General features: G+C 39.2%; 1 pseudogene; it reads left to right on the forward strand.

Annotated features, from left to right (window-relative positions):
* Positions 1-11,530: 11,530 nt before the first annotated feature.
* Positions 11,531-57,108, forward strand: LOC130716282 (myrcene synthase, chloroplastic-like; annotated as a pseudogene).
* The last annotated feature ends 4,313 nt before the right edge of the window (positions 57,109-61,421 follow it).

Here is a 61,421-nt window from a genome sequence, read left to right on the forward strand (position 1 = left end):
GCTCACATTAACACTCAGTCCTACGTGCTAACATGATCGTCGTCTGAACCAGAATCCAGAACGACCTAGTCTATGTACACCATCCGTCCTCCTCTCGCTACCGCGATGCGCTCCTGTTCCAGCATCTCCACTCTAGTTCCCCCCGAAGGGTGAACCGTCATGAACCAGCCCGCCAAAGACATCTGACAAAGGGCGTTTGTCCGCCAAAGCACACACAGAAGACGCGAGGGTCAACTCCAAAGAATTATGTAAATAATACCACCAATAGATACAGATAAGGAAATAGCCACTTAGGCTTATAGCTAGGGATAACATCCTAGGGTTGCATATTTCTCAATGAACATAAACGACAGTAAATCACAGTTAACATGCCTCAAATAGAATTAACAAGTACCAAACACACTCATCAACTATGTCAGTATGCATGTTGCATGAAATGATATGCAGGTTAACCCAGTCAACCAATATGCAATTCGGAACGGATGGACATCAAACGGATCAGCCCTAACACCAGCCACGGTGGGACCATTTCGGCCCGCGTGCCTCTTACACCACACAAAGGTAGTCAGTCAGATCAGCAGTAAACCCGTAGGTCTGCCATTTCGGTCTGCTACAAGAGACGTCTATAAACGCTCTTACACGGCATTCCGGGTCTTATGACCATTTTGGAAACCGACAACATTTGGAATTCTCCGAGGTCCGGTGTCACGCCGTGTATTAACCTCCTATGTATGCATGAATGCAATATGATTAACCAAACAACGTCTCTGACCTCACTCGACACGTCGCCACGTGTTCTAGGTAAATTAATGTCTCTAAAAGCTTACCCTAAGGTAAAAGTCGATTCTGCGACAAAATACAATAATCATAAAATGAGTGCAACCACTCACGATAACTCTTCGAGTCATCAATGCTCTCACGAAGTCTCCCGCTTCAGTGGAGTCTCACACATTCACAAAGTCTCACGCTTCAGTGAAGTTTTATGCTTTCACATGGTCTCACGCCTCAGTGAATTTACACACTTGCACGAAGTCTCACGCTTCAGTGAAGATTCACGCTCTCACAAGGTCTCACGCCTCAGTGGAGTTCCATGCTTTTCACAAGGTCTCACGCCTCAGTGAAGATCCATGCTTTCCACAAGGTCTCACGCCTCAGTGGAGTATCCCGCATTCACAAGGTCTCACGCCTCAGTGAAGCTTCTCGGCTCATCCCTTGGATGGCTAAACAAACTGCTCGACGAGCAAAGAGTATCAACCTACTCAAAACCTCTTAACATTCTCAACACTTAGGATCCGGCGACACTTCTCGCTTTCCAAAACTAAGATTTGACTTCCAAGCCTTCCTTTCGAGATTGTTATCCTTACTTAAAGATTTAGAGGTTGTTTAATGTCTTATGAGTTTTCCTTATAAAATAGATTACATTTTGTCTTATCGCAAATCTTATAAATTTTCAGGATCTCCAAATCCCAAATCACTTCCAGAGAATGTCTCAATCCACTAAACAAAAACAAGGCCCGAACCTCGTTCGTCCAATCAAGCTTCCTCAAAACTCTCAAAATAAAATCGGCATGACCTGCCCGCTATTCTCACGATTCAGAATCTCAGATTTCATAGCAGCAGCATAATTAACTCATCACAGTCAACAACATGTCATATATCAATACATCTCATCATAAACACTTAGCACTCAGCATGTAAAGCATGCACCACACATCCTAGATTACCCACATAGCACATAGCATGTAAGTCAATCTCAGAAACATTCAGTAGATGAATCATCTACATTGTCAGCCGAAGCCTCAGAAAACATTTTCCAATCACACACAATCCAGTGCATAAACAGTAAACAATGTCGAAAGCATCGACCCTAAGCATTAACTAGAGATTCAGTGAGAAGCCCTCACCTGCAGATTCTCCAAGATGAACTCCCAACTCTTCCTCACAATCAAAGTGTTGTTCCTCAGGAAATTCCTCAAAAGTTCCTTTAAAACAAAGTCACAGAAATACTATCAGAATCTATCAAAAACTAAGCTATCGATACTTACTAAGGTTACTCGAAGTAATCTATACTCTAAGGTACGATAATCTAGCGCGAAAGACAAGTTTTCGGAAAAGGAAATTTTCCTCCTCCTCCCCTATAGGGCTCGGCCACTTTTGGTAATTGTGGGGCTCGATTTTTCTTCGATCAAACTTGGTTCCTATGCTATCATTAGCCGTAACTAAGGGTATTCTGAACTCGGAAAAATTATCGGATCAAAAACTGTCGCAGGGGTATTTTGGTCATGATTTTTAACTTAGGATTTTCAAAACTGAAATCCCAAAAACCAAATTTTGCAGGGACGTCACCAACGACGTTTATGACAACTAATCCTACTAGCACTAAGCTAAGGCGATAGTTTTCAGCCTAAAGGTTGAAGCTTTACTCCAAAAACTCCAAAAATGGGTATTTTAGGCTAAAATTGATTCCGGCGGAATTCCGGCGACATAACGGAAAATCTAATCCGGCAGAAGTGATCTTGGGCACATAAAGAAGAGGTTTAGAATCAGAAATGAAAGATTCGGGATAGTTTTGCAAAAACCCATAAACTATCAGCTCAGAAAAGTCTTCAGAAAAGCTATGGAAAAAGCGATCAGAGGTAAGGACTAGCGACTATACCTCGAAACCTTGAAGTAGCAACTGATTGATCGACGATCACGCAAGAATCGAACAAAAGCTCTTCTTCCTCCTCTCCTCTCAAACTCGCGGCCTCCTTGGTGAAAATGGGTAAGATATTTGTTTTTTCTCATTTCTTGGCTATATATAGAGGTTGGCAAAACGCGGTAAAATGAAAGTTTCGCGAATCTAATTTTTCCGGCTTCATTCTCCATGAATTCTAAGATAGGTTTTGGCGAAAGAATTCCAAAACTAAAATGAGGTCTCCTTGTATTTTTAGTGACTAATGCATAATCGGTATAAAACTATTTTACCCGATAAGTTGCTTTTTGCATCGAATGTCGGAATGGAAAACTTCCTTCTGAAGAAAGATTGAAATCATCAAGAGAAATGGGTGTAGGCGTGTAGAATCTTCATTTGATGTTCCGAATAGAAAAAGTCTTCATTGTCGGTTGATTCTAGGGTTTTGAAATACCAGGGTTTCGGTTTCGGCAAACTTCCGATGATTGGAATCGGACGTTCGTAGATCCTAGAGTTTCGCCTCGAAACGATTTTGATATATGGAAAAAGAGAAGTTCTAACATTTCTCTGAAGATTTTTGGAATTAACTTCCATCGGCCTATAAGTGAAAACTAGCTATATACTAGGGTTTCTGACCTAGGTTTAAGCGTATAACGATCGTGCTATAACTTAAATCGACTTCGATAAAATCCTTTGACTTTTCCTGAACTTTCTCCTTCATAAATCTATTTCATTTGACAAACTCTTGTTCAGGTTTCCTTTCACAATACATCAACCCTAATCGTGAATAAGATTTTATTCACTAAGCATAAGCTTAAAAACTTGGGTCTTACATAGAGCTGCTAGGCAATTTTATAGTTTGGTTTCTTCAATAAACCACATTCCTTTGGGTGGAAACCTTGCTCTTCAGTCTCGACTGTCTTCTGCCTATTGTCATTAAGACTCTAATCCGGCTCCTAAACTTAAGCCATTGGTAGCGATGGAGACAATTGTAAGATCAAGTTTTGATCATGTAGTACAACTCTATGTTTTGATGAATACAAGTTAACGTTTTAGTATGAACAATTATGATACTCTAACGTGTTTTCTGAGTGTGTTCATGACAGGCTCTGACCTTGATGTAATCTCACACAAATCAGAAGCACTTTGCTTAAAGAGTGACCCTAGCAACGCTTTCGCAATCTCTATGTTCAAACTGAACAGTAGAAAAGCTTCAGAAGATCTGAAGATAGTCAAGCTCTGATGTGGACTCAACTCACTTGAAGTTCTGAAGATCCAGACGTTCTGCTAACCCAGACACTCTGAAGGTCAGAAGCTATGATGGTTTAGAAGACTCTGAAGATCCAGAAGCTGAAAAGTGTAGTCTTTGAAGTCCAGAAGCAAACTGGCTCTGAAGACCAAGTACTTCTCCTCTGAGTTCAGAATCAGAAGATACAACGGTCAGAGGATCCATGCTTCCCTCTGACTCTGATCAACAAGCTTCACAAGTTCCAACACAAAGCATTCCTCTAATCAGAAGTCAACAAGGTTAAAGGTCACGTCACTATCCAAAGTACAAAAGCAAGTGTACTATCCTGACGACGTAACCTAACATTCTCAGCTATAGCAGGAGCTGGAAATCCCATATCTGCCCTCCAACGGTAGCATTCCCATGCAATGTTCAAACCATAATCCTTGGAGTATATATAGAGGCTGAAGACTGAAAGATGCGGTTGGAAGAAACTTACACGCGCAAGAAATATTCAAATCTTCTTAGCAATCTTTCTTCATCAAATTCATTGTGTTTACTATAAGTTTTTCAGAAGCAATCTCTTTGTAAACAATATCTTTTAAACAATTGTTTAGTTTACCTTTAGGAGATCAAGGCTGATCGGATCCTAAAGAAGACTAAGAGAATGAATCTTAGTGTGAGCTAAGTCAGTGTAATCTTAGTCACTTGTAGGTTACAAGTGCAGTTGTAACAAATCTTTGATTAGTGAACTGGACTAATCAAAGAAGGAAGAAATCACCTTCACGGGTGTACTGGACTAGCTTGAGTGATTCATCAAGTGAACCAGGATAAAATCCTTATGTTCTTTTCTCATCTCCTATCTTAAGCACTTTACTTGTGTCTCGAAAGATTTGTTAAAATCTTAAGTGAGAAGTTTTATTCTGAAAACGCTATTCAAACCCCCATTTCTATCGTTTTTCATACCTTCAATTGGTATCAGAGCGCAAGTTCTGATTACCACTCCTAACAGTGTTCAGTGATCCGGGTCGGTGTGAAAAACAAATGGCTACCACCAGTGAAACGCAAAAAGATGGTTACAATGCAAAGCCTCCTATAGTTCGATGGTCAAAGGTTCGAATATTGGAAATACATAATAGAAAGTTTCTTTCTGGGCTTCGATGCAGATCTCTGGGATATCATTGTGGATGGCTACGAACGTCCATTTGATGCTGATGGCTAGAAGATCTCCAGATCAGACATGACCGCTGAGCAAAAGAAGCTTTACTCACAACACCACAAAGCTAGAGTCATTCTTCTTAGTGCTATTTCCTATGAAGAGTACTAGAAGATTACAGATCGTGAGTTTGCTAAGGGTATCTTTGAATCCTTGAAAATGTCCCATGAAGGAAACAAGAAAGTGAAAGAATCAAAGGCGTTGTCCTTGATTCAGAAATATGAATCCTTCATCATGGAACCTAACGAGTCCATTAAGGATATGTTTTCCAGATTTCAGTTGCTTGTAACTAGAATAAGACCTCTCAACAATAGCTACCCTACAAAAGATCATGTCATAAGGGTTATTAGAAGTCTTCCTGAAAGCTGGATTCCTTTAGTAACTTCAATAGAGCTTACAAGAAATGTTGAGCGTATGAGTTTAGAAGAACTCATCAGCATACTGAAATGTCATGAACCGAAGCGCTCAGAAATGCAGGATCTGAGGAAGAAGTCTATAGCCTTGAAATCTAAATCTGGGAAGTCGAAAGCTCTCCAAGCTGAAGCAGAAGAATCTGAAGAATCATCAGAAGATTCTGATGAAGATGACCTGACTCTGATCTCCAAAAGGCTCAACCGCATCTGGAAGCACGGGCAGAGCAAGTACAGAGGCTCTGGAAAGGCCAAAGGAAAGTTTGAATCCTCATCTGGCCAGAAGAAGTCCTCAATCAAGGAAGTCACTTGTTTTGAATGCAAAGAATCAGGGCACTGCAAGAGTGACTATCCAAAGCTGAAAAAGGACAAGAAGCCAAAGAAGCACTTCAAGACTAAGAAAAGTCTGATGGTGACTTTTGATGAATCAGAGTCAGAAGATGTTGACTCTGATGGTGAAGTTCAAGGACTCATGGCTATTGTCAAAGACAAAGAAGAAGAGTCAAAAGATGCAACTAACTCTGATTAGCATCAGAGGAAGATCCTAACTCAGATGATGAAAATGAGGTATTCGCTTCTTTATCAACCTCTGAACTAAAACATGCTTTGTCTGATATTATGGATAAGTATAACTCTTTATTTGCTAAGCATAAAAAGTTGAAAAAGGATTTCTCTGCTACTTCTAAGACTTCTGCTGAACATGAGAAAATATTTATGAAATGAAAAATAATAATCATGCTTTAGTAAATTCTAACTATGTGCTTAAGAACCAGAAGCAAAGGATGAAGAAGATGGAGGCCAGAGAGGAGAGAACGGACCGGAGAGGAAGAGAGATGAGGGTTGGGGTGGCGGCTGGCTAGGGTTTACACCGTCATGCAGACGAACGAAAAGACCCGGGGTTTTCTCTCTTCCTGCAGACCAGATCCACCGTCAAGCATCGATCTACATCGAGGCCGGAAACCACCGCACCGCTTCGTCGCGCCACCGCCATCATCCCTTCTCTCTCTTGGTTCAGATCACCAAGTTCGCACCTTTTCCTAGTGTTGCGATTTTGGGTTTCTGCGGTTGGGTGGAGAGGCATATCGGATAGCGACGATTAATCTCTCAAGTTCCTCTTGCTTCCAGATCTGTTGCTTCAAACTCCCAAGTTCCTCTTTGTTGGTGTTGTTGGTATCAAGCTTCTCAATCTCTCTCGATCTCTCTTTCTTCCAGATCTGTTGCTTCAGTTGTTGTTGTTACTGGAAGATAAATTTCTCAGATCTGTAATCCTTTTTCTTTGTTTTGAGCAACACATTCATGTAAAGATCTCACCTTTTTTTGGGTTCAAGCTTTGAATTTCTGTAATTTATATTGATTTAGCAAAACAGTTATGATAATGGAGATGCAACAGATTTTATGTTCTATGTTCTTCCTCTCAATTTGATTTTCTGGGTTGGGAATATTGTGCAGGTTAGGGTTTCAGATCTGGGGGTGGGTTTCTGATGGGGTGGGAGAAGATGATGGGTTGAGGAAGGAGGAGGATAATTTATTAACATTAACCTAATCCTTCATTTACTAATTTACTAATATATATGTTTTTTTGATTTTTTTTAAAAAACCTGCTAAACCTACTACTGCAGGTCAAAATGGCATGGTGTAACCTTACACAAGTTTTTAGGAGAGTATAATAAACTCCTCCTTTTGTTTGTGCAACAGATATCATATTAGTGGGTAAAAATGAGTAAGTTCAATAGTTTCATTTTTAGGAGTTGTAATATTGTAAAATAAATAAATAATCATTATTACACATGAATCAAAATTGTGAGAACATTTAATAATAAAAAAAATACAATAATATTATCATATCCAAGTCCAACCCACCAAAAAGACCTTGGTTTACTGTCACATCTGCAGATGTTGCAATTAAAAGCAAAATGGAAAATACACATAAAACCTAACTCATGATTTTAAATATGCATTTTAAAAAATAAGTCATTGTTTTGCCAAAAATGGAATTGTTTTAAGGCATAGTAGCATGTCTACCATTTTTGTTTGGACAATAAGTTTGGCATGTATACAACATGTACCAAAATAATAGGTATTAGTAAGTGTATGCCTTCAATTTTGGAAAGAAAAACTTGGTTGTGCTTTGCCTTCTAGTTCTCAAGAAAGTGAGGTGCATCACAATGAATGACGCTTGTTCATTCGTTTGTCATTTTCCCTTACGTTTTTCAAGAGGTCTTTAATTTTCTAAGAAGAATTTCTTTTGTGGGCTTGTATTTCGAGATCAATAAGCCAAGGTTAGAGATGGCAGGAAAACTCATACTCGCGGGGCCCGACCCGAACCCAACCTGAATTTTTGGGAGAAACCCGATTTCTTAGGGTTTAGGTTTGGGTTTCACTCGAATTTTAAAACCTGTTTGGGTTCAGGTGTGGGATTGATTAAACCCGCACCCAAACCCAAAGTCTTATGCATGTGATTACCAGCCCTTATATATAATATTAAAGTTACTAAGTATAGTTTTCTTTAATGTAAAAAAATCATGAATTATGTTGTTTGTCAACTTATGTTCATGAAATATATATTTTTCCTTTGTATTGGAAAGATGATGATGTTTAATCAGCTTATGTTCATGTTGTTTTCGAATCGGATTTTTGAGTTTTTTGCGGGTTCGGTGCTCACATCTGGTTTTGGGTAACCCGAGACCCAAAGAGTTTGAGTATGGATTTAAATTTTACACCCATATTGAGTTTGAGTTTCGGTGTTAAGTTCGGGTTTGAATGTGGGAATGGTCAAACCTGCACCCACGGGGCCCGTTGCCAACCCTAGCCAAGGTAAGGGTAACTCGGTCCTAGAGCGTCATCGATTCTTGTGTGCTCTCTCTCTCTCTTGCATGATACTTGAGATGAGGGTGTTTTATTGAACAATAATGATATATACACACCTCATTTTTTAAACACTCTATTTTCACCTCTTTTTATCTTTATCTCTCTCCTCTTATCATCTACCACATCTTATACTTTCCCTCTCTTACTTTTTCTTTTCTTCCTATCTCTCTCATCATTCCACCTCTCTCCACCTTAAAGAGAGGTGTGAATGAAACATTATTTTTTATTGAATTGTTGTTTTGTCGTGCTTTGTGGTATGATTTATGCTTTTAATTTCTTGCTGAAAATTTAATGTTAAAATGTCTATTTGTTGTTCCTTGATGAGGTTTATGGCATGATTAACTTATCTTATGCTTGCTGAAAATTTAATGTAAGTTATCTATTTGTTGCTAAACTTGAATAGTTGGAGAGCCTTGCGTGTCTCGTGGAATTTGTTGCATAACATTGAGAATTTATATGAGTTGATGTTAGAATCGTAGTTGACATTCTGATGAAGTGGCAATGTGACGGTTGGTTGTCCTGTGTGATTGTCTCACCTAGCGAGGTGATATTGATCGGTTGGTTTTGACAGTTTAATATAGATTTGCATCTTGATCGATTAAGGGGAGGAACCTTAATCTTGTTCGATTTTTGAATTGTTGTGGATAACATGGTTATTATCTTGGTATGACTATTTTGTTTATCTTGATTTATTTGAGTTAACCATTTATCTTTGCTACTTGGTGTTTATCGCCAATTTTTTTACGATGGAGGACTACTTAGTGATCGAGTGTAGAACGAGGAGTTTGAGGCGGCGAAGACGGAAATCTACGACTCTTTCTTTGATGCGGTGGCTATGAAGAAACCTTAGTTCTATCATCTTATTACTAGCGTAATTAAGATAGGGTTAAATATTCTTTCCGTCGCTCAATTAAATTTCTGATGGTTTCTGTCCCTTTACTTAGTAAACCATTTGTTTTCTGTCCTTTGACCATTTTGACCGTTTATGTGGGGCATGTCAGCTTGTAGGTGACTGCTGACATGTCAGTTATTTAGCCGATTTTGAATTATTTTAATTACAAGTGGAATATGCAGAGGGACTAAAACAAAAAAAAAGTTAAAATTCGATTTTAACCTATCTTCTTCATCCTCAATCATCTTCATCCCAAAAAAGTTAAAATGCAGTAATGGAAGAATAATATAATTAAATTAAACTGATCAGAGGTATCAATAAATGATCAGTTTAATTTAATTCTATTATTCTTCCATTACTGCATTTTATCTTTTTTTGGGATGAAGATGATGGGGGATGAAGATGATGGGTTAAAATGTAGTTTTAACTTTTTTTTTTGGTTTTAGTCCCTCTGCATATTCCACGTGTAATTAAAATAATTCAAAATCGGCTAAATAACTAACATGTCAGCGGTCACCTACAAGCTGGCATGCCACATCAACGGTCAAAATGGTCAAAGGATGGAAAACAAACGGTTTACTAAGTAAAGGGACAGAAACATCAGAAATTTAATTGAGGGACGGAAACCAAAATTTCGCTATAGTTCAAGGACGGAAAGAATATTTAACCCACCTGTGTTTGAAATTTAAAATTGAATTGTTTTCTCAGGCAATAGATAAAGTTTGTTTAAACTTGGGAGATGATGTTTTTTTCTTTTTTTGAAAATCATATTACATTTTTGAAAAAATAAATTGAGCTAGTCCCTAGATTTTGTTAGGTTACCAAAGGGATCCCTAATTTAGAAATTGGGGCGTTACAGGCTCGGTCATCTTCAAGCTTAGCAATTGTTCAATAATGAAAAACAAAGAAGTATAGGAGATAGAAAAGGTGTTGATCAAGCAGTTTCCATAGACTAGAGTGATACCAGTCACCCTTAGAGGCTCCGAGGGGCTCAATCTCATTTATGGAAAATTGAACATAATCCATGGATAAAGTAACCAAAAAGGACCAACGACCTTCGAAGCTAGAGGATCCGAGTGGCTCAATCTCATTTCTTGAACGTAGCACACTTTGGAACTGTGTTAGCTTCGCACTTTGTAATTGTGTTAGTAGTGCACTTATAAAATACGAGTGAAAATATAATTAAGGGTGTTTTCGGGTGTTGGGGTGCATGGTGATAATAACAGTTCCCTTTTTCTTTCTTTTAGTTTTTACTAAATCTAAACAACTTAAAAATCATCTAATTTTCTCTTTATATTTCTTCCTCTCTTATTCTTTTCTATTATATTATTTTCTTTCATTTTCACATGTGCATCCAACTAGTGCATTAGAGTCCATGGGTTTTGGAATCTCCAAGTGCTGATTTTAGTAAATTTAAAATAAAAAAACAAATTTTTACGAAATTATTAAAGCTTTTAAGTAAAAAAAAATAGATTTAACTATAAATGCATTTGAATACGTGGCATTCAGTTATTGGACGTCTCTATTAAAATATTTTACACTAACAATGCACAACCATTAAACTCTTTTTTTAATAGGTGTACTTATTTGAATAAGATTTTATAATAAGAATCAGAATTAATAAGGTACAACACAATTGATAAATAATAGAACTACTTAAGTATTTAGGCTAGGGTTCGATCTCTTAGCAGTGTGTTTGGAGAAGAATTTGTTTGGAGAAGTCCATTCACATCTCTAAATCTTGAGGAAATTAATCTCATAACTATTAATTGTGGACGTGCATTAAAAAACCAAAAAAAAAAAATTAGAATAGGAGGGATAACACATTTTCAATGTGACTTTGTGAATAATTTGTTGGGAAATATCTATTCACTTAGTGTATCTATGTGTCTCAAATGAATTAGTCTCAGTCAATTATGAGATTAAAAAAATAGTTTTGTTTTGAATAATACTTTGGTCTCAAAAATGCCATAAGTCCTTCAAATTTCATCACCACTCCAATTTCTTTTCAGCTTTGGCAAGCTTTCGAAGTAGGACTCTGTCATGGTTAATTCTGGTTCTTATTTGGCCCTATGAACCACCAGTGGGTCCTTCTTACCGGAACACTATCTCCAACCAACTTGTTTAATCCATTTTCTATGTCATGCTTAATTTTGGACCCCAATTGCCTGAAATAGAAAAATGCTAGTACATTTTTTGATATATTTTATTTTATCCTCGATCGTACACATCCTCCTATTTATATAGATTTGTTTTGGTCTCATATTAGCATATAGAAAATCCACCGAAAGCGAAGAAAACTAATATGGCTCAGCAAAATCTTGCAACATTCCCACTTAGCGTAACTAAACTCATTTTTCCACAGGAAAGAAAGTCTTCATCTCAAGTTATGAGAAGCGCCAAGGTCTCTTGGGCAACTCAATGCAAGGCATCATATAAAGTTAATAATAATAGTCAAACAATTCCTCGTCGACCTGCAGTTTTTCAACCTTCAATTTGGACTTATGATGATATCCAATCATTAAATACAGAGTATAAGGTATATCCTTCTACTTTTATCTTGTTTGGTGTCTTGAATGTTTATTTCGGATACCTTGATGCAATTATATAAGTGCTTCTCTACGATATGTTCAGACTCTTGTTAAATTAATGCAGGAAGAAATTTACACAGATCAAGTAAGACTGCTAAGGGAAGAAGTAAGGATGATGCTTTGCAAACTGAAAAGTGAGCTTGATCAACTTGAGTTTATTGATGTATGGCAACGGCTTGGAGTGGATTATCATTATGACCATGAAATAAGAAAGATCTGGGATGATATTTACAAAATGGACACCTTGAATGAGGAGAATGATTTATATGCAACCGCACTTAAATTCAGACTCTTAAGGCAACATGGCTATAATATATCTTCAGGTTTTTAATAAGTCATTCTAAGATTGAATTTTAATATATATAAATATGTGTGTATTAAATTAATAATGGTTTGTTTATGAATGTGTTTGTTGTTATAGATGTTTTTATTCGCTTTAAAGATGATAAAGGTAACTTTAAGAAAGGTCATATTCTTGATGTGGAGGGAATGTTATCATTATATGATATCATTTCATTCTTTCAAATTAGATAAAGCAAAAGATTTTACCTCAGAATTTTTTAAAGAATATTGGTACGAGTGCCAAAGTAATAACTACACATCACTTTTAATCAATCATGCCTTGGAGCTACCATTAAATTGGAGGAATCCTAGATGGGAGACTCAGTGGTTCATTAATGTATATGAAAGAAAGCAAAACATTATTCCTACTCTATTCCAGTTGGCTAAACTTAATTTCAACCTTTCTCAAGCCATCTTTCTAGAAGAACTCAAAGATGTAAGATCAAGTTTTGATCTAGTAGTACAACTCTATGTTTTGATGATTACAAGTTAACCTTTTGATATGAACAATTGTGGTACTCTAACGTGTTTTTCTGAGTGTGCTATTTACAGGCTCTGACCTCTATTTTATCTCACACAAATCAGAAGCACTGTGCTTAAAGAGTGACCCAAGCAACGCTTTCGCATTCTCCATGTTCACTCTGAACAGTGGAAAAGCTTCAGAAGATCTGAAGTAAATCAAGCTCTGATAAGGACTCAGCTCACTTGAAGCTCTGATGATCCAGAAGATCTGACAACCAAAAGACTCTGAAGGCTCAGAAGCTCTGATGGTGTAGAAGACTCTGACGATCCAGACTCTGAAGAGTGAAGACTCTGAAGTCCAGAAGCAACTGGCTCTGAAGACCATGTACTGATCCTCTGAAGTGAAGATCAGAAGGTACAACGGTCAGAGGACCCAAGCTTCCCTCTGACTCTGATCAATCAGCTTCACAAGTTCCAATATGAAGCGCTCCTCTGATCAGAAGTCTACGAGGTTAAGGTCAAGTCACTATCCAAAGTACAAAAGCAAAGTGTACTATCCTGACGACCTACCTAACATCCTCAGCCACAGCAGAAGCTAGAATTTCCAGAACTGCCCTCCAACGGTAGCATTTCCATGCAACGTTTAACCCTAATCCTTGGAGTATAAATAGAGGCTGAAGATTGAAAGAATCGGCTAGAAGCATTCACACACGCGCAAGAAATATTCAAATCCTTCTAAGCTTTCTTTCATCTTGAATTTCATTGTGTTTACTATAAGCTTTTTAGAAGCACTTTCTTTGTAAACAAGAACTTCATATACAGTTGTATAGTTTGCCTTTAGGAGATCAAGGTTGATCAGATCCTAGAGAAGACTAAGAGAGTGAATCTTAGTGTGAGCTAAGTCAGTGTATTGTTAGTCACTTGTAGGTTTCAAGTGCAGTTGTAACACATACCTGATTAGTGGATTGCCTTCATTCTAAGAAGGAAGAAATCACCTTAACGGGTGGACTGGATTAGCTTGAGTGATTTATCAAGTGAACCAGGATAAAATCCCTGTGTGCTTTTCTATCTCTTATCTTTAGCACATAGTTTGTTTCGAAAGATTTGCCAAAATCTTTAAGGTGGAAGTTTTATCTTGAAAACGTTATTCAAACCCCCCCCCCCCTTTCTACCGTTTTTCATACCTTCAATTGGTATCAGAGCGCAAGTTCTGATTACCACACCTAACAGTGTTCAGTGATCCGGGCCGGTGTTAAAAACAATGGCTACCACCAGTGAAACACAGAAAGATGGATACAACGCAAAGCCTCCTATGTTCGACGGTCAAAGGTTCGAATATTGGAAAGATAGACTCGAAAGTTTCTTTCTGGGTTTTGATGCAGATCTCTGGGATATTATTGTGGATGGCTATGAGCGTCCAGTTGATGAAGAAGGCAAGAAGATCCCAAGGTCAGAGATGACTGCAGATCAAAAGAAGCTGTACTCACAACATCACAAAGCAAGAGCAATTCTTCTAAGTGCTATTTCTTATGAAGAGTACCAGAAGATTACAGATCGTGAGTTTGCAAAAGGCATTTTTGAATCTCTGAAGATGTCTCATGAAGGAAACAAGACAGTTAAAGAATCAAAGGCATTGTCTTTGATCCAAAAGTATGAATCCTTCATCATGGAGCCAAATGAGTCCATTGAAGAAATGTTCTCCAGATTTCAGTTGCTTGTAGCTGGAATACGACCTCTCAACAAGAGCTACACAACAAAAGATCATGTCATAAGGGTCATCAGGTGTCTTCCTGAAAGCTGGATGCCTTTAGTGACATCAATAGAGCTCACAAGAGATGTCGAGCGTATGAGTTTAGAAGAACTCATTAGCATTCTGAAATGCCATGAGCTGAAGCGTTCTGAGATGCAAGATCTGAGGAAAAAGTCTATAGCCTTGAAATCCAAATCTGAAAAGGCTAAGGCTGAAAAGTCAAAGGCTCTCCCTGCTGAAGCAGAAGAATCTGAAGACGCATCAGAAGATTCTGATGAAGATGAGCTGACTCTGATCTCCAAGAGACTCAACCGCATCTGGAAGCACAGGCAGAGCAAGTTCAAAGGCTCTGGAAAGGCAAAAGGAAAGTCTGAATCTTCAGGCCAGAAGAAGTCATCAATTAAGGAAGTCACATGCTTTGAGTGCAAAGAATCAGGGCACTACAAAAGTGATTGTCCAAAGTTGAAGAAAACAAGAAGCCAAAGAAGCACTTCAAGACGAAGAAGAGTCTGATGGAGACATTTGATGAATCAGAATCAGAGGATGTTGACTCTGATGGTGAAGTCCAAGGACTCATGGCTATTGTCAAAGACAAAGGAGCAGAGTCAAAGGAAGCTGTTGACTCTGACTCAGAATCAGAAGAAGATCCTAATTCAGACGATGAAATTGAGGTATTCGCTTCTTTCTCTACCTCTGAACTGAAACATGCTTTGTCTGATATTATGGATAAGTATAACTCTTTATTGTCTAAGCATAAAAGGTTGAAAAAGGACTTATCTGCTGCTTCAAAGACTCCTTCTGAACATGAGAAAATTATTTCTGATTTGAAAAATGATAATCATGCTTTGATCAATTCTAACTCTGTGCTTAAGAACCAGATTGCTAAGTAAGAAGAAATAGTTGCTTGTGATGCCTCTGATTGTAGAAATGAATCTAAGTATGAAAAGTCTTTTCAAAGATTCCTGGCTAAGAGCGTAGATAGAAGCCTAATGGCTTCAATGATCTATGGCGTAAGCAGAAATGGAATGCATGGCATTGGCTATTCTAAACCAATTAGAAATGAGCCCTCTGTGTCTAAAGCTAAACCTTTATATGAATGCTTTGTTCCCTCTGGTACCATATTGCCTGATCCTTTACCTGCTGAAGTTGCTAAACCCCCTCTCAAAAAGGGATCTTTCTCTATGTCTAAATATCATGCAAAAATTCCTTTACATTATCATGTTGAGAAACCCAAGGTGATCAGAACCTCTGGGGTAACTAACAAGAGAGGACCCAGAAAATGGGTACCTAAGGACAAGATTATCTATGTTGCAGATATCCTTGATAGCTCCACTGAAACACCAATCATGGTATCTGGACAGTGGATGCTCGCGTCACATGACGGGAGAAAGGCGTATGTTCCAAGAGCTAAAACTTAAGCCTGGAGGCGAAGTTGGCTTTGGAGGAAATGAAAAGGGTCAAATTGTTGGTACTGGTACTATTTGTGTAGATAGTAGTCCATGCATTGATAATGTTCTATTGGTAGACGGCTTAACTCATAACTTATTGTCTATAAGTCAATTAGCTGACAAGGGTTATGATGTTATTTTCAATCAAAAGTCTTGCAGGGCTGTAAGTCAGATCGATGGCTCTGTTCTGTTTAACAGCAAGAGGAAGAACAACATTTATAAGATCAGATTATCTGAGTTGGAGGCTCAGAATGTGAAGTGCCTTCTGTCTGTTAATGAAGAGCAATGGGTATGGCATAGACGGTTAGGGCATGCCAGTATGAGAAAGATTTCTCAGCTGAGTAAGCTAAACCTTTGTCAGGGGCTTACCCACTCTGAAGTTCTCTTCAGACGCTCTTTGTGAAGCATGTCAGAAAGGCAAATTCACTAAAGTCCCTTTCAAGGCAAAGAATGTTGTCTCAACCTCAAGGCCGTTGGAACTTCTGCATATCGACCTGTTTGGACCAGTGAAAACTGAGTCTATAGGTGGCAAGAGATATGGGATGGTCATCGTTGACGACTATAGCCGCTGGACATGGGTGAAGTTTCTAACCCGCAAGGATGAGTCTCATGCTGTGTTCTCTACCTTCATAGCCCAAGTGCAAAACGAGAAGGCTTGTAGGATTGTGCGTGTCAGAAGTGACCATGGTGGAGAGTTTGAGAATGACAAGTTTGAGAGTCTGTTTGATTCCTATGGAATTGCACATGATTTCTCTTGTCCCAGAACTCCTCAACAAAATGGTGTTGTTGAGAGGAAGAACAGAACTCTTCAGGAGATGGCTAGAACCATGCTCCAAGAAACTGGCATGGCTAAGAACTTTTGGGCAGAGGCAGTAAATACAGCATGTTACATTCAGAACAGAATCTCTGTGAGACCAATTCTGAATAAGACTCCTTATGAATTGTGGAAGAACATTAAACCCAACATTTCTTACTTTCATCCTTTTGGTTGTGTTTGTTATGTTCTTAATACTAAGGATAGATTGCATAAATTTGATGCTAAATCATCTAAATGTCTATTACTTGGTTACTCTGAAAGATCTAAAGGTTTTAGATTTTATAATACTGATGCTAAGACTATTGAAGAGTCTATTCATGTTAGATTTGATGATAAGCTTGACTCTGATCAGTCAAAGCTAGTTGAGAAATTTGCAGATTTAAGTATTAATGTTTCTGACAAAGGCAAAGTTCTAGAGGAAGGTGAGCCAGAGGAAGATGATCCAGAAGAAGAAGCTGGTCCCTCTGATTCACAACCTCAGAAGAAAAGTAGAATCATTGCATCACATCCTAAGGAATTGATTCTGGGCAACAAAGATGAACCAGTCAGAACCAGATCAGCTTTCAGACCCTCTGAAGAGACCTTGCTCAGTTTGAAAGGATTGGTGTCCTTAATTGAACCCAAGTCCATAGATGAAGCTCTTCAGGACAAGGATTGGATTCTGGCCATGGAAGAAGAATTGAATCAATTTTCCAAGAATGATGTTTGGAGCTTAGTGAAGAAGCCTGAAAGTGTTCATGTGATTGGAACCAAATGGGTGTTCAGAAACAAGTTGAATGAGAAAGGAGATGTAGTCAGAAACAAGGCAAGGCTAGTTGCTCAAGGCTACAGTCAGCAGGAAGGAATTGACTACACTGAAACATTTGCTCCAGTAGCTAGACTAGAAGCAATCAGACTGCTGATCTCTTTCTCAGTGAATCACAACATAGTTCTTCATCAGATGGATGTGAAGAGTGCCTTCCTAAATGGTTACATTTCAGAGGAAGTCTATGTTCATCAACCCCCAGATTTTGAAGATGAGAAGAACCCAGACCATGTGTTCAAACTGAAGAAATCACTCTATGGTCTGAAGCAAGCTCCCAGAGCATGGTATGAGAGACTCAGCTCATTCCTTCTGGAGAATGAGTTTGTAAGGGGTAAAGTAGATACAACTCTCTTTTGCAAAACTTATAAAGATGATATCTTAATTGTGCAAATTTATGTTGATGATATTATATTTGGTTCTGCTAATCAATCTCTATGCAAAGAATTTTCTGAGATGATGCAGGCTGAATTTGAGATGAGTATGATGGGAGAACTCAAATACTTTCTGGGAATTCAAGTTGATCAAACACCAGAAGGAACATATATCCATCAGAGCAAGTACACTAAAGAACTTCTGAAGAAGTTCAATATGCTGGAATCTACAGTTGCTGAGACTCCAATGCATCCTACATGCATTCTGGAGAAAGAAGATGCAAGTGGTAAAGTTTGTCAGAAGCTCTATCGTGGTATGATAGGTTCACTTCTATACTTAACTGCATCTAGGCCAGATATATTGTTTAGTGTTCAATTATGTGCTCGTTTCCAATCAGATCCAAGGGAAACCCACTTAACTGCTGTTAAGAGGATCCTAAGGTATCTGAAAGGCACCACTAACCTTGGCTTGATGTATAAGAAGACATCAGAGTATAAGCTTTCAGGTTATTGTGATGCTGATTATGCTGGAGATAGAACAGAGAGAAAAAGTACTTCTGGAAACTGTCAATTTCTGGGAAGTAACTTAGTCTCATGGGCAAGCAAGAGGCAATCAACCATTGCACTATCTACTGCAGAGGCAGAATATATCTCAGCAGCAATATGCAGCACTCAGATGCTCTGGATGAAACATCAGCTGGAGGATTATCAGATCCTTGAGAGCAATATCCCAATCTATTGTGATAACACTGCTGCAATATCATTGAGTAAGAATCCTATCTTACATTCAAGGGCAAAGCACATTGAGGTAAAGTATCACTTTATTAGAGATTATGTACAGAAGGGCGTACTTCTTCTGAAGTTTGTTGATACTGACCATCAATGGGCAGATATCTTTACAAAGCCCTTAGCAGAGGATAGATTTAATTTTATTCTGAGAAATCTGAATATGGACTTTTGTCCAGAATGAAGATGGATCAGAACCTCTGACTATGATACTTCTTGATCAGAAGATGTCTAGTCCAGAAGGTAACTCTATCAGAGTGTATGTACCCATTGGTGCTGACTCTGAACTTAGACAGTAAACGTGTGTCAGTATCTCTGATGCATAGTTCCTTGTGCCCGTGTGACAGTCTGTCATAATGTGTGTAGATGTGCTTCTCTCCTGCGTGTGATATGTGTATTTACTGTTACTATGATGTCTTTAATTTTCAACCGTTGATTTTAAATTTCTTTTTGATCAACAACGGTTACTTTTAAAAACCCACTATACACACACGTTCTCCTACACTTAAGGTTTTAGATTCTCTCTCTTCAGTTTTTCAAAACCTCTCACCCACGATCTCTTTCTCTCTCAATTCTTTATATTCATCCTTCCTCTCTACCCAAAACCTTCAACCGCTCAAATGGCAAGACAAACCAGAAACAAAGCTGCAGGTGCAACAAGGTTTCCTCACATGGTAGTAGGGCAAGCTACAGGTCAACTGGGTCCTGAAACTCCGACTCAAGCTCCGGCTCAAGAGCAGATGATTCTGATTGCAGAACGGGGTTGTGCCGTTCACTGTGTTTATGCTCCGGAAGAACTCCAAGTGCTTGCTGAATGGAGATTCGACCTGGACAATATAGCTGCAAATGGGTATGATCTTCGTCCCGAAGTTCAAGCTCAGGGTTGGGAAGAGTATTTCAACAGGCTAAGAGGACCAATTTATGACAAATTGGTCAAGGAATTCTGGAAACACGCTGAGTGTGATGATACTCAGGTGGTTTCGTACATAGCTGGAAGGAGGATAATCGTCACGGAGAAGTCTATAGTGAATCTGCTGGGTGCACACACTGGAACTGGGTATAGATTTCAACTGACTGAATCTAAGTTGAAACCCAGAACAAGGGAAGAAACCAACAAGGCTCTCTACACCAACTACAAACCGGGCAAGACCGATTACAAGGTGTTGGATCTTCATCCCAAGCTCAGAATCTGGCACAAGATTCTGCTCAACTGTATCAACCAGAGGCCAAAGGGTAGTTCTCCTGACTACATCAACTTCTGCCAGAAGGCGATGCTATTCTTCATTCAGGATAAGAAGCAGATCTGCCTTCCCTACTTCTTATTTTCTTACCTGAAAGAATGCATCAGGAAGTCCAGAACTACTGCATCCATCAAGTCTGCTATCAAGTACATTCCGTTTGGAAGACTGCTGTCAGATCTTTTCATTGAAAGCAAACTTGTGGAAGATATGATCAATGCTGGCTGCACTGAGGATCTAACTATGATTGTGAGTGATGTCTTCACATTCACATCTTTGAAGAAGATGGGATTGGTCAAGAAGAGGATAGACCCTTCTCATGAAGACACTTCAGATGAAGTCAGAAGAAGAAGAGTCCCTCTGAATGACTATCCTCTGTGGACACAGGCAGACAACCCAGAAGCTATTAGGTGCTATGTTGAAGACCTAAGAGCACAAGGCCTTGAAATTGATTTAGATGAATTCTTCAGGCGATTGCCACCAGCTCCAGAGTTTGACTCTCCTCCCAAAAGGAAAGTTCAGAGGAAGATGGTCTTAGAAGAATCCTCTGAGGAATCTGATGTTCCTCTAAAGAGGAAGAAAAAGGCTGATAAGAGGAAGCATGATGATACTACCAAGCCTGATGATGCTGATGATGGTGATAATGGAGATGGTCCTTCTCCTCCCAAGAAGAAGAAGAAACAAGTCAGAATCGTGGTGAAGCCTACACGGGTGGAACCTGCTGCTGCAGTTATCAGAAGAGAGACTTCTGCCAGAGTGACTTGCTCTGCCGTGCGTACAAGTAAGTCTGCTATCATTGAATCTGATGATGATTTAAATTCTATTGATGCACTTCCCATTTCTACCCTCCTCAAACGCACATCCACCCAACTAGCTACAATACCAGAGTCTCAACCTGCTGTTCAAATCACATCTCCACCCAATTCCTCAAGGTCTTCATTCTTCCAACCTTCTCCAAATGAAGCACCTCTCTGGAATATGCTTCAGAACCAACCTACCGGAACCTGTGATCCAACCTCACCCATTACCATTCAATACAATCCATTAACATCTGAACCCATTATTCTTGAACCCTCTGAACTTGAACTCACAATTCCTGTCCAACCAGAACCTGAACCCAGAACGTCTGATCACTCTGTCCCCAGAGCATCAGAACGTCTGGTTGTCAGAACCACTGATACAGATTCTTCCTCTGTCTATACCCCTGTATCATTCCCAATCAACGTTGCTGACTCCTCACCTTCAAACAACTCTGAGTCACATCGTAAATTCATGGAGGTCAGAAAAGAAAAAGTGTCTGCCATCCCAGAATATTACCTCACGGTCCCAAGCCCTAGGAGATACCCTGGACCTATACCTGACCGTCTAGTTGACCTAGATGAACCTATCTTGGCTGACCCTTTACATGAGGCAGATCCTTTAGCTCAACAAGCTCAACCTGACCCTATTCATCAAGAGCCAATTCAACCAGAACCAGAACACTCTGTGTCTAACCACTCTTCGGTTAGATCACCACATCCTCTGGTTGAAACTTCTGACCCAAACCTTGGAGCCTCTGAACCAAATGCTCAAACTTTTAACATTGGTTCTCCTCAAGGTGTTTCTGAGGCAAACAGTAGCAATCACCCAACCTCTCCTGAAACCAACCTCTCCATAGTTCCCTACACTTACCTCAAACCAACCTCTCTCTCTGAGTGCATTAATGTTTTTAATCATGAAGCTTCATTGATGCTACGCAACGTGCAAGGTCACACTGACCTGAGTGAGAATGCTGAATCTGTTGCTGAAGAGTGGAATAGTCTGAGTACTTGGCTAGTAGCTCAGGTTCCTATTATGATGCAGCATCTGACTGCAGAAAGGGATCAGAGGATCGAGGCTGCAAAGCAGAGGTTTGCAAGAAGGGTGGCTCTTCATGAACAACAACAGAGACATAAGCTCCTTGAAGCTGTTGAAGAGGCCAGAAGAAAGCAAGAGCAGGCAGAAGAAGCTGCACGTCAAGCAGCAGCTCAAGCTGAACAAGCAAGATTAGAGGCAGAAAGACTTGAAGCTGAAGCTGAAGCCCTTAGATGCTAAGCACTTGCACCAGTAGTGTTTACTCCTGCTGTTTCTGCTTCCATTCCGGCTCATCAAGCTGCTCAGTCTGTACCTTCCAGTTCCACACAGCCAAGCACGTCCAGACTCGACATCATGGAACAACGTCTTGATACTCATGAGTCTCTGCTAATGGACATGAAGCAAATGATGATGGAACTTCTGCGTCGCTATGATAAACCCTAGTCTTAGGATCTCTTCGTTTTCCCTCTTAACTTAGTTTTATTTTAACTTCTGCTTATTTTCCTTAAGTTATTTTCGTTTTTCTGCTTTGTTAGTTGTTACTTATGCTTGCACATACATACATATATATATATATATATATATATATATATATATATATATTTGTCTCATGTGTTTGCAAAATTTTCTTTATTCATAATCATTATGCTTTTACATCATACATTTTCTTTCCTACACTCTAGAATGGAGGATCCCTCCTCATTCTTCTGCACTCTTGGCGCTGCTCTGACCTCTCCTTCTCCAGACGATCCAGTGAATACTGGATGTTGTTGAGATTGACGTTTAGCTCATTCCTCTCCAGAATCTCTTCTGTTGTTTTGAGCGTCTTCTCTATGATTTCCTTTTCTTCCAGCAGCTTCAGTTCAATCTGACTTAGTTCTTGCACTTCCTCCACGAAGGCAAGGAATTCCTTCAAGTCATTCTTCAGCTCTGGACAAAGGTCCTCTTCAAGCAGTGTCCTTGCTAGCTACGGTATGGTCCTTGTACCCCCTGGATGCCTTATGTTAAGGAACATGTCCTCCTCGAAGGCCTTCCTTCTGAGCTCTTCTAGCGCAACCCTGTATGAAGCCATTTCTGATTATGGTATTGATCGAGTTGTGAAGCTTACCTCTTTTCTTCATCGCTTTATATAGGCTTCACTTTCTCTCTGACAGTTAATGCTCCTACAGTTTCTCGAGGTTAAGTTCTTGGTAACTGAAACTTCTCTTTACTCCCTTGGCCGGTGGTAAACGTTCTTCTTTTGCATTAACTCTTCTCTTTAATTCGCCTAACTCTGACTCATGCATCGTTTTTATTTCTTTTGAAACTTAGACCTTCTCTAAGGGGGAGTACCTTGTACTTCAAACTAAGTTTTTCACACCCCAGGCTTTTTGCTTATGACAAAAAGGGGGAGTACAACCAGTTTTTGATGTGTAAGCTGTGTTAGTGTGATTTATTTTTATTTTGGAGAATTTAAGAGTTCCACTTTGTTGGGTCCAGGTGGGCCAGCATCCTGCCTGCAGGTAGCATTCGAAACGGGGCGCTGTCTGCTACGCTATAAGAAATAACGTTGCGCCCTCACTAACACCAATTGGTTTTGGCGTAGTGGTAAGCGCGTGATCCTACACACTTTTATGACCATAGATGTGTCACTGGGCAAATACAAGGAATACATTTCACTTCTTCTGAAGTGATCTTAGTTTGACTCTGATACCCAAGACTCTGATACCGTGTCCGTTGACTCTGATTACTTATGCGCTCTGATTATTCTATTTCATCTATGTCATAAGTTTTTCACTCTGAACTCTTATATAATTTAGCTCAGAATCTAGACTTTACTAACGTTTTCATCAAGTATTAGATTCAGGGGGAGCTAAGCTCAGAATCAAGCAGTGACTTGAATTCAGAATAAGCAAGATAAACTATTCACATCAGGATAAGTCTTATTCTATATCTCTAAACTCTGAGTGAATTCAGTTTAATGTTTAAGAATTGTTCATCAAAAATCTTAGTTTTGTCATCATCAAAAAGGGGGAGATTGTAAGATCAAGTTTTGATCTAGTAGTACAACTCTATGTTTTGATGATTACAAGTTAACCTTTTGATATGAACAATTGTGGTACTCTAACGTGTTTTTCTGAGTGTGCTATTCACAGGCTCTGACCTCTATTTTATCTCACACAAATCAGAAGCACTGTGCTTAAAAAGTGACCCAAGCAACGCTTTCGCATTCTCCATGTTCACTCTGAACAGTGGAAAAGCTTCAGAAGATCTGAAGTAAATCAAGCTCTGATAAGGACTCAGCTCACTTGAAGCTCTGATGATCCAGAAGATCTGACAACCAAAAGACTCTGAAGGCTCAGAAGCTCTGATGGTGTAGAAGACTCTGACGATCCAGACTCTGAAGAGTGAAGACTCTGAAGTCCAGAAGCAACTGGCTCTGAAGACCATGTACTGATCCTCTGAAGTGAAGATCAGAAGGTGCAACGGTCAGAGGATCCAAGCTTCCCTCTGACTCTGATCAATCAGCTTCACAAGTTCCAATACGAAGCGCTCCTCTGATCAGAAGTCTACGAGGTTAAGGTCAAGTCACTATCCAAAGTACAAAAGCAAAGTGTACTATCCTGACGACCTACCTAACATCCTCAGCCACAGCAGAAGCTAGAATTTCCAGAACTGCCCTCCAACGGTAGCATTTCCATGCAACGTTCAACCCTAATCCTTAGAGTATAAATAGAGGCTGAAGATTGAAAGAAGCGGCTAGAAGCATTCACACACGCGCAAGAAATATTCAAATCCTTCTAAGCTTTCTTTCATCTTGAATTTCATTGTGTTTACTATAAGCTTTTTAGAAGCACTTTCTTTGTAAACAAGAACTTCATATACAGTTGTATAGTTTGCCTTTAGGAGATCAAGGTTGATCAGATCCTAGAGAAGACTAAGAGAGTGAATCTTAGTGTGAGCTAAGTCAGTGTATTGTTAGTCACTTGTAGGTTTCAAGTGCAGTTGTAACACATACCTGATTAGTGGATTGTCTTCATTCTAAGAAGGAAGAAATCACCTTAACGGGTGGACTGGATTAGCTTGAGTGATTTATCAAGTGAACCAGGATAAAATCCCTGTGTGCTTTTCTATCTCTTATCTTTAGCAAATAGTTTGTTTCGAAAGATTTGCCAAAATCTTTAAGGTGGAAGTTTTATCTTGAAAACGTTATTCAAACCCCCCCCCCCCCTTCTACCGTTTTTCATACCTTCAAAAGAATCATCCAAGTGAGTCTAAATTATTTTATTCATGTGACGCTTTACTTAATACCTTTTCTGTTTTTATATAACTGACATTTTAAGGTTGTTGCACAAGTATTAAGAAATAACAATTGATGTTCTTGTTTAATTAAAATTATTATTTAGCTTCCTAGCTATTATACCATTTATCTCTTTTTTTAATTCTAACTTTTCAATTTTCCTACCACCAATAAATTAAGGGTCTAATTTGTAAAGTATAATTAATGTTCTCTTAAACTTTGTAAAGTGGCAGATAATTAGGAATAAAATCCAACTAGAAATAATGTCAGTTATATAGGAACGGAGGGAGAAGTTTATTGATTAAAATCCACCTCGAGTCATAATTCCTGAATGTCATAAATAAGTGATATTTCTTTCTCACACATTAATTATGTGTGTTTCTCTTAGTATGATTGTTTTGAAATCATTAATTAAGATTAGACTTTGTCAACTATGGACTAAGAAAAATTTGATTTACAAGTTAAAAGAGCTTCTTTATAAATGAATTTTACCACAAAAAGAATATATTTATAAATATATATATATATCCATTAAATCATTAAATGTTAGTAGAAAAAACAAGGTTCATGGGTGGACGCGGTACAGGATAGATTATCTCAAAAACAAGAAGATATTCCAAAAAATGAAACACAACTTCTCCAACTAAACCTCGATCTTAAATGAATCAAAATACGCAAATTATATTGAAGATTTAATTAAAACTAATTATTTTTTAAAATAGATATTAGGAATAAAAACATGTTATTTTTCTTTTTAATAAATTATTTCTTTAATTAATAATATTAATTTTTTTTATAAATTTTCATTAATTAAATTCGTTTTATTTTAATTAGATTAATTTTCAAAAAAGCTAAATTAAAAGTTAACGATTTTATATTTATTATATATGTTAATCTTATTTTCACTTTGGAGTTCTATATGTACCAAAAAAAAAAACTTATTTTCACCATTCCTTTTGAAATTGTCATGTAGCCTCCAAAATTATGGATATGTGATGTGTCGACTGTTGCTACTTTCTACCATCCATTTGCTCCCTTGAATTTAACAGAAAAAAGAATTGTGTTTTAGGAATTCTACTTAAGCTTAATTTCAAGTGGGGGGTTGTCTAAACAATTTTCTTGAATAGATTATTTTTAAAGTTTTATTAAAAATGTTAAAACAATTTTAGGTAATATTTTGGACCTCTTAAGAAACTTACATAGTTGTTTTAAATGTTTCAATCATATCACTTTATAAAAGAAAGTACTTTTGAAAACAAGGAAAATATTAAAATTCTTCATTTTAAAATTAAAATAGAAATTTTGCAAAAAAAATAATATTATACTCTAAATCAAAATTTATAGAATACCAAAAAAATATAAAATTGAAACATATAAAGATTGTTAAATAGCTCCGGTCCTCTTGTGTGAAATAAACCTTGAAAATATATGAAATTAAATCTTTTAATGTATCAACAGATGCTCATTTATTCATTGGTTGTCTGCATGTTTTTGAACCCTTTTAAGTATACCTCATAACTTTTTTCTTATACTAATGCTCATAACTCTTTTCCTTTCTCAAGATGGTGGAATAAAGTAGGCCTTGGAGAAAAGTTGAGTTTTGCTAGAGATCGGTTGGTTGAGGGCTACGTTTGGACTGTGGGAGCGAACTCCAGGCCAGATCTCAAATACTTCAGAAAAAATATGACAAAGCTCAATTGCCTACTTACTGTACTTGATGATGTTTATGATGTGTATGGTACCATGGAAGAACCGGAGCTTTTCACAGAAGTAACTGAAAGGTTAATTAGCCGGCTCAATAATGATTTTTTTTACCCATTTTATTTGAAATTTTTTCCCCGATAAAAATTATTTAAAATATTTTTCTTGTGATTCAAGGTGGGGATCCAAATGCTGTGGATAGTCTCCCAGACTACATGAAAACATGGTTTCATGCACTCTATAACTTTGTCAATGAAATTGCTACGTAAAATCAAAAGAAGAACGGGTATGATATCACCTCATACCTAATGAAAACGGTAATAAATTATTTGTTCAGTTATTCAACCCCTGTTAGTTACCTATTTTCAATATGAATTTGTACACATACAATGATTGTGCTTAATTAATCAAGAGTATTTTCAACTTGTTATCAGTTGGCAGATCTATGTAAAGCATATTTCATAGAAGCAAAGTTGTATCATGGTGGTGGATATATTCCAAGCCTTGAAGAATACTTAGAGAATGCTTGGATTTCCATATCTATGCCTGTTTTACTAACGTATGCTTACTCCTTAATTCCATATCCAATAAAAAAAGGAAGAGTTGAATCATTTGGAAAAATACCAAGAAATAATTCGATATCCAGCAATGATCCTACGCCTTGCTAATGATATTGGAACATATAAGGTATGCTACAAATCTCATTCTTTCTCATTGCAAAACTCTTTGTTTTCTGCTTACTACTTTTTTCCACTTCCATTTTTAGCGTGAAAATGCAATGGGTGATTCTCCCAAGTCAATTGAATGCTACATGAATGAAAGTGGAGCTTCTGAAGCAGAAGCTCTTGAGTATTTAAACTCTTTGATGTATAAAACATGGAAGAAGATGAATGAAGCGACTCATAATTCTTCTTTCTCTCGGTGTTTTATTAGAACTGTTGCAAACTATGCAAATATGGCATTGTGCATGTACCATCGTGGAGATGGATATACTACTCAAGATCCTGAAATTAAGAGTCTCATTGAATCATTACTTATTCAACCCATCCCAGTTAAGAAGACAGACAGTTAATGCTCTAGTTTGTTTATGCATTGTATTAAGTACAATATGTAATGTGAGTTTTGATTTATGAATAAATGCATTAACTTTATTAGAAATTGGGAGACCTATATTCAACCACAAAAACAACTCAAGAATTGAGGTTTGTCATACTCTTATAAAGACTATCTATGCTCTATCTCTATTTCTCTAACCAATGTGAGACTTCTGATAAACTTAATAATATGACTTGGTTTGACTATCCTGAAGTAAAGGCTGGTGTGGGCATGGAAAATTATATGGGTGTTGATGAATGCACCACCCACACCCCAATTTTCACCACCCTCCCACCTAGTAATTTTCCAGAACGCCCTTGTTTAATTAAGTTGTGTTTTAGAAATTAAAATCTTGAACACACATAATTGTTAATTCTGACTTTCGGAAATTTGAATCTGGTAGTGTGAATCACGTAATTAATTCCAGATTCTTATTTCCAAAATAATTTTTTTTCGTTATGAGTAAACACTGCCCTCTTTGGCATGGATACAGAGGAGGACTTAAGTGGTTAGGGCGCATTTCTTACGTAAATGCTAGAGTATATCCATTGACATCAATTCCTTTGGTGGCATATTGTACCCTTCCTGCAGTTTGCTTGCTTACTGAGAAGTTTATTGTTCCTGAGGTATATATGAAGTTTTTTATATCCAAAAGACCTGTTCGCATGGACGTATCCAGGATTTTCTTGTTGGGAGGCGAAATATAAGACTAAAAAAACTTCATTGAATGTTATATAAACTTTAAAAAATAACAAATTATTTAAATACAACTCTTTGTTCTTTCGTCATACTAAATTTATCTATTATTGTATCAATGAAGATTTTTTTTAGCAATTTCTCTCTCGATATATGCTACTAATAAATTTCTAAGAAGATCATCTTCGATTTTGTTGCAAAGCCGAAGTCTTAAAAACTTTCATTACCGAAAAAGATCGCTTTGTAGATGTTGTTGAAACCGGGTGTGTCAAAACAAGACGTATCAATATATCAACACATGGAAATATTGTTGTTTTTCCAGTTCAACTAACTTCTGGTAAAGCTCGGATAAACTGAATTTTTTTCCTAAATTAGGATCTCGGGAAACATCTGAATGATAATGTCTCAGTTGGAACGACAAATGATTTAAAATTTTCCTTAGGAGGATCTAAAGCTGAACTAAGTATGAGAAGTTTCACTGCCTCTGCATTAAATCATCTATTTAATTCAGATAGTTGCAAATCAATTGCAGAATAAAATACATTTATTCTATAATTATGTTCCATATCTCCATCTTGTTTCTTGTGACGATCATTACCAATAAAATAAGGGGTTTTCTGTCAGGAACTTCAACTTGATCAGCATCACAAAAGGTTATAACATTTTTTATATAAAAATACCTATAGTCAGTGAGAATTTCAAAATTCTTGGGAGGGCGATGGCCCCTGCCTGCCCCTCCCTAGATATGCCCCTACCTGTTCACTTTTTTAGTTTCTCATTATGATTGGAAGTTAGGAACCTTAGACATAATTGTAGTGTTAAGAAGTCTCACATTGATTAGACTTATGGTTAAGTAAGTTACTAAATCCTTATAAAGATACAAATACTCCAAACTCAAACTCAAAGATGATATTAGAGACTATTCTATATTCATTTATTAAGCCACCCATAATTAGGTCACCCGCCCACACAGTCCTGCAAATTTCACGGTTCAGATGTCCAATCTTGGGTGTAAGAGGGAGTGTTGAGAGATCTCCAAATTGTAAGATATGTAGAAACACCACTTCTACTGTTGTGGTACTGTAAAAAACGTCTATGCTTATCAATATTATTGGCATTGCAGCTAAGTAAAGCAGGTGGCATGTGGTTTGTGTCTCTTTTCATGTTCATTTTTGCGACGAATATGCAAGAGATGCGATGGAGTGGAGCTATACCGTTGGTGAATGTTGGAGAAATGAGCAGTTTTGGGTGATTGGAGGGGTATCAGCACATTTATATGCTGTGTTTGTAGGGCTGTTCAAGTCCTTGACAGGAGTAAATATAAACTTCATTGTGACATCAAAAGTAGATGATGACAAGGAGCATTCTGAGATGTTTTCTTTGAAGTTTACCACTTTGCTAATCATTCCAACAACATTACTGATACTAAACTTTATTGCTGTAGTTGCTGGAGTCTCTCATGCAATAAATAATGGCATCGCATCATGGGGGCGTCTACTTGGGAAACTCTTGTTTTCCCTTTGGGTAATTCTTCACTTGTATCCATTCCTGAAAGGAATGACAGGAAGGCATAACAGGACTCCCACTATTGTTCTTGTTTGGTCAATGTTCTCGCCAAGAACATAGAGTCGTGACATAGTGCCAAGAGTGTGTGGAATGTGATCTGAAATTTTAGAGAGATAAGCTATTAACTGCCTAGAGAGAAAATATAACTGAATTTCAATGTTGTTATTGCCAAATGAACTAAGAGTCCTTTACAATTGGTATCCCCGTCCTATTTATGGGGAAGAGGTTGGGCCTTTATTCCCTTCAGCTACTCTAATGGGCCAGTTGGGCCTTTGGGGCGAGGCCCAAAAGACCTGGTTTCGTCCTATGCCTAAGGTTGAGCCTCCTGGGCGAGGGACCCTGGGGCCTCGCCCAGTCCACAAGACACCGAGCTCGAAGCATGAGAGCTGAGTGTGTCTTTCAGCCCCAAAGAAGTTGACCAAAGCTGAAACTTAATGCACAAAAAATGAAGATTTATGGCCGACATGGCCTTTTAAATAAAACTTTCTACTGCCTATGCTTTAACCTTATGGCCGCACCCCCTTCTCCCGGGCGATCCGAGTCCACAAGCAGGTTCGTTCTAATGAAATTCAACCCCACCGTGGCGATAACCTCTGATTCATTCGCCTCATCACGACAGCGCATATGTTCAGAACTGTTGCTTCTATCATAGACTGAGCTTGCGCCACGCGTCGTGCTTTGACACGATGTGAAAGTCAGCAAATTCGCAGAATCTCAACCACTACCTTTGGAACGTCTCTTCAGATCGTTTCAGAACCTGCCATTTTAAATTCGAGCCAATCAACGTCAATGGCTACAATTTTTCTTTTAATGCATCCTTCCCACTCCCCAAAATCTCGCAACCACTCTCACGTCTTTTCCTGACGTCATGGGGCATGATCCCCCTCTTCCTGCCCCCACCCTTAACACGTTACCTCCAGCTTCTAGAATCATTCCCTCATAAATCTAGATCCTCTCAAAAAGCTCAAACCTTTAGTCTTCTACTTTCGCTCCCTTCCAATTGCCATTGCGACCTTCACACTTCACCATTTTTCTGTAAAGATGCCGAAACGTCAGACCAAGAACTCTAATCGTGACGTTACCGTCGCTACTCCCCTTCGGTATGTTCCCCCTCCGGGGGGCGTTCCTCTTGAAGAAAAAGACATTGCTTATTTTCGGATAAAGACCTGGGAACCCCTGAAGGCCCCTATCCAGGTAGCTCTATCTGGCGGGACAATGCCCAATCAGCGCTCCAGCATAGAGCATGAATCGTCCATTTGGGAGATTTCCTCGAAATCTGGTGGATTTTGCCACGAAAAAACCCCTTGACAACCTCGTGCGTGTTAGCGCTTGTTCGCCTACTGAACGCCCTTGGCTTCACCCTTCGGATCGCTACGTGGGTGCCCCTCACTTCTTTTACACCTACGGGTATATGTTCACGAGCTTGAGAATCAAATTTCCCTTTTCCCCCTTCATTTGTTCTGTTCTTCGGAGTATCAACGTCGCCCCTAGCCAACTTCATCCCAACAGCTGGGCCTTCTTGCGATGCTTCGAAATTCTTTGTGACGCAATTCAGCAAGAGCCTGAACCTTCCCAATTCTTCTACTTCTACCACGTGCCTGTCAGCCCTCTTCCCCGCGTAGTTGGGTTGCTCTGGAAGCCAGGACCGGCCGACAACGTTTCAACCCTTTTTGGCCCAACATCACTGTCGACATGGCTCGGAAGTTCTTCAAAGTTGTGATTTCCCACGAATATCCCGAGGTTTTTACTCACAGGGACGGTGTTGTCCGATTCCTGCTTTAGTGGACCCGAGAAGTACACCAAGTGATAGACCCGCCCGAGGACTCCTTGACTCCTGTTGATAAAGCAGTTATCAGCTTCTTAGCCAAACTTCCAATTTCGGATTGTGCTCGCGTGATCGGTAAACCTTCTTTCCTTTCTTCTACTTTACGTTTTTCCCCCCTTAACTAGCTCAACCTCGTTCTTTTTATCCCAGGAGAAATGCACAAAGTCAGTGGGGAGCTCTTAGATTTATTCGAGAATCAGAAAAGCTTTTCCTTTCCTCCCCGAATAAATCTAAACGGCGACAAGGCATCCATGCTGAAAATCCAGGCGAGCGAGAAACGACCCCTTGGCGAGGAATCTCATCGCCCTTCCCTCAAAAAGCTACAGCCTTCAACGGTCGCCCCAACCTTCAGCAGAGAACATTCTCCCAACAACTTAAACCGTCTTGGCGAATCTTCGCGGGTGATGCCGATTTCTCCTCCAAATCCTGAAAGTAAATCCGTGGATAGGGCCTGCTCCCAGCCAACAGTTGTCCCGTCGTCCCTTGGTCAAGGTGCGACATCGGCCGGCGAAACTCCTCCGCCACCGCCGAATGTCCCTTCTTTGAGCTCGGAGAGTCGAGGGTTGCCGTACTCCATATCACTTACGCCTGCCCAGGTGGCTATGATGAATGAGAGGGTTCAAGAGCATGGATTAGGCAGAGTATCCGAAGGCGCGTTGGCGACGGTTCTCCACGCTTTTCACTGCTACAGCCACTCCGCCAGAGACGCCGACGCGCTGCAATCCGAGGTATCTCGCCTCCATACCCTCAACGCCCAACTTATCAAGGAACGTGAGGCGCTCACTGCTCAGTTGTTCGCCAGGGAGACTTCCTTTTCCAAAGAGCTAAACGAACAGTCCTCTCGTGCTGAAGTCAGCTTGGAGTTCCGTGATAGAAAGATTTCTGAACTGGAGAGGAAACTTTCCGAACTGCAGCAAGAGGCGCGGCTGGAATCAAATGCGAGGGCAGACCTATTAGCTTCGATGGATGCTAACCTTGAGAATCTCCGCTCTGAACTGGTAAGGAAAGACAATGAATTGGCGAGGAAAGATGATGAGCTGGCGAAGAAGGACGAGGAACTGGCAAAGAAAAACGAGGCTTTGTCCCTGGCGAAGCCCCTGGCCCCTCTTGACGCAGAAGCTTTGGAGGCGAAGATCAAGTCTGAAGCTGTTACCGCTGCCCTTTTCGAACGCTGCCGAGGCTTTTTCCTCGCCAAGGCTCAAATCGAGCATCTCCATCCTCGGATTGATCTAAGCCAGATGGGGGCGTTCAAAAAGGTTACTCCTACAGAACTGATCGGGGACCCCGACCCTCCAGGCTTCTCTTCCGAGCATATCCTATCAAATGAAGATATAGAACAGCCATGAAAATGTTAATGGCTTTTGATGTATTAATGACCCATCCTCTTACTTTCTGAATGAGAATCCTTTGCGCTTTTCTCTCTTCCCTCCCTTTTTTTTTTAACAACTTTAAACAGGGGAGAACAACAAATCCCATTTGTTCTCCCGTTCCTCAAGTCAAACACGTTCCTCAAATCCCAACAGTTATCGCTGACCACCGTCCTTGGGCATTTAAGCCTTTCAACACAAATTGCACCTCCTTCCAAGGATAACTCCTCGTAGAGCTGCTTCATTATTAACTCTCCGGAGTTAAAACTGAAGCTATAAATGGAGTCTAATTGCCGAGTGAAGCTCATATTTCCTTATCTTCCTGAAACATCAAACTCCATCTTTCCTTCAAACATCAAACGCCACAGGAAATGGCATCTTACATCGCTTGTTTGGAAGAGCTTAGGAAAAAAGCTTTTGATGAAGATCTCTTCATCAACGTCAGGCTTCCTAGATATCCCAACGTCTACGACTTGACCAACAAACTGTTGGGAATGGATCTAAGTCCTGAAATGGACGCCTTCCTCCGGGAATTTCTCTACTTCGTGGAATAAATTCAAGAGCTCTGCCAGCGGGAGCTAGATCTGCTGGAGGAGAAGGAAACGGTGATAACAGCTCTAGGGACGGTAGAAGAAGGTCCTGAGAAGGAGGAGTTAAGCCGGAAACTCTGTAACTTGGAGGATAGGCAATACCGGTTGGAGCTCGAGAGAACAGAGCGGCGCAAAGAATGTAGGAGAATGAAGAGAGACCCTCCTTTCTAAAAGTATTACGTCGAGTATTTGAATAAAAGTTTGTTTCCCGAATTGTTTTGTCGTGCACTAATAGGATCATGCGAGCAAACAAATAATTGAGTTAGGAAATCATAACGACATAAACAAATAAATGAAGGAAGGAATGAATATTTAAATGAGCAAAAGGTAATTATGCGGGCGAGGCGAGCGGCCCGCAACTTATCTCCGCCTTTCGTTCGTCACCATTTAGCACGTATTTTCAGCGCTAGCCTCCCTGTTTCGTGTGAGTAATTTTTCGAGAGTGTGCTACACATAACTAGGACTTTCGCTCGGTATTTTACCAAGCCTTTCGTTCGCACCAATATTTCTCGTAAGAGCAGGTGCAGCCCCTCCAGCATTATTAGGTGGGGACTTACAGTTGCTCGGGGCCCAATGGCCATATGAGTTTACCCGAGACTTTTAGCCTAGTTAAAAGTGCTTCTCCCGTTTCAGGAAGACTTGACTCGCCCAAATTTCGGGGAGGTTCTTTGGATAAGGAGTTTTATTCACGCACGCCGCCAACTAGTGGTGACGGGAAGCTCATCCGCACACGTCGCCTGCATGGGCTACAGTCAGCGCCGGACTTTCCGAAGCGATCCCCAGACATCAAGGTCGTGTTGGGATTGCCACCTTTAAAGAATTTTTCCCACCAAGCTGCCGTCTCAGTTCGATAGCTAGGAGTATTTCTAAGAATATCCTTTTGTATTTGATTTGTTTAAATTTTTACATCGAGGGATGCCTCGTTAAAAAACTCCTGTGTTGGAGAAAAAGAGTGCATCTTTATTTTTAGACCTAACTTTCTGGTTGCTTCCTTGATTAGAGTATTACACCTAGTACTTCATTCTCGTCGCCCAGACCAACTTTCTCGTCGCCCAGTCCAACTTTCTCGTCGTAGGAAGGGAACCATTGTTGCTCACTCTCCCTCTCGGCGTACCTTGGCCTCTTCCTACCGTCCATTGACTGTTCGTATCCTCTTGTATCTCGGCGTACCTTGGCCTCTTCCTACCGTCCATTGTTGCTTACACCATTTTTTATTTCTATTAGCTTTCCCAAAGAACTGGTCCAATGTAGGTGGCCCCCTGGGAGCGGTTCCTCCTTGTTCTCCGCCAAACAAATCGATGTTGTCTTTTACCAGCGTACTCAAGCGTCGCTCTTGCTCCATGGTGAGCCTGGGCTCGATCGCCAATATTCCTCTACTCTTTCCCTTATCTCGCCCCTTTACCTTCTTTCCCCTGTCCAACTTTTCGCCGACCTGCTTTTCTAACTTTCCCGCGACGCTCTGGTACTGCGCCACTAGATGTCCCTGCTCGCCCTCAGTCCTTCGATTCTCGTGACTCCTGTATCCGCCAATATCCTTCTCTCGGCCATACAATTTAAGCCTATGGTCACATCATTTCTTCACTCCTCCCTGATCTATTGTGATCCTTCCCACCCTTCCGCAGGGTAGCGGGTATTTCATCACGAGGTGAGCTGAGGATATAAATGCACGAAGGCGATTTAAAGTGTTCCGTCCTATAATGACATTATAAGCTGCCGCAACTTGCAAGACCAAGTACCTTATCTTCAAATGTTTGGGGTCCTCGTCCACTCCAAAAACCATGTCCAATTCCACATAGCTGCGCACTTGAACTTGCTTTCCTGAGAATCCCACCAAATTCCCTGTGTATGGCCTTAGGTCTTCGTCCCCCAATCCCAGCTGCTGGAATGCATTCCCGTAGATTATATCGGCTGAGCTACCTTGGTCCAACAGCACCCTCCGCATGTTGAAACCCCTGATTCTTACCATTACCACTAAGGGATCGTCTGTATGGGTCTCGATTCCTTCAAAATCTGCAAACGATACTATTATGTCTGGGTGGTTGTCCTCGAGCCAAGCCGAGCAGACTTCCGTCGATGTTGTTTCCCTTGTCCGTCTTTGCCCCCTTATCGATGCTCCACCGTCACCCCCGTGACCCCCAGCAATGATCGTGTTAGCCATTTCCACAGTTCCTTCGTCCTCGCCACTCTCGGCTTCCTCAGCTTCCTTTTTCTTCGCCACCCACGGTTGTCTCGCCTTGATTAGCCGCTTGATTTGACCCTTGAGTGTAAAACAATAGGTGGTGTTGTGGCCCTCAGATCGATGTCGTACCCGATACAAATAATTAATTAAGAAAACTGTAGTAACTAGGAAGTGACACCTAGGTCGTTTCCCAAGGATTATCGTTCAACAAAAGTTCAATATTAAAAACGCACAACGCACACAAACTGGGGGGGTTTTGTGATTCAGTTTCAAAAGACTAGCAGAAAGTAAAAACAAATTAATATAATCAAGTAAAGACGGACTAATCCCTTTGTTTAGTATATCGCTGCTCAATCATGGGTATCTAAAGATCAATTCTTGTTATTAGTTTTCTAGTTCGTGAGAATTAATTAACTAAGCGATAACTAATTCACAGGTTCCTAAACTAAGCGATTAAGAACCGGTTACGACCTAATATGAACTAAGCGAACATACATCATCTTCTATTTCTAATCATAAGGAATTAAGCAAACCTAAGTCAGAAGTAGAGATGAAGAAAACTAATCAGGCGAATTCTATTAAGCACTATACCTCAAGAGCGCGATATACTTTGCAAAGGAATTCGTTCGAAGGGAATTAGCCTTCCATGGATGGGGCGAATTCAGCAATAAAATTGGAGGAAGCAGGGAATAAAAGCATAAACCCTAGCAGAGCTCTAATAATTACTGAAAAACGGAATTATATTGAATAATAAGAAGAAGGAAAAAGGTAATTGTTTCTCTCAGCACAAACCCTTAAATAAGAGCTGAGATCACAAATCCTAATCAAAATCAAATCCTAAAAGATAACAATAAATCATAATAAATCCTAAAGATAGAGTTTTAAAATAACAACCTAAATAAGTTTGAATCTTAAAGATAACAAACTTAATTTATTCCGAAATTAAATCCTAATATTTCCTAAAATACAATCTTCACTCCAGCACAATTAAATCTTCATTCCGCAATTCTCCAAAATGCCCTTGATGTCAAATAAGACCTGAAAATAAGAATAAACGTAATTAGACCAAATAATAGAAATCACTGTCAAGAAAGGTCAATTAATTACGAATAATCATCAATAATGACAAATTAAGGCTATGTAACATGGGTAAAATATTGCTCATCACCCTCCAAGTTGTGGTACTCACACCATTTGGGCCGATTCTTCACTTCGCGTCCTAGTTTTGTGCTGCATTTACCTTCCCTGTTTACGTCCTCGACTCCCTCTTCCAAGAGCGACTTTGTTAGCTCCTTACCTATGCGTCCCTTCGGCCTCATTCGCCGGTTCGCCTCAACTGTTCGGCGAGACCGCCGACTGAGTTGTTCTCCCTTACTTTTCTTAACAGATCGATCAGCTTTTTTAGACCTTTGCTCGCGATTTGCTTCCTCCTCTTGTATCTGTTTTCTCGTCAGCCCTACGCTCGCCGCCCTCTCTTGCTTCCTTTTGTGCGCTTCAATTCCTTCTTCGAGGATGTAGTCTTGCCCTTGGGCCCGGACTTCTATCATTAAACTTGCCAGTTCTCTGCTTAGCTCGCGCTTAAACTTTCCACATGATAAACCACCTTTGAAAGCGCACACGCACATGCGTGGCTCCAATTCTTCAAACCATGCGGACGCGGCACTGTATCGTTTCGTATATCGTTCCAAGGTTTCACGCTCCCGTTGTCGCATGTCAAACAGGTCCTCGATCGTTCTTGCAGAAAAGTGATCGAGGAATGTTGATGAGAAGTCACGAAACTTGGCTAGGGATCCCTGAGGCAAAGCCACAAACCAATCCATAGCTGCTCCTCGGAGCGTGGATGGGAATATCCTACACTTTACCGCGTCAGAAACCGCGCTCATTGCCATCTTTGCATTGAAATGAAGCAAATGATCCTTCGGATCGGTTTTCCCATCGTACGCCTCCAACGCGAGGTGTGTCATACCGTCTGGCACAATTACCTCTCGCACCGCTGCCGAGAAAGGCTTGACCTCAGCGGCGGCCCCAGCTGCATTTTCTTCTTGATTCCACTGTCGAAGGTGATAGTAACTCAACTGTTCCTGAAGACACTCATTTTGTAATCGCAAGTCCCCGCTTAAAGCACGACGTGCCTCTGCGCGACGGTGCCGATTCAACCTCGCAGTGCGTGGGGAAGAGATGTAGCTTCGTTCCAGCTCCTTGCCTTGTTGTTGGCGAGAAGGCTTCATCGGTCTTTGTTGACTGGCTGAGAATTCAACCACACAAACTCACGCAAATTCTCGCAGAAAATCGAACTTCTCCCAATCGAATCGTGGATCGCGCCGGATCTGTATCACAATCTTCCAAGAAAAACTGAAAAGTAGACGAGCTTCACGCAACTGAATCACGTTCCACGCAGTCCGGGAATCGAAATCTACTGGTCCCCCCAGACGGCGCCAATGTTCTCGCCAAGAACATAGAGTCGTGACATAGTGCCAAGAGTGTGTGGAATGTGATCTGAAATCTTAGAGAGATAAGCTCTTAACTGCCTAGAGAGAAAATATAACTGAATTTCAATGTTGTTATTGCCAAATGAACTAAGAGTCCCTTACAATTGGTATCCCCTTTCTATTTATAGGGAAGAGGTTTGGCCTTTATTCCCTTCAGCTACTCTAATGGGCCAGTTGGGCCTTTGGAGCGAGGCCCAAAAGACCTGGCTTCGTCCTATGCCTAGGGTTGAGCCTCCTGGGCGAGGGACCCTGGGCCCTTGCCCAGTCCAGTCAATCTTACTTGCCTTTTTCTTCTTTGTCTTATGGGTGAGAATTGATTCGTTCACCCCCTAGTCAGAGGGTCCAATTCTGGAGGAATGTGGATTGGACTACAAATAGTTACAAAGTTGGACAAACCAAAGTGGCTAACATGCATGGATGATAATTAATAGTGATAGAGAAAATGAGCATTTGTTTGGTTGTCGGCTGTAGTGAAGATTGTTTGGCTTGTTGCCCCCTTTTAACTTATACTAGTTTTTTCTGCTTTAGTCATATCCTGATTTTAATGGCTCCTAATGTGAGTTAGAAGAACATTTTGTACACAAGTCAGGTGCTTACATGATTTTTCTTTTCTATAAAAAAGGGCACAGTGTAGAATTTACAAAACATTATTTTATTTGTTAGAACAACAACCTGTATACCGGAAGAATACTAGAGGGAGAAACAGACAACCGCAAGCAATGAAGAACACAAGAGATTTGTTCACACCGTTCAGCTGGCCTACCTTTGCGACTACAGAGCAGCTGTTGTTCCTTTGATTGATTAGGGTTTAGATCCAATCTCGGTTAGGTTTACTGTGTTACAAGCCTATTTATATGGATACCAATGATTCAAATTACAACAGTACCCTTAGATAATCCCCAATCATACCTGTACAACAGTTGTTACATCATGTGAATTATGACCACCATCTTTGGTCTCATGTACATTCTGGCGACCATAGGTGGTCTCATGTAGATTCCAGTGACCATATGTGGTCTCATGTACATTCTAGCGACATGGGTGGTCTCAAGTACATTTGATCACCATGAGCCATACTCAACATTCCCCACCTTGGCGAATATCAAACCCTTATGAAGATTCACGCTGCAGAATGTTCACATCCTGACGACTGGGGTTCTAGCTCCTGCTTAACACTGAGAAAAATGTAACAAGTCCAAATAGTGCCTGAATTTGTCAGTGGTGACTAGCTTGGTCAACATATCAGTTACGTTTTCTGATCGAAGTGGGAACCTTCTGAAGCAATATATGTCTGGACGCCAACAACTCCTTAATCTTGTGGAACCTCACATTAATGTGTTTCAGGGGCGTATCCAGAATTTTCTTGTTGGGGGGGCAAAATATAAGACTAAAAAAATATGAAAGATTATCTAAATACAACTCTCCGTTCTTTCTTCAGCAATTTCTCTCTCGATATATACAACTAATAAATTTCTAAGAAGATCATCTTCAATTTTGTTGCAAAGTCGAAGTCTTAACAACTTTCATTGCATAAAAAGATCGTTCTGTAGATGCTGTTCAAACAAGGAATGTCAAAACAAGACGTAGCAATATATCAACAAGTGGAAATATTGTTGTTTTTCCAGTTTCAACTAACTTATGGTAAAACTCAGATAAACTGGAAATTTTTCCTAAATTAGGATCTAGAAAAACATCTGAATGATAATGTCTTAGTTGGAATAACAAATTTCTCTTTTCTAGCTCGGAAAAATCATCTGCATAAAACTTCTCAACAAACTTACAGATTTTCTCATTGCCAAATGATTTAAATTTTTCCTTAGGATTTAAAGCTGAACTAAGTATGAGAAGTTCCACTGCCACTACATTAAATCTTCTATTTAATTCATATAGTTGCAAATCAATTGTAGAATAAAATACATATATCCTATAATGATGTTTCTTATTACGACCATTACTCATAAAATAAGAGGTTTTCATGTCAGGAACTTCAACTTGATGAACATCACAAAATGTTATAACATCTTCTATATAAAAATACCTATAGTCGTTGAACATTTCAAAATTCTTGAGGGGGCGATGGCCCCTGCCTTCCCCTACCTAGATACGCCCTTGATGTGTTTGGTCCTAGCATGATACACTTGAATGTTCGCCAAATAGATAACGCTATGACTATCACAATGCAATTGAACTCCACCGTAAACACCTAACTCTTTCACTAACCCTATAAGCCAAATGCTTCCTCGGAAACTTCAACTACTACCATGTATTCTGCCTCATTTGCAGAACTACTATGGGTTGAGCTGATGATTTCCAGCAAATAGGTTCTCATGCAAGAGTAAAGACATACCCAATTGTGGACGTCCTATCATCTAGATCTCTTGCATAGTCAGAATCCTAATATCCCACGGCTGATGAAGCATACTGCTCCCTGCTGAACAGGATACCACGATCTGTTGTACCCTTTAAGTACTTTAGGATCCACTTGACTGCTTCCCAATGCTGCTTCCCAAGCTTGGACATGAACTTGCACACTTGACTAAATGCTTGTGCCAGATCCGGTTTAGTACAAACCATAGAATACATCAAACACCCAATTGCACTGACATAAGGAATCTTAGACATGCCTTCCATGGCTGCATTAGTCTTCGAACACTGTTCCAAAGAAAGCATGAAGTGATTTGCCAATGGAGTACTCACAAGCTTTGCTCTGCTCATGTCAAATCTGCTGAAAATACCTTCAACATAGAGACAACCATAATTTCTTCGATTCTTTGTCCCTGTGAATTTCCGTTCCAAGAATCTTCTTTGCAACACCCAGATCCTTTATATAAAACTCCTTACCCAGCTTGGTTTTCAACTCATTTACATCATGTAAGTGGTTGGCAACAATCAACATGTCATCAACATAAAGTAACAGAAAAATATAATTGTCATCATCAAGGCTACTCACATAGACACAACAATCATAATAACACATTCTATAGCCAATCTTGAGCATGTATGAGTCCAAATGCTTTTACCACTGCCTTGGAGATTGCTTCAAGCCATACAAAGACTTCTTCAATTTGCAAGCTAGTCCCTTTAGAACATCACTAAATCCCTTTGGTTCTCCATGTAAATTCGCTCATCCAAATTACCATGAAGAAAAGCAGTCTTCACATCTATCTGCTCTAAGTACATATCCTCCCCGACAGCATCGCCTCCAAGTCAACCAGTGCCATCCAAGAGGGATTGTGTCAATGCAGTGACCTTCACCGACTCTCGAACTAAAAGGGTATGCCGTAGTTTTCATAGCGGATCTCCTCAATCCGTCCAACAAAGGTCAGATGTTGCGACAGACGACAAAACTCCCAGGCCTCTCTCAACTCCTCATGAGGCAGTCGGAACTTGGTCGCTCACTTTTCGTCTAGAAGACCACACAAAAGAAACACACGAACAAGAAAAAATTCTTTTTCTCTGAGTTGACGTAGGACATGGACACTCACAAACAACATTCAAAGATAAGTATTTCACACAACTCAAGCATAACAAACAACGTCAATGTTATCGATAGGAAAAATATATTTGTTTGATCTATTGTTAGAGTATGCTAAATGCTTTATGCAATCTCAAATGATCCGGATAAATGAAACGACAACTTCATACTAGGCAGGCGAGACAAACACACGAAAACCGAGTCAATTAGCCCGAAGCTAGTGAGCTACCGTTGATGCCACTTCTGATCGACTTTCTCATGGGTTCGGTCGACGGACGTGAGAGTAATTTTTTAGTGAAAGATTTATGTAAAGAGATCAGAAGGAGGAGAAAAATTTAAAGCATTTAAACCTTTTTTTTATAAGAATACAGTCATAGAGACGAAAATTAGAATGAAGAGGCAATGAAAAAGTGAAGTAAAGGAAAGGGTAAAATTAAAGGAGGTAGAAATTATGGGCTTGCTTAGTACAATGGGGATCTTGTGATGATGATTGCATCTTTGAGGCTTTGAGCTTGGAAGCAAGGGTAAGAAGAGCATGGGTCTTTGATGGTCTTGATGAGGAGACAATTCAAGGGTAATTGAAAATATGCAAAACAATTTATTGAGTCGGTGAGTTTTGTATTTAGAGGTGAGTGAGAAGTGTAGATATTGTGCATTTGGGTATTTCCTTTGGATTTTTTTTAGGTATAATTTGAGGGAGGATTCTATATATTATGTGTAGATGGGTTGTTTTTCTTTGTCTTATTGAGGTGAATTTCTTACTTTGAGGTGTGACTCATCTATCAGTTACTTTTTTCCTCAAAGCTTTCAATTGATATGAATAAATCTTTTTTGTTTTCGAAAATAAAAAAAATATGTATTTTAACCTTTTATAAACTATTTTATTTTTTTATTAAAACTATGTAAGTAGTTAAATAATTTTAACTGAGTAGTAGCAAATAATGAATATTAATTTATTTTAAAAAATTAATTATTACATTAAAATGCTTAATCTTTAAATTGTTAAAATAATATGAAATGTGAAATAATTTTAATATGGGTGAGAGTGAGAAGAAGAACAAAAGTTGTATGCTATCCGGTTGAATCCTAAATATTACTATTCCTGGCTCTTTCTTTGGACAGGTTGCTCCAGATTTCTGGATTCTGTTTTCTTTTTCTTATTCTTTATATTCTTTGGGTTGAGATACCCGTTACACCTATTTTTTTTCATATATAGCATTGGCTTTAAAAAAAAAACACATGATTGATTGAATATGGTAAGTGACAAGAATTTATTAATTATTATATCTTATTGTTTGTGCAACATGTAACGACCTAAATTTTTCCCTCAACTAGAAATAATAGGAGTATTTTAATTAGTATTATTATTAATGCAATTATTATAGTATAATAAAATAAAAATAAAAATCAAGATAAGGATAAGGATGAAATCAAGTTCTAGAGAATTCAAAGGATAAGGATGAGAATAAAAAATTATTTCAGGAAGGACTAAACTGCAAACTGATTTAACTCTGAAGGACCAAAGTTAATAACCGACCTATTCTATAGGGACCTAACTGTGACATCAGAAATAGTTTTAATTCAAATTCAGGTCCCTGGTTTTGTCTATAAATACCACCACGAAGTTCAAGTTCAAACCAGCTCAAATTAGAGCAACCCAAGCCTCCAAATCCTTGCTAAACCTTCCCCTCAGCCTCCTAAAGCCTTCCCTAACATCTTCTCCGCCCAACAACCACCACAAAACACCCAACCGAGCTCAAGAAATTCCGAAACTTTAAGCTCTCGGTTCTCCCTCAAATCTCCATCAATTTTGTCGAACCAAGAGTCTATTTTGCTTAGAATCTCACCAGGAAGCTATTCGTGCAAGAATTTTGAAGTTTGGAGGTCTAGATTTCATTCTGCCATTGTTGACCGGAAAAGCTTCACGGTGTTCATCGTTTTGGCCAAATCAGAGACCTTTTCAGCTACCCACCTATACCATTGAGTTCCTGGGAGTGAGAGGATCCTTTTCCAATCGGTTTCCACCCTTAACTCCACCCTCCCGCCGGAGCTCCGCCACCAACCACCACCTTCTCCGGCGAGCTCACCGGCAAAATGCTCAGAACTTGGATTTTCTTGCATAGTTCAAATCCTTGTCTTCCATAGGTTCCATATACATATTCGGTTCGGAAAATTAACTTGGTTTGATAGGGTTTCAAGAGACGAGAAGGTATGCAACTTCCCGGCCTTATAACTCACTATTCTTAATGATTCAATGCAAAGTAAGAGTCGATTATGATTCATGGGATTAAAATGAACATTTAGAAAGAAACGGAATGAATTTTGGAGATCCAGAACAAAAGTTATGAATTTTTCAAGTTTAAGCTAAATAATTAATAATTAATTAATTCCTTGGATATTATGGTCGGCTCTGCCGCCTTATCCACCAATGGTCGGCTCTGCCGCCTATCGAAAATGCATGGTCGGCTATGCCGCCTTATAAGTTATATAATGATGGTCGGCTAAGCCGCCTGATTTTAAAGCTATATAACGATGGACGACCTTGCCGCCTAATTATTTAAAAAAAAAAAAAACCGGATATTAAAGAATAACATGGAATTTTATAACCTTAAGGTGAGAAGTGACTAAAGTGATGTACGACATTATTATTGCAGATAATCGATCGAAGGATTTTTCGAAGAAAGGTAAGGGGGGAGAATGCTCAACTCATGAGGGAGTATAGTGTGAATAAATAGGTGTTGGACCTCCCTTGGGTCCTATTTGTTTTCAAAAATGATTTTTCCAAACGGGATTTATTCCTGGGAATTGATTCGAAGAAGGAGCCTCCAAATCTTTTCTTAAACATTTTTTTTACGAGGCATCCTGATTTTTAAAGAAAATGTTATTTGATCAATTCTCATAATATTTCCAGGAGATTTCTATTGGCTTGCAGGTACTCTATGAGCAGGAAAGTTCAGTGGCCCCAACTGGACAGTCGAGGCCAGGCTGTGCCATTGGGTAACGCTGTGAGATCTAGGGGATACCGTAAGGGTTGCGGTCCTTGGGGTGTGGTTAGGTGGGACCTATCAACAGGAGTAGTTGAGGTTTGTCCCATCCGGAACCTAATCACACTGCAGGCTCCCATAGGATCATCTTGCCGAGCGGCTTCTCGGTGACTTTCCTGGAGAATGTTGGGCCCACATCCTCATCATAGTGTGGTGGATTTTTAATGATTGGATTTGGTTGTGATCAACATCCTCGTCTAGAGTGTGTTGAAATCTTGGATGATTTTGTTGGATGCGCTATTACTTTTTACTGGATTTACTTGCTTATTTATTTTACACTGTTTCTCCTGTTTGAGTGTGTTGGATTGCTTCTCACCCCTCTTGTTCTCTGGTTTTCTTGTTTTGGTTGGTTGTTCTAATTGAACAACTTAGGGACGGAGTTCGAGGAGAAAGATCTCGAGTGAAAAGTGGTCAAGGCAGGGCGAGCTGTAAATAGTTGTAAATATACGGGAGTGTTCGAGTAGAATAAAGACCAGCTGATGGAGGAAAACGTGTACGACTGGACTCGCGCTCTATCAGACTGTAAAATAAGTGTGAAAGCTGTGGTTTTGGTTGTAAACAAGGCAGTCAAAGTAGTCGGGGAAGATTCAGAGGAGTTCATGCGAGACTTTGGGACGTCTTGTCTAAGGAAAGGAATTGCTTTTAATGACGCTTAGCGCGGCTAACTTTCCTGGAGACGTTCTCAGACTATCAATTGGACATCGATGAATTCTGACCCAAAGGTCTTGTACTTCTTCAAAGTTCATCAATAAAAGTGTTTTTCTCTGAAGATATTCTTATTTTATAGTTAGGTAGGGTGTGAGTTTGGTCGTCACAGAGGTGGTATCAGAGCTGGTTTTTCTAGGCTAGGGTTAGGGTCTGACGTGCTTCCGAGAGTTAAGGACTTAGGTTATGAATAAGCCTAAGTAAAGTTCAGACGGTTTTAACCTTAGGTTTGACTGGAGAACAATAAGGCGCCTGCCCGAGGACGCGTCTTCACTCTGACTGGAGCAGACCTAGAACCAACCGAAGATCTGATCCAAGGTATGTGTTTTATGAATGGCATTCCTTTAGTTGTTTTGTATGATTCTGGTGCTACCCATTCTTTCATTGCTGTTGATCTCGTGAAACGATTGCGTTTGGCCACGCAATCCTTAGTCCGTAAACTCATAGTATCAACCCCTACTGGAGATACTGTGAGTACTACCTTCCTTTGTAAAGACTGTCCACTTGTAATTCAGGACAAGAATTTTGTGGTAAATCTTGTTTGCTTACCACTGTTCCAGATCGATATAATCATAGGAATGGATTGGCTTTCGTCCAATCATGTCCTTCTGGATTTCCATCGTAAAATTATAATCTTCGGATCAGATCCCCCACATGATGGCAGACTTATTTCCGCTAACAACGTTAACACCTCGGTGAAGCAAGGCGAACAAGTCTATATGCTATTGTGCTCACCGGAAGGAGAGGCGGAACATCCGACGCAGCGCATACCTGTTGTAGAGGAGTTTCCGGATGTATTCCCTGATGACATTCCCGGATTACCTCCAGAGAGGGAAGTAGAGTTCGCTATTGACTTGATTCCTGGTACAGGGCCGATATCTATAGCACCCTATAGGATGTCTCCTCTAGAGTTAGCTGAAGTAAAAAGGCAAATCGAGGAGTTGCTAGAAAAGCAATTTATCCGTCCCAGTGTGTCACCATGGGGTGCACCGGTGTTGTTAGTAAAGAAGAAAGACGGTAGTATGAGGATGTGTGTTGATTACCGTCAACTAAACAAGGTGACAATAAAGAATCGGTATCCTCTTCCAAGGATAGATGATCTCCTAGATCAGTTGCAAGGAGCCTCGGTGTTCTCAAAGATCGATTTAAGATCAGGATATCATCAAATTCGTGTAAAGGCGGAAGATATTCAGAAGACTGCCTTTCGCACACGATATGGTCATTATGAGTATTTAGTCATGCCTTTTGGAGTGACTAATGCTCCGGCCATATTCATGGATTATATGAACCGAATCTTCCACCCGTTCTTGGACAAGTTTGTCATTGTGTTTATCGATGACATACTTGTGTATTCAAAAACAAAGGAGGAGCACGTGGAGCATCTAAGGGCTGTTCTGCAAGTACTAAAGGAAAAGCAGCTGTATGCTAAGCTGTCTAAGTGTGAATTCTGGCTGGATCGAGTTAATTTTCTTGGACATGTGGTCACTGCTGAGGGAATTTCTGTTGATCCCTCTAAAGCTGAAGCGGTGTTAAAGTGGGAAAGGCCAAAGACTGTTACAGAAATCAGGAGCTTTCTTGGTCTTGCTGGTTATTATCGGAAGTTTATCGAAGGGTTTTCGAAACTGGCTTTGCCTTTGACTCGACTTACTCGCAAAGGAGAACCTTTCGTGTGGACTACGAAATGCGAGGAAAGTTTTCAACAGTTAAAGACCAAGCTGACGACAGCTCCAGTGTTAACTATCCCTGATCCTAGACAAGACTTTGAAGTGTATTGTGACGCTTCTAAGCAGGGTCTGGGGTGCGTGCTAATGCAACAAGGAAAGGTTGTGGCGTATGCTTCACGACAACTCCGACCTCATGAAGAAAACTACCCCACTCATGACTTGGAATTAGCAGCTATTGTGTTTGCCCTGAAGTTATGGCGACATTACTTGTATGGAGCCAAGTTCGTGGTATACAGTGACCATAAGAGTTTAAAATTTCTATTTAGCCAAAAGGAGATGAATATGAGACAACGAAGGTGGATGGATTTCTTGCAGGATTATGATTTTGACCTGCAATATTATCCGGGGAAAGCTAATTTGGTAGCTGATGCTTTGAGCCGCAAATCTCTTCACGTTTCAGCTATGATGATCAAGGAACTGGAACTAATCGAAGAGTTCAGTAATCTGAATCTGGCAGTAGAAACTACCCCCACCAACTTAAAACTGGGAATGTTAAAAATTTCCAATGATTTTCTGGAACAAATAAAGAGGGCACAACAAAATGATGAGTATCTTCAAAAACGAAAAGAGGCTGGCACTGAGATTAGAGAAGATGCCACAGGGATCTTGCGACTCAACAACAGAATCTGTGTACCCAGTGATGCAACTTTAAGAAGGTTGATCTTGGATGAAGCACACAAGAGTAATCTGAGCATTCATCCAGGAACCAATAAGATGTACGCAGATCTAAAGAAAATGTTTTGGTGGCGAGGAATGAAGAAGGATGTGGCAAAATATGTAGCAGCTTGCCTGGTATGCCAAAAAGCAAAGATTGAGCATCAGAAGCCTGCTGGGATGCTACAACCCTTAGAGATTCCGGTATGGAAGTGGGATGCTATAGCCATGGATTTTGTATCCGGATTACCAAGAACTTCTTCTGGATACGACGTTATATGGGTAATTGTGGATCGATTGACAAAGTCAGCACACTTTTTACCCATCAAAGTTACCCATTCTCTGGAGAAGTTAACCCAGTTATATATAAAAGAAATAGTAAGATTACATGGAATCCCAACAACTATTGTCTCAGATCGAGATCCCAGATTCCTATCAAGATTTTGGGGAAGTTTACATCAAGCTTTGGGGACTCAACTACGATTAAGCTCCGCTTATCATCCTCAAACTGATGGTCAGTCGGAAAGAACCATTCAGACTCTCGAGGATTTGCTGCGAGCTTGTGTACTAGAATATAAAGGGAGCTGGGATCAATACCTTCCTTTGATCGAATTTACTTATAATAACAGTTTTCATTCCAGTATCGGAATGGCACCGTATGAGGCGTTATACGGAAGAAAGTGTCGAACACCACTATGCTGGTTCAATGATGGAGATAAGCTGATATTAGGACCGGAAGTGGTGCAAAGGATGACAGAGATAGTAAGAGACATACGAGAGAAGATGAGAACGTCTCAAGATCGACAAAAGAGTTATTACGATCAAAGGAGGAAACCTCTGGAATTCCAAGAAGGAGACCATGTTTTCTTAAAGGTAAACCCGACCACGGGAGTAGGACGAGTATTGAAGGCCAAGAAACTTACTCCAAAATTTATTGGGCCTTATCAAATTATAAAAAGGGTTGGCCCAGTCGCATACCAGATTGCTTTGCCACCAGTATTATCAAATCTTCATAATGTATTCCACGTCTCTCAACTGCGAAAATATGTACCTGACCCTTCCCATGTACTGGAACCGGAGACCATTCAGTTGAAGGACAATTTAACCTTTAGTGTCCCTCCAGTACAAATAGTGGATCGACGAATCAAGCAACTTAGGGGAAAGGAGATTCCGTTGGTCAAAGTAGCTTGGGGGACGGGAATGGAAGAAGAGGCCACTTGGGAATTGGAGGATCAAATGAAGAAAAGTCATCCGTTTCTCTTCAACTAGGTATGAAATTTCGAGGACGAAATTTTCTTTCTAGTGGGGGAGAAATGTAACGACCTAAATTTTTCCCTCAACTAGAAATAATAGGAGTATTTTAATTAGTATTATTATTAATGCAATTATTATAGTATAATAAAATAAAAATAAAAATCAAGATAAGGATAAGGATGAAATCAAGTTCTAGAGAATTCAAAGGATAAGGATGAGAATAAAAAATTATTTCAGGAAGGACTAAACTGCAAACTGATTTAACTCTGAAGGACCAAAGTTAATAACCGACCTATTCTATAGGGACCTAACTGTGACATCAGAAATAGTTTTAATTCAAATTCAGGTCCCTGGTTTTGTCTATAAATACCACCACGAAGTTCAAGTTCAAACCAGCTCAAATTAGAGCAACCCAAGCCTCCAAATCCTTGCTAAACCTTCCCCTCAGCCTCCTAAAGCCTTCCCTAACATCTTCTCCGCCCAACAACCACCACAAAACACCCAACCGAGCTCAAGAAATTCCGAAACTTTAAGCTCTCGGTTCTCCCTCAAATCTCCATCAATTTTGTCGAACCAAGAGTCTATTTTGCTTAGAATTTCACCAGGAAGCTATTCGTGCAAGAATTTTGAAGTTTGGAGGTCTAGATTTCATTCTGCCATTGTTGACCGGAAAAGCTTCACGGTGTTCATCGTTTTGGCCAAATCAGAGACCTTTTCAGCTACCCACCTATACCATTGAGTTCCTGGGAGTGAGAGGATCCTTTTCCAATCGGTTTCCACCCTTAACTCCACCCTCCCGCCGGAGCTCCGCCACCAACCACCACCTTCTCCGGCGAGCTCACCGGCAAAATGCTCAGAACTTGGATTTTCTTGCATAGTTCAAATCCTTGTCTTCCATAGGTTCCATATACATATTCGGTTCGGAAAATTAACTTGGTTTGATAGGGTTTCAAGAGACGAGAAGGTATCCAACTTCCCGGCCTTATAACTCACTATTCTTAATGATTCAATGCAAAGTAAGAGTCGATTATGATTCATGGGATTAAAATGAACATTTAGAAAGAAACGGAATGAATTTTGGAGATCCAGAACAAAAGTTATGAATTTTTCAAGTTTAAGCTAAATAATTAATAATTAATTAATTCCTTGGATATTATGGTCGGCTCTGCCGCCTTATCCACCAATGGTCGGCTCTGCCGCCTATCGAAAATGCATGGTCGGCTATGCCGCCTTATAAGTTATATAATGATGGTCGGCTAAGCCGCCTGATTTTAAAGCTATATAACGATGGACGACCTTGCCGCCTAATTATTTAAAAAAAAAAAAAACCGGATATTAAAGAATAACATGGAATTTTATAACCTTAAGGTGAGAAGTGACTAAAGTGATGTACGACATTATTATTGCAGATAATCGATCGAAGGATTTTTCGAAGAAAGGTAAGGGGGGGAGAATGCTCAACTCATGAGGGAGTATAGTGTGAATAAATAGGTGTTGGACCTCCCTTGGGTCCTATTTGTTTTCAAAAATGATTTTTCCAAACGGGATTTATTCCTGGGAATTGATTCGAAGAAGGAGCCTCCAAATCTTTTCTTAAACATTTTTTTTACGAGGCATCCTGATTTTTAAAGAAAATGTTATTTGATCAATTCTCATAATATTTCCAGGAGATTTCTATTGGCTTGCAGGTACTCTATGAGCAGGAAAGTTCAGTGGCCCCAACTGGACAGTCGAGGCCAGGCTGTGCCATTGGGTAACGCTGTGAGATCTAGGGGATACCGTAAGGGTTGCGGTCCTTGGGGTGTGGTTAGGTGGGACCTATCAACAGGAGTAGTTGAGGTTTGTCCCATCCGGAACCTAATCACACTGCAGGCTCCCATAGGATCATCTTGCCGAGCGGCTTCTCGGTGACTTTCCTGGAGAATGTTGGGCCCACATCCTCATCATAGTGTGGTGGATTTTTAATGATTGGATTTGGTTGTGATCAACATCCTCGTCTAGAGTGTGTTGAAATCTTGGATGATTTTGTTGGATGCGCTATTACTTTTTACTGGATTTACTTGCTTATTTATTTTACACTGTTTCTCCTGTTTGAGTGTGTTGGATTGCTTCTCACCCCTCTTGTTCTCTGGTTTTCTTGTTTTGGTTGGTTGTTCTAATTGAACAACTTAGGGACGGAGTTCGAGGAGAAAGATCTCGAGTGAAAAGTGGTCAAGGCAGGGCGAGCTGTAAATAGTTGTAAATATACGGGAGTGTTCGAGTAGAATAAAGACCAGCTGATGGAGGAAAACGTGTACGACTGGACTCGCGCTCTATCAGACTGTAAAATAAGTGTGAAAGCTGTGGTTTTGGTTGTAAACAAGGCAGTCAAAGTAGTCGGGGAAGATTCAGAGGAGTTCATGCGAGACTTTGGGACGTCTTGTCTAAGGAAAGGAATTGCTTTTAATGACGCTTAGCGCGGCTAACTTTCCTGGAGACGTTCTCAGACTATCAATTGGACATCGATGAATTCTGACCCAAAGGTCTTGTACTTCTTCAAAGTTCATCAATAAAAGTGTTTTTCTCTGAAGATATTCTTATTTTATAGTTAGGTAGGGTGTGAGTTTGGTCGTCACACAACAAATATCATATTAGTGGAAAATATGACTAGGTTCAATAGTTTCATTTTTAGGAGTAGTAATATTGTAAAATAAATAAATAATCATTATCACACATGAATTCAAATTGTGAGAGCAATTTAATAATAAAAAAATATAATAATATTATCAGATCCAACCCACCAAAAAGGACCTTGGTTTACTGTCACATCTGCAGACTGCAGATTTTATTTTATCTTGACCAAGGTATCCCCATAGTCGCTGCAGATGTTGCAAGTAAAAGCAAAATGAAAAATACACATAAAAGCTAACTCATGGTTTTAAATATACATTTTAAAACATAAATCATTGTTTTGCCCAAAATGGAATTGTTTTAAGGCATAGTTTTGTCATACTGCAATTCATATTCCGACTACTCTACAGACCACGCGACAAGCCTTCCTGACAAGTCGGGCTTCTGCAACACTTGTCTCAAAGGAAGGTCAGTTCTTATTTTTACCTGAAAGCTTTGAAAATACAGTCGTAGACGCCTGGCGGTGACGAGGACGGCGAGCGCCGCTTTTTCTATCTTCTGATACCTGACCTCCGCCCCCTGAAGTGTATGGCTTACGAAATAGACTATCTTTTGCTCTCGATCCACCTCCTGAAGGATCACCGAGCTTATTGCGTGATCACCGACAGAGAAGTATAAATGCAAAGGAAGGCCTTGGACAGGTTTCGAAAGGACTGGTGGTGCCGACAACATCTCCTTGAGGCGGGTGAAGGCTTCCTCGCACTTTGAATTCCACTCAAATGTCGTGTTCTTCTTGAGGCATTTGAAGAACGGGGTCGACTTGTCGCCCGAGTGAGGGAGAAAACGGGATAAGGCCGCGATCCGCCCGGTTAGTCTCTGCACCTCCTTCACATTGCTCGGGCTTTTCATCTCCTGTATTGCCTTACACTTATCTGGATTGATTTCGATTCCTCTTGATGTAATCATGAAGCCTAAAAACTTCCCACCCCGTATGCCGAAAGAACACTTTTCTGGATTAAGCCTCATGTTATGCTTCCGAATCCTACAAAAGGCCTCCATCAAATCCTCATGATGGTTCGATCCCGAAACCGATTTGACGATTATATCGTCAACGTATACCTCCATGTTCCTTCCTACTTGGCCTTCAAACACCCTATCCATCAACCGCTGATACGTCGCCCCCGCATTCTTTAACCTGAAAGGCATAGTCTGGAAACAGTAGTTTACCCTCGCGGTCATAAAAGCTGTTTTGTCCTCGTACGACAGATGCATCTTGATTTGGTGATATCCTGAATAAGCATCCATTAAACTCAGAAGTTCATTCCCTGAAGTTCCGTCTACCAGCTTATCTATGCTCGGCAAGGGATAGGAATCTTTTGGGCATGCCTTGTTCAAGTCTGTATAATCCACGCACATTCGCCACTTCCCGTTCGCCTTCTTGACCATTACCACATTCGCCAACCAGGTAGGGTACTTGATTTCCCGTATGAAGTCTGTTGCTAGCAACTTGTTTACCTCTTGCTGGATGGCCTTCTCTTTTCCGTTTCTCATTCTCCGGCGAGTTTGGGTTATAAGCTTAGCCCCCGAATTCAATGCCAGCCTATGACAAATGAAGTTTGGGTCTATACATGGCATGTCTTTGTGACTCCAAGCGAAAAGATCTCAATTTTCGCCTAACAACTTTGATAGCCTTTGTTCTTGGTCCTCACTTAACTTGGTTCCTATCTTGAGTATCTTCTCGCCGAACTTCAGCTCCTTGGTTTCTTCTATTGGTGTGGGCCTGTTAACACGTCCCTCGCCCCTCGGGTCCAAACTTTCTTCTGGCGTCTCAACCTCGCTGCAACGGTGCTCGATTGAAGCGTTCTTCTTCCCATACCGATCCACAGTATTACAATAGCATTCCCTTGCGATCCTTTGATCCACAACAATTCCCCCAATATGCCCATTCGACAGCGGATACTTCACCGCCAGGTGGGCGGTTGAGATCACAGCGCACAGATGGTTTAAGGTGTTTCGCCCGATGGTGGACTGGGCGAGACCCCAGGGTCCCTCACCCAGGAGCGCTAACCTCATACAGGGAGCGTGCCAGGGACTTGGACCTCTCTCCCCGAGGCTCAACCGGCCCACTTAGATAGATTAAAGGCGCGAAAGCCCAACTCATCCTCTATAAATAGGAGGGGAATACCAATTGTAAGGGACTCTTAGCTCATTTGAGAAATATTGAGATTGAAATTCAGTTATTCTCTCTCTCTCTAGTGGTTAGAACTTCTCTCTCTAAAACATTCATACCGTTTTCCTCACACTTTGGGTACTCTACCCCATTCTATGTTCTCAGGATAGAACAATGATGATGTTTAATCAGCTTATGTTCATGTTGTTTTCGGATCGGGTTTTTGAGTTTTTTGCGGGTTCGGTGCTCACATCGGGTTTTGGGTTTGGGTTTAACTTTTACACCTATATTGAGTGTTAAGTTCGGGTTTGAATGTAGGAATAGTCAAACCCGCACCCACGGGGCCCGTTGCCAACCCTAGCCAAGGTAAGGGTAACTCGGTCCTTGAGCGTCATCGAGTCTTGCGTGCTCTCTCTCTCTCTCTCTTGCATAATACTTGAGATGAGGGTGTTTTATTGAACAATAATGATAAATACACACCTCATTTGAATTGTTGTTTTGTCATGGTTTGTGGTATGATTTATGCTTTTAATTGTATGCTGAAAATTTAATGTTAAAAAGTCTATTTGTTGTTCCTTGATGAGGTTTATGGAATGATTAACTTATTTTATGCTTGCTGAAAATTTAATGTAAATTATCTATTTGTTGCTAAACTCGAGTTGTTGGAGAGCCTTGCGTATCTCGTGGAATTTGTTGGATAACATTGAGAATTTGCATGAGTTGATGTTAGAATCGTAGTTGACGTTCTGATGAAGTGGCAATGTGACGGTTGGTTGTCCTGTGTGATTGTCTCACCTTGCGAGGTGATATTGATCGGTTGGTTTTGACAGTTGAATATAGATTTGCATCTTGATCGATTAAGGGGATGAACCTTAATCTTGTTTGATTTTTGAATTGTTGTTGATTAATGATTGTGGGTAACATGGTTATTATCTTGGTATGACTATTTTGTTTATCTTGATTTATTTGAGTAAACCCTTTATGTTTGCTACTTGGTACTTGAGCGCTTATCACCAATTTTTTTACGATGGAGGACTACTTAGTGATCGAGTGTAGAACAAGGAGTTTGAGGCGGTGAAGACGAAAATCTACGACTCTTTCTTTGATGCGGTGGCTATGAAGAAACCTTAGTTCTATCATCTTGTTATCTACTCTTTTGAATTCAAGTTTTCCTTTGGTTTTGTTGAAGTACATGGGTCCAAGATAAATATTTTGAATAGGTATTATATTATTTTTATTGCGCATTTATTATTACCGTAATTAAGATAACCCGTGTTTGAAATTTAAAATTGAATTGTTTTCTCGGGCAATAGATAAAGTTTGTTTAAACTTGGGAGATGATGGGTTTTTTTGAAAATCATATTACCTTTATGAAAAAATAAATCGAGCTAGTCCCTAGATTTTGTTGGCTTACAAATGAGATCCCTAATTTAGAAATTAGAGCGTTACAGGCTCGGCCATCTTCAGGCTTAGCAGTTGTTCAATAATGAAAAACAAATAAGTATAAGAGATAGAAAAGGTGCTGACCAAGCAGTTTCCATAGACAAGAGTGACACCACTCACCCTTAGAGGATCCGAGGGGCTCAATCTCATTTATGGAAAATAGAACATAATCCAAGGATAAAGTAACCAAAAAGGACCAAGGACCTTCGAAGCTAGAGGATCCGAGTGGGTCAATCTCATTTCTTGAAGGTAACACACTTTGGAACTATGTTACCTTCGCACTTTGTAACTGCATTAGTAGTGCACTTATAAAATACGAGTGAAAATATAATTAAGAGTGTTTTCGGATTTCACTAGATTAATTAGGGGTGACATGAATAAATGTTGGGGTGCATGGTGACAATAATAGTTCCCTTTTTCTTTCTTTTAGTTTTTACTAAATCTAAACAACTTAAAAATCATCTAATTTTCTCTTTATATTACTTACTCTCTTATTCTTTTCTATTATATTCTTTTCTTTCATTTTCACAAGTGCATCAAACAAGTGCATTAGAGTCCATGGGTTTTGGAATCTCCAAGTTGCTGATTTTAGTAAATTTAAAATAAAAAAACAAATTTTTACGAAATTTTTAAAGCTTTTAAGTAAAAAAAAATAGATTTAACTATAAATGCATTTGAATACGTGACATTCAGTTATTGGACGTCTGTGTTAAAATATTTTACACCGACAGTGCACAACCATTAAACTCTTTTTTTAATAGGTGTAATTATTTGATAAGATTTTATAATAAGAATCAGAATTAATAAGGTACAACACAATTGATAAATAATAGAACTACCTAAGTATTTAGTTTACGGTTCGATATCTTAGTAGTGTGTTTGGAGAAGTCCATTCACATCTCTAAATCTCGAGGAAATTAATCTCATAACTACCAATTGTGGGTGTGCATTAAAAAACCAAAAAAAAAAAATTAGAATAGGCGGGATAAAACATTTTCAGACTCTTAAGGCAGCATAGCTATAACATATCTTCAGGTTTTTAGTCATTTTAAGATTGAACTTTAATAAAAATAAATATGTGTGCATTAAATAATAATGGTGTGTTTATGAATTTTTGTTGTTATAGATGTTTTTATTCGCTTTAAAGATGATAAAGGTAACTTCAAGAAAGACCCTACTCTTGATGTGGAGGGAATGTTATCATTATATGAAGCATCATTTCATTCATTCGAAGATGAAACAATATTAGATGAAGCAAAAGATTTTACCTCCGAATATCTGAAAGAATATTGGAACGAGTGTAAAAGTAATAACTACACATCACTTTTAATCAATCATGCTTTTGGAGCTACCATTACATTGGAGGAATCCTAGATGGGAGACTCAGTGGTTCATTAATGTATATGAAAGAAAGCAAAACATGATTCCTACTCTACTTCAGTTGGCTAAACTTAATTTCAACATTTCTCAAGCCATCTATCTAGAAGAACTCAAGGAATCATCCAGGTGAGTCTAAATTCTTTTGTTCATGAGACACTTTACTTAATAGTTTCTTGACTAAAATCCACTTTGAGTCATAATTCTTGAATTTCATAAAGTGATGATATCATATTTCTTTCTCACACATTAATTATGTTTGTTTCTCTTAGTATGATTGTTTAGAAATCATTACTCCCTCCGTTCTTATATAACTGGTACTCTAACGTTGTTGCACAAGTATTAAGAAATAGCAATTAATATTCTTGTTTTACTAAAATTACTATCTAACTTCCAGTTACACCCTTTATCTTTCTTATTAATTCCAACTTTTCAATTTTTCTACCACTAATAAATGAAGGGTACACTTGGTAAAGTAGAATTAATGCTCTATTGAAACTTTAAAAATATCAGTTATATAGGAACAACAAAAAAACCAAAATAGTATTAGTTATTTAGGAACGGAGGGAGTAATTAATATTAGACTTTGTAAATTATGGATAGACTAAGATTTGGTGTGAAAAAAATAAATAACACGTGTCATTTATTTATTGAAGAACAGTACCGACCATACATATGGTACTGTAGGTAAATTTTCCCCAATTGATTTACAAGTTAAAAGAGCTTCTTTACAAATTAATTTTACCACAGAAGGAATATATCTATAAATATATAGATATCAGAGAAAGGGACTCCAGTGTAAATAAAACAAAATTTTGGAAAGCAGAGAAAGGGACTCTAGTGGAAATATACTTATAGAGTCTGTTTGGTGCACGAGATAAACAGACAGGATATGATAGTGTAATCATATTGTGCTCTTATATGTAGTTTGTTGCGCCAGCAGTATAGGATAACACAATTATGTCCTTTATCATATCATGTACATCATGTGTAAAATTTATCGAGGGGGGCGTTATGATATACTTATTCTGACAGGATAGCAAAACATCAATTTTCGATTCTCTTTTAGTATCGTAACCCGAAATTCAACTATTTTAATATTTATATTTAATATAATTATAGTAAAATTAATTAATAAATATAAAAATATAATTGTAGTAATATACAAATTTTATTATTGCTAAAGTTTTTTATTTACTCATAAATTTAATAAAAAATAAAATAATTTATTAATGGTGAAAATATTGAATTTACTCATATAAAATAATTAAATTATCATCATTACTTGCTTCTACTTAGTTACAATTATTTTTTATTTGTATTATAATAAAAATTAATAAAATTACTATTCACTAATAATATAATATACTACTCACTTATAAATATTGATTTATTAAATATAGACGAATTTATATCATTAGTTTCTATTATTTAAAACTATCTCAATACTTACATAATAATTTATAATTTAAATATAAAGTAATTATGAAAAAACTAATAGTATTTTTAAACTTAATTATTTTTTATCATTTGTCACTACTAGTGGTCAAATATACAATTTTTATTTTTAATAGAAATAGGCTCCCTTCTAGAAAGAAAATTAAAATAGGCTAATTATTAAAATTTCATAAAGTTTTAGATAATTCTAAAACATAGGTTCATTTATAAAAATATAAAAAAATAATTTAATAGAATAATCACCTTTTAAAAAAATTAATTTAGGAAATTAATTTATCAAAAATATTATGGATATTTTATTCAAAGGAAAATTTGATATATTTTTTTACTGTTTAGATCATATTCTATGACTATCTTGTCCACATCAAACACATGATAAGATAAGGGTATATCATGCTCTTATCTTATCATGTCTTTATCCAACTCTCTATCATATATTGCTCTTATCCTATCTTGACCACCAAACAGACCATGAATGTTAAGTACTTATTTAATTGACTAGACCGTGAACTATGAGGAAGAATGAAGCTGAAAAGTTTGTTAGCTGTCACTACAATAATAAAGCTTACGAGTTAGGAGGAGGAGGAGTGTAAGACCCAAGTTTTCAAGCTTATGCTAAGTGAATAAAATCTTATTCACAATTAGGGTTGATGTATTGTGAAGGAAAACCTGAACAAGAGTTTATTAAATGAAATAAATTTATGAAGGAGAAAGTTCAGGAAAAGTCTAAGGATTTCATCATGATCGACAAAAGTTATAGCACGACGGTTATATGCTTAAACCTAGGGCAGAAACCCTAGTAAATAGCTAGTTTTCACTTATAGGCACGACGGAAACTAATTCCAAAAATCTTCAGAGAAACGTTAGAACTCCTCTTATTCCATATATAATGAGCGTTTCGAGGCGAAACTCTAGGATCTACGAACGTCCGATTCCAATCATCGGAAGTTTGCCGAAACTAGAACCCTGATAGTTCAAAACCCTAGAATCAACCGACAATGAAGATTTTTTCTATTCAGAGCTTCAAATGAAGATTCTACACGCGTACACCCATTTCTCTTGATGATTTCAATCTTTCTTCAGAAGGAAGTTTTCTATTCCGACATTCGATGCAAAAAGTAACTTATCGGGTAAAATAGTTTTACACCGACTTTGCATTAGTCACTTAAAATACAAGGAGACCTCATTTTAGTTTTGGAATTCTTTCGCCAAAACCTATCTTAGAATTCACGGAGAATGAAGCCGGAAAAATCAGATTCGCGAAACTTTCATTTTTCCGCGTTTTGCCAACCTCTATATATAGCAAGAAAAGGAGAAAAAATGGCAAAAACTTCACCATTTTCTCTCCAAATCCGCGAGCTTCACCAAGAGAGGAGGAAGAAGAGCTTTTGTTCATTTCTTGCTTGATCGTTGATTCAACAGTTGCTGCTTGAAGGTATCGAGGTATAGTCGCTAATCCTTACCTCTGATCGCTTTTTCCATAGCTTTTCTCTAGACTTTTCTGAGTTCAAAGTTTTGAGGTTTTTGGAAAATTGTCCAAATAGCTTGATTTCTCTGTCTAAACATCTTCTCTACGTGCCCAAGAGCACTTCTGTCGGATTAGTTTTTCCGTAATGTCGCCGAAATTCCGCCGGAATCAATTTTTGCATCAAATACCCTTTTTTAAGCAAAGTCGCAACCTTTGGGCTGAAAACTATCGCCCTAGCTTAGTGCTAGTAGGATTAGTTGTCATAAACGTCGTTGGTGACGTCCCCATCCAATTTGCTTTTTGAAATTTCAGTTTTGAATTTCTGAGCTAAAAATATTGACCAAAATACCCCTGCGACAGTTTTTGATCCGATAATTTTTCCGAGTTTAGAATACCCTTAGTTACGGCTAATGATAGCATAGGAACCAAGTTTGATCGAAGAAAAATCGAACCCCACAATTACCAGTAGTGGCCGAGCACCCTAAGGGGGAGGGAGGAAAATTCCTTTTTCGAAAACTTGTCCTTTCGCGCTAGATTATCGTACCTCGGAGTATGTACTACTTCGTGTAACCTTAGTGAGCATTGATAGCTTAGTTTCCGATAGATTTTGATAGAATTCTGTGGTTTTACTTGAAAGGTTCATTTGAAGAGTTTCCCGAGGAGCAAGGCTTTGCTTGTGAAGAAGAGTTAGAGGGGAACCCTGGAGAATCTGCAGGTGAGGGCTACTCACTGAATCTCTAGTTAATGCTTAGGGTCGATGCTTTCGACATTGATTTATTGTTTATGCACTTGTTTGTGTTTGATTGGGAAAAATGTTTTCTGAGGCTTCGGCTGACAATGTAGATGATTCATCTACTGACTGTTTTTGAGATTGACTTACATGCTATGTGCTATGTGGGTAATCTAGGATGTGTGGTGCATGCTTTATATGCTAAGTGCTACGTGTTTATTCTGAGATGTATTGATATATGACATGTTTGTTGACTGTGATGATTTAATTATGTCTTTCGCTGATATCTGTGATTCTGAGTAGTGAGAATAGCGGGCAGGTCATGCCGATTTTATTTTGAGAGTTTTGAGAAAGTTTGATAGGACGAATGAGATTCGGGCCTTGTTATGGTGTTTCATGGATCGAGACATTCTCTGGTGTCATTTGGGGATTAGGAGATCCCGAGAACTTATAAGATTTGCGATAAGACCAAAAGGATATTATTTTGTAAAGAAAACTCATAAGACATTAAACAACCTCTAAATCTTCAAATAATGATAACAAACTCGAAAGGAAGTTTAGGATGCAAATCTTAGTTTTGGAAAACGAGAAGTGTCGTCGGATCCAAGTGTTGAGGAGATTAGAAGTTCTGAGTATGTTGATACTCCTTCGCTCTTTGAGCAGTTTGTTTAGCCATCCAAGGGATGTGCCGAGAAGCTTCACTGAGGCGTGAGACCTTGTGAATGCGTGATACTCCACTGAGGCGTGAGACCTTGTGGAAAGCATGGATCTTCACTGAGGCGTGAGACCT

This window comes from Lotus japonicus, chromosome 4, assembly GCF_012489685.1.
Source record: "Lotus japonicus ecotype B-129 chromosome 4, LjGifu_v1.2".
In the NCBI taxonomy this organism is placed as follows: Eukaryota; Viridiplantae; Streptophyta; class Magnoliopsida; order Fabales; family Fabaceae; genus Lotus; species Lotus japonicus.